At 43.6% G+C, this 72089-nt stretch overlaps 1 long non-coding RNA gene across 1 annotated transcript; it reads right to left on the reverse strand.

Moving 5' to 3' along the window:
• Positions 1-2867: 2867 nt before the first annotated feature.
• Positions 2868-37171, reverse strand: LOC134947568 (uncharacterized). Its single transcript, XR_010182627.1, has 5 exons — positions 37095-37171; positions 21036-21175; positions 4710-4778; positions 4416-4628; positions 2868-3627 (listed from the first exon to the last, which is right to left on the reverse strand). It is a non-coding gene; the product is annotated as an uncharacterized LOC134947568 (long non-coding RNA).
• Positions 37172-72089: the final 34918 nt, after the last annotated feature.

Consider the following 72089-nt stretch of genomic DNA (forward strand, 5'->3'; position numbering starts at 1 on the left):
ATGTACATCAAAAGAAAACTCCATCAAAATCAACTTTGCATAACCTTGTCTTTTTTTTTTTTTTAATACATTTCATGTTTGGGATTTTTACGTGACCTGCAATCAACTCTACATGAGTCCCAGAATGCTATGCTGTTCAATTAATAATGCTTATTTAATGCACTGACCAAATGTCACACTATTTTGACCAATATATTAACCCAGAGATTCTCAAATGCAGTCGTCAAGGCACCCCAACGGTTCAGATGTTAAGTATATCCAAGGCTCAGCACAGATGGTTAAAACAAATTATCTGAGGTACTTATTAAGTCACCTGTGGCCAAGCATGTATATACTAAGTTAAAACCTGGACCACTGGAGTGCCTTGACGACCGCGTTTGAGAAGCCCTGTATTAACCAGTTTCTATAAAAATCTCAGAATTAATTCATCTTTGTTTCATTATAATAGTATTACAGGTTGAGTATCCCATATCCAAATATTCTGAAATACGAAATATTCAGAAATACAGATTTTTTTGAGTGAGACTGAGATAATGAATCCTTTGTTTTCCGATGGCTCAATGTACTCAAACTTTGTTTAATGCACAAAGTTATTAAAAGTATTAGCTGAAATTACCTTCAGGCTGTGTTTATAAGGTGTATTTGAAACATAAATGGATTATGTGCTTAAACTTGGGTCCCATCGCTATGATATCTCATTATGGTATGCAATTATTCCATACTTGCCTACCTGACCCTCTCCATGAGGGAGAAAATGCTCTGTTCCTGGACTTTCCTGGTAATGTATGATTGCCATCACCTGTGGTGAAACACATTTCTTATCAATTAACTAGCTCACCACAGGTGATGGCAATCATACATTACCAGAAAAGTCCAGGAACAGAGCATTTTCTCCCTCATAGGGGTATATTTACTAAGCTCCCGATTTTGACCGATTTGGTGTTTTTTCTTCAAAGTGTCATCTCCGGAATTTACTAAACTCAAATCTCGGCAGTGATGAGGGCATTCGTATTTTTTTGGAAGTCAAAGAAAAAAAACCAGAATGAATACACCATCTGTCAAACGCGGCTGTTTAGGTATACAACTCGGTAATTTAGTATGCATTCGTATTTGAAATCTCTACCGTGAAAGTGCATTAGCGGCCGTGAAAAAAAGCGAATCGTCAAAAAAGGCAGGGAAAAAATAGACCTGCTTTTGAGAAGCGTGTTTACATGTGTTTCAAAGTCTACAATCATACCTGCATTTTTGTTCCTTTAAAAGGGACCCAAGCACATTTTTCACATCTCTCACGCTGAAATGGCTGCTGCCGTGTGTAGTACTGATTTCTTGTTTGCTGTGGGATACCTGAGAGTGCTCCATCAGGCTACAATAAACCAGGGCCAGGAAACTGAACATGGTCAGCAGGTTGTCCAGGTTCCGCGGAGGCAGCGCAAACCTCGTTTTTTATTGGGGCGTTTAAACTTAAACGCATTGGCCGATGACCAGATCATACAGATGTTCCGGCTAAATACAAACATCATTTTTCGTCTGTATGACCTTGTCAAACTGGACCTAGACCCTGAGACAGCACGCTCTCGCTCTGTCTCAGGTCTGGACAAACTCCTGGCTGTGTTGCACTTTATGGCTACTGGCAGCTTTCAGACTGTAACTGGCGATGTAATTGGTATCTCACAGCCCACCTTTTCTAAATATTCAAATCAGGTGAGTTAACACATACATACTCCTCTATGTCTAAGTTGTGCTTCTGTTATGTAATATAACACAGTATTGTATTTTTTACAGGTCATGACACTCACCTTATATTTTGTAATGTCCACTCAGGTTTGGATGCTTTGCATCCACACATAGATGCCTCTATCTGCTTCCCTACCCAGGAGTCGCAGTGGCATGCAGTCAGGGTATCTTTCTATGAGCTTGCTGGCATGCCCAATGTGCTGGGTGCCATAGATTGCACACACGTTGAGGTGAGACCACCTAGGGGCAGGCAATACATTTATACCAATAGACATCTGGCCCACTCCACTAATGTCCAGGTGGTTTGTGTTGCAAATCTAAAAATTATGAGTGTTGTTGCGGGTTACCCTGGCGGCTGCTATGACTCCTTCATCCTCAGTCAGTCATCCCTCTTTGAGAAATTTGAGGCTGTACAAATGCCTGATGGATGGCTGCTGGGTATGTTCCAAATTTGTTGTGTGTATGTGTGTTAACCTCAATATCGTCATTATGTTTTTATTTACCTAAACCACATGTCCTAATGTTGGCTATATCTGTCTTTCAGGTGATGGGGGATATGGCTGCTTCTCATGGCTTCTTACTCCATTGTCCCAACTTGATTCCCCTGCTGAACACAATTACAATAATGCACGGAATGTGATAGAAAGATGTTTTGGTGTGCTGAAATCTAGGTTTCGGTGTCTGGATAAGTCTGCAGGACTTTTGTTGTATAGTCCCTCAAAGGTGACTAGGATTGTGTTCTGCTGCTGTTTTCTTCATAACATGTGTTTGTGTCAACATCTGCCACATGTTGTGGAGGAGGAGTATGATGTTCGTGATGAAGAAAACAGTCAGCAAGTAGAGGAGATAGAAACATCTGGCGACAGTGTGAGTACAGATGTAGGGAGGCAGGTAAGGCAAGAACTGATTCTGCGTCATTTTACCGGTAAGTCTTAATTTTTCTTAAGCAACATTGGCTAACCCCAAACCTAAAATATATGTAGTTATGAATTCTGTTTGTGATGCGGTATTGTTTGATATTAGGCATGTTGTTTACAGTTAGTCAATAACATTTTCGTCTTACACTGTCAGTCAATAACAAATTAAACATTACACATATAGCGTTTGAGTAATTTATTACCTTAAACACTTGAATTTGGTTGGCCACAATTCTATAATCTTTAAATATCTTTGAAAATACTGTATATTTTGTTGCAGGCTTGCTCGTTTCCTAGGTTTTTTTTTTGCTGGCTGCAGAGGATTGTGATGGCACATTGGGCCGTGTTCTGCTGGATCGTCTAACTGGGGAGGTAACTGGGGTCTGGCTAGGCGTGGTTGTCCCTGAGCTTGAGCCTTGTTGCTGGGATGCCAACACATTTATGTTTTGGCTCAGGTTGTTGAGGCTTGCTGTGAGTTGTGTGGTTGCGGCTGTGTTGTTGGAGATGATTCTGGACAGGCTTTCGGTGATTAACTGATTGTTATGAATGATTTGAATGAGGGCTTGTTGATGGCGGTGTTGTTCGTCCATTATGCGCTGAAAACTTGCTATCAGTTGGCTGTTGTCTGCTCGCATCTGCTCCATGGTATTGGCCACTCTGCCAAGTTGCACAATCAGTCTGCCTGAGTTTCTACTGAGTCTAGGTAGATGATGGGGCAGACTGGCAAGATATTGGCTGTGTGTGTTGAGACAGGCATAGTTTTGTGTCTGTTGTGTGGCCCAGCTGGACCAAAACTCTGGTCTCATTTGTGGCTGGGGTGGTGTTGGACTCAATTGGTGGGTTGGGGTTGTTTGGGGTGGTGGAGTTATGTCAGCCGGCGTGGTTGGCTAGTTATTATCAATTGCTTGCAGGTGGAGTGTGAACGTTTGCTGCAAGTCAGTTTCCTGCTGGGTATCCTGGGGCATGATGTCTGGATCTGCATGGGGTTGAAGACAGCCACAATTTAGTTACTGTTGGGCTTCTGGTTGGTTTCAGCTTTACGTCAACATGCATTACTTCTTAATATGCATGTTGTAAATTATAAATAGAGTGTGGGCTAAACTTAAAGTATTATTGTACATTATTTTATAAACATGTGGCTTCTTAGGTACCCTACTCATTACAACAATTTTTAAGATAAATGTTGGACTATGAGCCTTACTTAATGGCCAAACATGTAGAACTATAAAAATTAAAAATTCCACCATTGACATATTATGTTTAAAGCTTCCTTTTGCCAAACAAACACAATACATTAAATGCGTTCAACAATACACTCATACATTGTTAAAGGCTGTCAGTCTTGCCCAGTAAACTTTTTCAATTATAGTGAAAAAACATATGTTAAAAATATGGTTGGCAGAAGTGGGCACACCTATTTTGCGCATATTGTTAAGTTGAGATGTGAACCACAAAATAATACTTACCATGGGGTCAAATTACTAAGATGGAAGTTCGAATTAAGATGGGATGTTGTTAATAGCAACCAATCACATTGCAGGGATTATATTCGAGAAGGTGCTGTATTAATGTAACGTAGAATAGGATTGCTTGCTATGGGCAACATCACATCTTAAATAGAACTCCCATCTTAGTAACGTTACCCCCATGTGTTTGCTGGTGTTGATTAGTACAAGGATGAGTGTGTGCTTTTGGTCATGTTTTTTTTGTGTGCAAAAACACTGTGTAAAATGCACTTTGTTTTATTTTTGTATGTTTACTCACCAGACAGCTGAGGGGATTGTGGTTCCTCGGTTTGTGGACTGGCCAAAATGGCTTCTGGTGGCTGAGCCAACACAGTGGAGATGCGCCGTTGTGGTGGTAAGGATGCTGGTGTAGTTACCGCCTCAAGACGGCGTCTCTTGCTACCCATCTTCTGGAGACTGGCAGACCCCTGTGAATGTCTTCTTAGTGGAGTGTGGTGCGATGATGAAGTTCCTATGGGATAAAATAAACATTATATGTTTCATTGTGTCTTTCTCTGTGTTTGCAGAATATGTGTATACACAAAATTCTTACCTGCATCGCCAGCATCCGCATCTCTTGGCAGTGTGGTTTGTGTCCTGGCTGTGCTGGCTCTCTTTCATACTGTAGAAATATGAAGTTTGACCTTATGATCATTATATTGTAATTAGATATTTAATCAAAAACTTTATTGTGATGTGGACATATGAAGAACATTATGAGAATTAGAGATGAGTGGGTTCAGTTCCTCGGAATCCGAACCCCCCCGAACTTCACCCATTTTACACGGTTTCGAGGCAGACTCGAATCTTCCCGCCTTGCTCGGTTAACCCGAGCGAGCCCGAACGTCATCATCCCGCTGTCGTATTCTCGCGAGATTCGTATTCTATATAAGGAGCCGCGCGTCGCCGCCATTTTCATTCGTGCATTGGAGATGATAGGGAGAGGACGTGCAGCGTTCTCTCAGTTGTGTTCAGTGTGCTGCAAATATCTGTGCTCAGTGTGCTTGCAAATATCTGTGCTCAGTGTGCTGAAAATATCTACGTTCTCTGACTGAAAAACGCTCCATATCTGTGCTCAGTATGCTGCAAATATCTGTGCTCAGTGTGCTTTATTGTGGGGACTGGGGACCACCAGTATTATATAGTAGGAGGACAGTGCAGAGTTTTGCTGACCAGTGACCACCAGTATTATATCAGTACAGTACAGTAGTCCACTGCTCTACCTACCTCTGTGTCGTCAAGTATACTACCCATCCATACCTGTGGTGCATTTTAGTTGTTGTGCGCAGTATATATAGTAGGAGGACAGTGCAGAATTTTGCTGACCACCAGTATATAATATATAGCAGTACGGTACAGTAGGCCACTGTTCTACCTACCTCTGTGTCGTCAAGTATACTATCCATCCATACATGTGGTGCATTTTAGTTGTTGTGCGCAGTATATATAGTAGGAGGACAGTACATAATTTTGCTGACCACCAGTATATAATATATAGCAGTACGGTACAGTATGCCCCTGCTCTACCTACCTCTGTGTCGTCAAGTATACTATCCATCCATACCTGTGGTGCATTTTAGTTGTGCGCAGTATATATAGTAGGAGTACAGTGCATAATTCTGCTGACCACCAGTATATAATATATAGCAGTACGGTACAGTAGTCCACTGCTCTACCTACCTCTGTGTCGTCAAGTATACTATCCATCCATACCTGTGGTGCATTTTAGTTGTGCGCAGTATATATAGTAGGAGTAGAGTGCATAATTTTGCTGACTACCAGTATATAATATATAGCAGTATGTTACAGTAGGCCACTGCTCTACCTACCTCTGTGTCGTCAAGTATACTATCCATCCATACCTGTGGTGCATTTTAGTTGTGCACAGTATATATAGTAGGAGGACAGTGCATAATTTTGCTGACCACCAGTATATAATATATAGCAGTACGGTACAGTAGGCCACTGCTATTGATATATTACTGGCATATAATTCCACACATTAAAAAATGGAGAACAAAAATGTGTAGGGTAAGATAGGGAAAGATCAAGATCCACTTCCACCTCGTGCTGAAGCTGCTGCCACTAGTCAGGGTCGAGACGATGAAATGCCATCAACATCATCTGCCAAGGCCAATGCCCAATGTCATAGTAGAGAGCATGTAAAATCCAAAAAACTAAAGTTCAGTAAAATGACCCAAAAATCAAAATTAAAAGCGTCTGATGAGAAGCGTAAACTTGCCAATTTGCCATTAACGACACAGAGTGGCAAGGAACGGCTGAGGCCCTGTCCTATGTTTATGGCTAGTGGTTCAGCTTCACATGAGGATGGAAGCACTCTACATCTAGCTAGAAAAATAAAAAGACTTAAGCTGGCAAAAGCACAGCAAAGAACTGTGCGTTCTTCTAAATCACAAATCCCCAAGGAGAGCCAATTGTGTCGGTTGCGATGCCTGACCTTCCCAACACTGGACGGGAAGAGGTGGCGCCTTCCACCATTTGCACGCCCCCTGCAAGTGCTGGAAGGAGCACCCACAGTCCAGTTCCTGATAGTCAAATTGAAGATGTCACTGTTGAAGTACACCAGGATGAGGATATGGGTGTTGCTGGCGCTGAGGCGGAAACTGACAAGGAGGATTCTGATGGTGAGGTGGTTTGTTTAAGTCAGGCACCTGGGGAGACACCTGTTGTCCGTGGGACGAATATGGCCATTGACATGCCTGGTCAAATTACAAAAAAAATCACCTCTTCGGTGTGAAATTATTTTAACAGAAATGCGGACAACAGGTGTCAAGCCATGTGTTGCCTTTGTCAAGCTGTAATAAGTAGGGGTAAGGATGTTAACCACCTAGGAACATCCTCCCTTAAACGTCACCTGGAGCGCATTCATCAGAAGTCATTGAAAAGTTCAAAAACTTTGGGTGACAGCGGAAGCAGTCCACTGACAACTAATCCCTTCCTCTTGTAACCAAGCTCCTGCAAACAACACCACCAACTCCCTCAGTGTCAATTTCCGCCTTAGACAGGAAAGCCAATAGTCCTGCAGGCCATGTCACTGTCAAGTCTGACGTGTCCTCTCCTGCCTGAGATTCCTCCGATGCATCCTTGAGTGTAACGCCTTTTGCTGCTGGCGCTGCTGTTGTTGCTGCTGGGAGTCAATCGTCATCCCAGAGGGGAAGTCGGAAGACCACTTGTACTACTTCGATTAAGCAATTGACTGTCCAACAGTCCTTTGCAAGGAAGATGAAATATCACAGCAGTCATCCTGCTGCAAAGCGGATAACTCAGGTCTTGGCAGCTTCGGTGGTGTTAAACGTGTGTCCAGTATCCAGCGTTAATTCACAGGGAACTAGAGAATTGCTTGAGGTAATGTGTCCCCGGTACCAAATACCATCTAGGTTCCATTTCTCTAGGCAGGCGATACCGAGAATGTACACAGATGCAGAAAAAGAGTCACCAGTGTCCTAAAAAATGCAGTTGTACCCAATGTCCACTTAACCACGGACATGTGGACAAGTGGAGCAGGGCAGACTCAGGACTATATGACTGTGATAGCTCACTGGGTAGATGTATTGCCTCCGGCAGCAAGAACAGCAGCGGCCGCACCAGTAGCAGCATCTCGCAAACGCCAAGTCGTTCCTAGGCAGGCTACGCTTTGTATCACCGCTTTCCATAAGAGGCACACAGCTGACAACCTCTTACGGAAACTGATGAACATCATTGCAGAATGGCTTACCCCAATTGGACTCTCCTGGGAATTTGTGACATCGGACAACGCCACCAATATTGTGCATGCATTACATGTGGGCAAATTCCAGCACGTCCCATGTTTTGCACATATATTGAATTTGGTGGTGCAGAATTATTTAAAAAACGACAGGGGCGTGCAAGAGATGCTGTCGGTGGCCCAAGAATTGCGGGCCACTTTCGGCATTCAGCCACCACGTGCCGAAGACTGGAGCACCAGCAAACACTCCTGAACCTGCCCCGCCATAATCTGAAGCAAGAGGTGGTAACGAGGTGGAATTCAACCCTCTATATGATTCATAGGATGGAGGAGCAGCAAAAGGCCATTCAAGCCTATACAGCTACCTACGATATAGGCAAAGGAGGGGGGAATGCACCTGACTCAAGCGCAGTGGAGAATGATTTCAACTTTGTGCAAGGTTCTGCAACCCTTTGAACTTGCCACACGTGAAGTCAGTTCAGACACTGCCAGCCTGAGTCAGGTCATTCCCCTCATCAGGCTTTTGCAGAAGAAGCTGGAGAGATTGAAGGAGGAGCTAAAACAGAGCGATTCCGCTAGGCATGTGGGACTTGTGGATGGACCCCTAATTCGCTTAACCAGGATTCACGGGTGGTCAATCTGTTGAAATCAGAGCACTACATTTTGGCCACCGTGCTCGATCCTAGATTTAAAACCTACGTTGTATCTCTCTTTCCGGCAGACACAAGTCTGCAGAGGTTCAAAGACCTGCTGGTGAGAAAATTGTCAAGTCAAGCGGAACGTGACCCGTCAACAGCTCCTCCTTCACATTCTCCCGCAACTGGGGGTGCGAGGAAAAGGCTAAGAATTCCTAGACCACCCGCTGGCGGTGATGCAGGGCAGTCTGGAGCGAGTGCTGACATCTGGTCCGGACTGAAGGACCTGCCAATGATTACTGACATGTCGTCTACTGTCACTGCATATGATTCTCTCACCATGGAAAGAATGGTGGAGGATTTTATGAGTGATCGCATCCAAGTAGGCACGTATACTGGCAGGAAAAAGAGGCAATTTGGAGGCCCTTGCACAAACTGGCTTTATTCTACCTAAGTTGCCCTCCCTCCAGTGTGTACTCCGAAAGAGTGTTTAGGGCAGCCGCTCACCTTGTCAGCAATCGGCGTACGAGGTTACTTCAAGAAAATGTGGAGGAGATGATGTTCATCAAAATGAATTATAATCAATTCCTCCGTGGAGACATTCACCAGCAGCAATTGCCTCCAGAAAGTACACGGGGACCTGAGATGGTGGATTCCAGTGGGGACGAATTAATAATCTGTGAGGAGGGGGATGTACACAGTGAAAGGGGCGAGGAATCGGAGGATGATGATGAGGTGGACATCTTGCCTCTGTAGAGCCAGTTTGTGCAAGGAGAGATTGATTGCTTCTTTTTTGGTGGGGGCACAAACCAACCAGTCATTTCAGTCACAGTCGTGTGGCAGACCCTGTCGCTGAAATGATGGGTTCGTTAAAGTGTGCATGTCCTGTTTATACAACATAAGGGTGGGTGGGAGGGCCCAAGGACAATTCCATCTTGCACCTCTTTTTTTCTTTCATTTTTCTTTGCATCATGTGCTGTTTGGGGACAATTTTTTGGAAGTGCCATCCTGTCTTGATTGACACTGCAGTGCCACTCCTAGATGGGCCAGGTGTTTGTGTCGGCCACTTGTGTCGCTTAGCTTAGCCATCCAGCCACCTTGGTGCGCCTCTTTTTTTCTTTGCATCATGTGCTGTTTGGGGACAATTTTTTGGAAGTGCCATCCTGTCTTGATTGACACTGCAGTGCCACTCCTAGATGGGCCAGGTGTTTGTGTCGGCCACTTGTGTCGCTTAGCTTAGTCACACAGCCACCTTGGTGCGCCTCTTTTTTTCTTTGCATCATGTGCTGTTTGGGGACAATTTTTTTTAAGTGCCATCCTGCCTGACACTGCAGTGCCACTTCTAGATGGGCCAGGTGTTTGTGTCGGCCACTTGTGTCGCTTAGCTTAGTCACACAGCCACCTTGGTGCGCCTCTTTTTTTCTTTGCATCATGTGCTGTTTGGGGACAATTTTTTGGAAGTGCCATCCTGCCTGACACTGCAGTGCCACTCCTAGATGGGCCAGGTGTTTGTGTCGGCCACTTGTGTCGCTTAGCTTAGTCACACAGCGACCTTGGTGTGCCTCTTTTTTTCTTTGCATCATGTGCTGTTTGGGGACAATATTTTGGAAGTGCCATCCTGTCTTGATTGACACTGCAGTGCCACTCCTAGATGGGCCAGGTGTTTGTGTCGGCCACTTGTGTCGCTTAGCTTAGTCACACAGCGACCTTGGTGCGCCTCTTTTTTTCTTTTCATCATGTGCTGTTTGGGGACAATTTTTTTGGAAGTGCCATCCTGCCTGACACTGCAGTGCCACTCCTAGATGGGCCAGGTGTTTGTGTCGGCCACTTGTGTCGCTTAGCTTAGTCACACAGCGACCTTGGTGCGCCTCTTTTTTTCTTTGCATCATGTGCTTTTTGGGGACAATTTTTTGGAAGTGCCATCCGGTCTTGATTGACAATGCAGTGCCACTCCTTGATGGGCCAGGTGTTTGTGTCGGCCACTTGTGTCGCTTAGCTTAGTCAAATAGCCACCTTGGTGCGCCTCTTTTTTTCTTTGCATCATGTGCTGTTTGGGGACAATTTTTTTAAAAGTGCCATCCTGTCTTGATTGACACTGCAGTGCCACTCCTAGATGGGCCTGGTGTTTGTGTCGGCCACTTGTGTCGCTTAGCTTAGCCATCCAGCGACCTCGGTGCAAATTGTAGGACTAAAAATAATATTGTGAGGTGTGAGGTGTTCAGAATAGACTGGAAATGAGTGGAACTTATGGTAATTGAGGTTAATAATACTATGGGATCAAAATGACCCCCAAATTCTATGATTTAAGCTGTTTTTTAGGGTTTTTTGAAAAAAACACCCGAATCCAAAACACACCCGAATCCAACAAAAAACTTTCGGTGAGGTTTTGCCAAAACGCGTCCGAATCCAAAACACGGCCGCGGAACCGAATCCAAAACCAAAACACAAAACCCGAAAAATGTCCGGTGCACATAATTACTACTAAGTGACCATGCACTTACCAAATGTCATTTTGCTGTTAACAGGGATTAGCTCTCTGCCGAGTCAGACTCCCTGTCTATGAGGCTAGAATACAGCCAATCAGGACAGGGGGCTGAACCACTCCTCCCTCTCCCCTTGTTTGTCTACTTCAAACCCATCCACCATTATCCTTCTTCCACTCCTCTATTGCACTTTCCCTTCTGACCTTTTTGATCATATCTTCCATCCAGTTCCTATGTACCCTCTTCTGATTCTTCCCATTTTCTTATATCATATGTTTTCATTGAGCCTTCTTTAATCTTCTCTTACTTTCCTACTGCCCTCCCCCCCGCTCTGTCACTAGTGTTACAGTAGTTATTCAACAGTGAAATAAACAGACAAGAGCAAAAATTGTCTGCAATTAGCAATAAATACAAGTAGTATGCATAACTAAGTTGTTACACCGAACTGTGTGTCAACAAGCACACAAAACAACATGTACAGTAAAGCAATAACAGTCTCTGGTGACTTTCCAGTGTGCTATGGTTGTCACTGGAGTGCTGTCTACCTGGGATACTTGAGCACATTTGCAGTGTTAGGGGTCCCAAATTATGCACTAGAAAAGCAGCAGTGTGAATCAGTCAGAGCCGTAACTACGTGTGTGCCTGGCACACAGCGCAGTCGCCCAGAGGGCACAACTGCCCGCATTCCTTAAAGTCATCAGCGGCATTGTAATGAGTCAAACTGACTCAAACTGAGTCAAACTGACTCATTACAAGCTGCCTGTGTGTGTGTGCTGCCGCCAAAGAGTAGAGGAACAGCTCCAGGAGCAGGGGAGGAGGAGGGAGGGGGAGCAGCATTATGTAATTGGTTGCAGCGCTGCTGCGCCTCTGTATCTGTCCCTCTCCTTCCACATAGGCTGACCGCCGCTGCTGTGAATGCTGGGTTTCGCTTCCCTCATCCCAGCATTCAAAGAGGTGGCGGCCAGCCAATGCGGAAGGAGAGGGACAGATGCAGAGGCGCCGCTACCAATTACAGTGTGCTGCTGTGGCTCCCTCCTCCCCCTCCCTCCTCCTCCTTTTTGCCTGCCTCCGGAGCCGAGGAGCCTGACTGCCTGAGCCAGCGGAGATATGGTAAGTATCATCTATTCTGTCTCTTTGTCTATCTATCTATCTATCTATCTATCTATCTAGTCTACCTAATGTGTAAAAGGGGGACTGTCTGCCGTAATGTGTAAAAAGGGGACTCTGTCTGCCGTAATGTGTAATAAGGGGACACTGTCTGCCGTAATGTGTAAAAAGGTGGGTGCTGTCTGCCGTAATGTGTAAAAAGGGGGACTGTCTGCCATAATGTGTAATAAGGGGACACTGTCTGCTGTAATGTGTAATAAAGGGACGCTGTCTGCCATAATGTGTAAAAAGGGGACACTGCCGTAATGTGTAAAAAGGGGGACTCTGTCTGCCGTAATGTGTAAAAGGGGGACTCTGCCATAATATGTAAAAGGGGTACTCTGTCTGCCATAATGTGTAAAAAAGTGACTCTGTCTGCCGTAATGTGTAAAAAGGAGACTCTGCCGTAATGTGTAAAAAGGGGACTCTGTCCACCGTAATGTGTAAATGGGGCTCTACATCGTGTAGTGGTGCTACTGTGTGGCGTAATTTGAATAATGGAGACTACTGTGCACCGTAATATGAATTGGTATTATTTTGTGGCCACACCCCTACCCCACGAAGACTGCATGCACTGCCCTTATGTTGCATAACGGGGGGGCTGATGTTGTTTTTTGCGCACACCGCTAAAATGTCTAGTTACGGCACTGGTGTGGCTTCTAGGTGACAATAAGAATATATTTACAGTAAAATGGTTCTTCAATGCACTAATGTGTATTTGTATAGTATCAAAATTGCAAATGGTTCCTCAACTCACTAATATTCCTGTCATCAGCATTTAACATATATAGGTCCTCTCAATGCCTCCTCAAATTTCTCTTAGCAATATGTGTTTTCAGTACTCTCATTACTCCTTCACTTAGATTTGGGCATGTCTAACTTTAGATCTAATGTTAATATACTGTAGATTAGAGATTTGTGGGGACCCCTGTGTTTTGGTTTTGCAAAAACCGCCCTCGATGTTTGTTTTTTTCTGGTCTAGGCAGCACAGACGATGTCTTGGTTAGCATTACTGCCTCAAAGCACTGAGGTCATGGATTCGATTCCCACCATGGCCCTAACTGTGTGGAGTTTGTATACTGTCCCCGTCCTTGCTTGGGTTTCCTCCCACAATCCAAAAATATACTGATAGGTTAATTGGCTCTCAACAAAAAAAAAAATTAACCCTAGCTTGAATGTGTGTGCATGTACATGTGTTATGGAATATAAATTGTAAGCTCCACTGGGGCAGGGACTGATGTGAATACCCAAGGATTCTCTGTAAAGCGCTGCTGAATATGTGTACGCTATAAATCATTTAATTTGGGACAGTTTTTGTTCCTACAGTAATATTAACCTGAATATCATTAATGTAATTTCCAGTAAATTTTGATCACCTCACAACTCACAATATTGTTCACCAGTATTGGCCAAAAGCAGGCTCGCTAAACTAAGCAACAGAGCAGCATCACAAACACACAGCAGTTATTTCTGTTTACAAAGTTTGTTGCAAATTAGTAATCTATTAGAGCAATAAGCAATAAAAATATTTGTCTATTCAAAAAAGACCATCACCAATGAACCCCAAAAATGCAGCCCATAATGAAAAGAAAAGTGGTGCAAGATGTGCACAGCATCTGTTCACTGCTGCAGCGAATGACAGGGAGGCTTCCCAACTGCCCCCCACCTCAGGACACTGCGACCCATGGGTGGGACAGTGCCCAAAAATTGGGACTGTCCCGCAAAAATTGTAACAGTTGGGAGGTTGTAAAATTAAACAGGACATGCACAGTTTACCAAGCACTTTAGTAACAGGCACTGCTACTTTTATGGCTGAAGTGCTTGGTCTGTTTGGGCCCATACAAAACAAGTTTCCAATGTGCTTAAGGTGGCTAACAGTGTTGTTATTCATCATCACATTTGGAACACGTCAGACTCACACATAGCTAATGTGGATACCCCTAGACTCTCCTCTGGGATTTGTGAACACACAGTTTATTCCTCAGCCTCAGCCTTAATTTTCTTTATTTCTCTTATGTCCTAGGGGATACTGGGAATCCATTTAGTAGCAAGGGGTATAGACGGGTCCACTAGGAGCCATGGGCACTATAGAAGTTTGACTAGGTGTGCTGGCAATTCCCTCTATGCCCCTCCTACCAGACTCAGTTTAGAAAATGTGCCCGGAGGAGACGGTCACATCTCTGGAAGCTCCTTAAGAGTTTTCTGCATTTATTGTATAAGTTAGTTATTTTCAGGCAGGACTGGATGGCACCAGCCTGCCTGCTCCGTGGGACTTAGGGGAGGAACGGCCCAACCTCTCTCAGGGTTAATGGTCCTGTTCCCCGCTGACAGGACGCTAGCTCTTGAGAAAACTATTAGCAAGCCCCACCACAGTGAGCGTACATTCCCGCAGCATGCCGCCACCCCTAACAGAGCCAGAAGAATGAAGAGTGGTGAGTACTAAGCCAACATCATGGTTAGCGGGTCGCCGGCCATTATGGCGCATAAGGGTATGGAGACGCACGGCTTCTAAACGTGGTGGACTTCGTCTCCTGACTGTGTACATTACAGTGTACACAGTACCCAGACTGGCAACAAAGCCATAAAAGGGTCTGTCTCCATTTTATGCACATGGGCCCATACAGCCAGTATAAAGAATAGCGGGAAGACTGCACAATTGAAGGGGCGGGGCTTCACTATGAGTTGATCCAGCAGCTCACAAGCGCCATTTTCTCTACTGCAGCTGAGACAGATGCTGACTGACAGGGAAGAGTAGTTCCTTCGGAGAGACTCCAGATTACCTCAGCGGCACCAGGGGGTCATAGCAGGGGGGAGCGATTTAGTAGTGTGCTAAGTCCCTAATCTAGGTACTTAGTCTGCAACCCGGCTAAGCTTGGCATTAGCAATAAGTGTGCCGTGTGCTAGTTCCATACTCTCTCTGTGACTCCCTGGAAGGGCTCTTTGTGGGTTGATTGTGCATTTAACCTTTTCCTGTGTGTGCTGTCACTGTAACAGTATGTCAGCAAAGAGTGTATTTCATGTAAGGCACAGTGTTCATCTTCTACAGGGGGTTCACTAGTGTGTACTCTGTGGGGCAGAATCAGCATGGTTGGACTCCATTAGAGGAATGATATTCACCATTTCTACTAAGTTATCTCAGAATGAAAAAAGACTTAGTACCCAAACCAGCATCTCAGTCCCCTGCCAATTGTCCGCAAAAACGTTCTTTGGCCCATATCCTACACTCTGACTCTGATGATGAGGGGTCAGAAATTGAGGAGGGTGAGGTGGACTCAGGTGGTGGAGGGGAATAGAGGCTCTCAAAGATGCTATCAGAGAAGTACTGAATATCCCTGATAAGATGACAGAAGAGAGTGAGGAATCTTATTTTAATATTAAGAAGAAATCCTTTGCTTCTTTTCCTGTGTCAAAGGAATTCAATAACCTGTTTGAAGAACCGTCGGTTAATCCAGATAAGAAATTTCAAATCCCAAAACGCTTGTTATTATCTTTTCCTTTTCCTCCTGAGGAAAGGAAAAAAATTGGAGAATCCACCGATAGTGGATGCATCAGTCTCCAGGCTCTCACAAAAAATTGTATTGTCTGTCCTGTGTGCAGCCTCCCTAAAAGACGCGGCTGATCGCAAAACTGAGACTACACTCAAATCTTTGTATACAACTCCTGGGGTGACCCTGAGACCCAACAATAGCATGTGGGTGGATTACGCGAGCCATTGCTAAATAGTCGGGAAACCTAATTGAGGGGTTAGATACCTTATCTCAACAGGAGATTGTTTTGCTGCTGTAACACATACAGGACTCTACAAACTTTATGGTGGAAGCTTAATGCATGCACTACCGCTATGGCAGTGTTGGCATGCAGGGGCTTATGGCTAAGCCAGAGGACTACGGATGCAGACTCCAGGAAAGGTGTGGAAGGCCTACCTTTAACAGGTAAGGCCTTATTTGGAGATGATCTAGACCAGTGGTTCTCAAACTCGGTCCTCAGGACCCCACACAGTGCATGTTTTGCAGGTAACCCAGCAGGTGCACAGGTGTATTAATTACTCACTGACACATTTTAAAAGGTCCACAGGTGGAGCTAATTATGTCACTTGTGATTCTGTGAGGAGACCTGCAAAACATGCACCGTGTGGGGTCCTGAGGACCGAGTTTGAGAACCTGTGATCTAGACAAATGGATCTCCAAAGCTACTGCGGGTAAGTCCACATACCTACCTTCTGCAGCTCCCCCAGCTAGGAAGGCCTACGTAGGACCCAATTAACAGTCCTTTCTTACTGCTAAGTTTAGGGTCAAGGCCAGAGGTTCTTCTACCACCGCCAGAGGTGCTAGAGGAAAACCACACATGGCAGCGACTGCTGGTTCACAGGAACAGAGCTCAGGCTCTGCTTCTGCTGAACCTTCAGCATGACAGTGGACTGGGAGGCCTGGAAGACAGGCAGGTGGGAGCCTGGCTAAACTTCTTCAGTCACATCTGGACAAGATCATGCCAGGATCCCTGGGTCATAGACCTTATCTCCCAGGGCTGCAGACTGGAGTTCCAGGAGCTCCCACCTCACAGATTCTTTAAATCAGGCTTACCAGTTTCACAAGAGGCAAGAATAACCTTACAGGATGCCATTCAGAAACTGTTACAGACCCAGGTCATTGTTCCAGTTCCACCTCATCTAAAAAACAAGGGTTACTACTTCAGCTTGTTTGTAGTGCTGAAGCCGGACGGTTCAGTAAGACCGAATCTGAACCTCAAGTCGTTGAACCCGCACTTACGAGTATTCAAATTCAAGATGGAGTCTCTGAGAGCGATGATCTCAGGTCTGGAGAAGGGGGAATTCTTACTGTCTCTGGATATCAAGGATGCATACCTTCACATTCCGATCTGGCCACCTCATCAGGCTTTTCTCTGGTTTGCACTGCAGAACTGTCACTACCAGTTCCAGGCCCTGCCATTTGGTCTCTCCACAACACTGAGGGTGTTCACCAAAGTGATGGCAGAGATGATGTTACTTCTCTGCAAACAAGGAGTAAACATAATTCCATACCTAGACGATCTTCTGATAAAGGCACCAACAAGGGAGCAGTTGCTGGAGAACATTGGTCTCTCAACCAGGCTACTGCTGGATCACGGGTGGATTCTGAACCTACCAAAATCTCACCTAGACACAACGCAGAGGCTTAATTTCCTGGGAATGATACTGGACACAGAGTCTCAAAAGTATTTCTTCCCTTGGAAAAGGTAATGGTAATCCTGTTGATGGTTCGGGCTGTCCTGAAGCCAACCAGGATCTCAGGGCATCTCTGCATATGCCTTCTGGGGAAAATGGTGGCCTCTTACGAGGTGATTCAGTATGGAAGGTTTCATGCAAGACTCTTCCAGCTTGATCTGTTGGACAAATGGTCTGGATCGCATGTTCACATGCATCAGAGGATTTGTCTGTCCCCAACTATGATCCAAGCCAGGAAGGGGGTAACGTCTAACCATTACCACCATATCTGGAAGAAATATGTCTCTTGGTGTGAGAGCAGACAATATTCTGCGGTGGAATTTCATCTGGGACGTTTCCTGTTTTTTCTGCAGTCGGGAGTGGATGTGGGCCTTCGTCTAGTCTCCATAAAAGTCCTGATTTCGGCCTTGTCTATTTTCTTTCAGAAACAATTGGCTTTTCTCCCTGAGGTCCAGATGTTCTTGAAAGTTGTTCTGCACATTCAACTTCCCTTTGTGCCCCCCACAGCACTTTGGGATCTCATTTTGGTGCTGCAGTTCCTCCATTTGGACTGGTTTGAACCGTTACAAGAGGTAGACGTAAAGTACATTACGTGGAAGACCATCAGACTGTTGGCTTTGGCTTCAGCAAGATGTGTGTCAGAGCTGGGGTGTTGTGTTACAAGAGCCCCTACTTAATTTTCCATGAGGATAGAGCTGAACTCAGGACTTGTTAGCAATTTCTTCCTAAGGGGGTGTCTGCGGTTCACATTAACCAACCTATTGTGGTTCCGGTTGTTACAGACACCTCTGCTCCTTCAAAGTCTTTGTATGTTGCGAGGGATTTGAAGGTGTATGTAAAGAGAACAGCTCGTCATAGGAAATTGAACTCGTTCTCTATGATCCCAATTAAAATTGGGTGTCCTGCTTCAAAGCAGTCTATTGCACGCTGGATCAGGCTCACTTTCCAGCATGCTTATTCCACGGCAGGCTTGCCAGTTCCAAAATCTTTACAGGCCCACTCTACTAGGTCGGTGGGTTCTTCTTGGGCGGTTGTCCAGGGTGTCTCAGCTTTACAGCTCTGCCGAGCAGCTACTTGGTCATGATCAAACATGTTTGCTAAGTTTTACAAGTTTGATACTTTGGTCTCTGAGGACTTTCAGTTTAGTCAATCAGTTCTGCAGGAACCTCAGCACTCTCCCACCCAGTTTGGGAGCTGTGGTACTTCCCCATGGTACAAAATGGATTCCCAGAATCCCATAGGACATAATAGAAAATAGGATTTTAATTACCTACCGGTAAATCCTTTTCTTGTGGTCCGTAGGGGATACTGGGCGCCCGCCCAGTGCTTCGTTCTTCCTGCACTGTTACTTGGTTAAGTATTCTTGTTTGGTTCAGCTGTTGCTGTTCCTATTTACATGTTAGGTTAGCATGGCTTTCCTCTTGTACTGTGTGTGCTGGTTCGAAATCTCACCACTTTCCTTTTTCTATATCCTTCTCTCAAAGTATTTCCATCCCTCGGGCACAGTTTCCTAGCCTAAGTCTGGCAGGAGGGGCATAGAGGGAGGAGCCAGCACACCTAGTCAAACTTCTATAGTGCCAATGGCTCTTAGTGGACCCATCTATACCACATGGTACTAAATTGATTCCAGTATCCCCTACGGATTACGAGAAAAGGATTTACCGGTAGGTAATTAAAATCCTATTTTTGGGCACAGATATGTCTGTTTTAAAGGTAACACCTCTACTAGACTCAAGGTTAATGTGAGTGGCAGTGATAATACACGTAAAAATATGTACAACTTTTGTGGTACAGTATGTGAGGAAAAAATTTCAAACTATAAATTTATGCTGGGGATATATGTTTAGTATGTATATACATAGTATATTTATATTTATGTACATAGATAAATAGTCCATATAAAAAAAACTTACATGTCCCTCTAAGACTTTGTAGACATGGGGGGAATTCAATTGTTTGAAAAGTCATTTGGGTGTCTGTTTTTTCCTGTCAGGCAGGAAAAAACAGACGCCCAACTGACTTTTCAAACAATTGAATAACCCCCATGATCTGACATTTCACAAAACTAGAAAAAGCAAACTTGAAAAAGCAATGAAATTCTGATCATTAAGGCTGACGATTTAATGGATGTGTTTCTTGCGCAAGACAGATATGGTATGCCATTACACCCTTTAGTTACAGTGTCTCTCACAAAATGGTGGAGATGCTAATTCGCAGATTTATGTGCTCATTGGAATACACACATGCAGTCTATGCAACTGAAGGTCTGATCAGTTATGTGGCACACCCATCACACTCAGTACCCACAATCTTCCCATTCGTCACTTCCACCGAGTCACCACAACAATGACACTGGGTTCCAACATCCTTCTAACTAAATACATCCATCTCATTCAATATACACATTCAGATCCCACAAAAAAAATGTTCTTAATTGCTAAAACTATCATACTATGTCCTTCTCTTCTCTTACCCAAACCATGCAGCTCTGTCTTCTGTTAAGACCTTTAGTTGTAAAGACTTGCTGTGTGTCTTCCAATGAGCACACAAGTCTATGAATTAGCATCCACCATTTTGTGAGTGACAGTGTCAAAGTCGAAAATATTGTACCCACATGCATCACGTGCAAACACCACAGAGTGGCCTCCGTGCGTGTGCTTGTTCTGCCATGTGTGCTCATACCCGCATGCTGCGTACATTGCCTCACAAAGTCCAGCGTATTAGCGCGTGGTATGAGTAAATACGGTAGCATACGCATCCGCGTGGAAAAGCCACAAAAACATATCTGATATTTAATCCACATAGTGCATAATTTACTCATAGCCTACATGCACCACACCAGCAAGTTACATTTGCTTCAGAGGTATAACAACAGAGGGATTCAACTTTACAGGATATGAGGGGACAGAATTAGGTCAGGATGTGATGTTTGGTATCCAGATGTACAGTATTTCAAGGTGAATATTCCGATGGCAGTTTGCAGAATGTAGCACACTCCTGCGCATATCTATGCACAGGAATACAATATTAATATCACACTGTATTTACTGTACTCCTGATATTCGGTGGGAACCCAGTGGAGGACACCTCCAACGGCACCTGGACCAGGCATTGCCCACCTATTCAAACCGACCTATGACCCCTCATGTACTGTAAATGACCAGCCCTTTGACCTATTAAAGAAAAGATTACAGATTCCTTTGTACTATGTTTTGGACAATTGTATAAAAGCCAAGCCTCCTTGCCGGTCCCAGTCTAATTCTCTGAAGATCATCCTGCTAGACTGACTGAGGACCGGATCCGGGTGGTGCAGATGAACTAACGTATGTATCCATTGGTTGTAGCTTTTCTCTCGTATTGTTGTATTTCTCTGTGAACCCCCTTTTAAGTAAATATTTGATGCTGCGTTGGAACACAACATAACATATACAATCGGTGTCACATTCCTTTCCTATTAGGGGTTTTAAAGTGCATTCCGCCGCACTGTAGCTACTTTGTGCTTACAACGTGTCAGCATGCTTACGCAATATGTACGCATTCATAGAGGTTTAACACACACACTGAGCGGTCATAGCGGACCGAACACTTGTGTATTAAGGTATTGCTTTTTCCTGAAAGTTAGACGAACTTAACAGTTGGGAGCTCGCCCGGTTCGCCACATACTTACGGATTTGCAGGCCATAACAGAACTTTGGTCCATCAACAAAGGGTGGAGACGCGTCTTAAGTAATTTTGTATTGTGTTTAAAACCATCTTGTGTTGTTAGACCTTGTCTTTTCTGTATAGTCTTAGAGGTGCTGGTGTACCCTGATGGACAAACAGGAAAAAGGTGTTTATTATTTGTGTGTAACTTTTGGCGCGAAAGCATACACAAAGCATACCGATATTTTGCATACATTCTCACATATTGTTACCATAGGTTATAATAGTCATTATAGATCTGTGTAAAGTCGGATACATTTATTTGCTATATATTTGAGTTAGTGTGTTAAGGGAGTAATTATAAAAACACGAAACGCAGTTCTGGCCTAAACGTTTAGGTATACACTCAAAAGAGGATTACCTTTGGGGGTTACTTCCGGCGAGTGTACGGAACAATTGTTTATTGTGTAAGTGAGCAGTAGTATTTTGTTGCTCACATTTATCGTGATATAGTGTGGTTTATTGAGTTGCGAACACACATTGTACACTTGGTACGGTACATGAGGAAAGCATACAGGAGCGTACACATGGCGCAGGGACGGGCACAGTTGTGTGTTTACGCAAGGTTGCATGAAGTAGCGAGCACAAGTTATAACCACACAATAGGTATAAATTTAAAGGCGGGATAAAAGATATTTATACAATAGCAAATAACTATCCGATTTTAAAAGCAGATTATTATAATACTTTGTTTAAACTGTACTTCCTCTGGGATAGGCTATCAATCAAAGGAACTGATATTTTTTTGTACAGAAAAACATTGTGTATTTGTGTGAGCTGAAAGTACGAGTGGACGCATTGAACCCTGAAAATCCGGGATCCCGTGGACAAAACACCGAACTAGAAGGGGCTCAGCTGCAAGAAGGGTTGCAACCTAGCGCATTAATCGAAGTTTGGCACATACTACAATGTGTTGGAGGAGCGTAAAAATTGTGATTTGTGAAGTGTTTTAGTGTTACGCTCTGGCTGAGGAGCGCGGCTTAAATTTGACTCCCGTGATCATAGGGCATATAGATAACAAGAATCTATAGGCCATGTGATTGGACCGCACGTCCGTGTGTTATGCGCAGCTCACCGTGATACCATTTTCGTTATTTTGCTCAGGTGTGTCATATGCGCTTTGTAGAGCATACGCAGACGTGATTGTGTAAACAAGGGGTTTTTCGCTGATTTTCTTCAGGAAATCTCCCTGGTTGACATTCACTGGAAAGGGTGATCAATAAGGTGTTTCTCATCCAACAAAAATTCCAGTGGAAAGATACCGAAAAGGAATTTTTCACTGGCCCTCTCAGGAAAATATTCCAACAGAACCTCCACTGAAAGAAATTACGTGCTGAAGGGTCTGATAGCAGTCCAAAGGTTGGGTACATCGGGTTTTCCACTGTTGGAGTGTATCTGAGTACAGGCCAGCAGGGGCTGGAGTGAGTGAAAGCACTTGGTAAGAACTTTCACCGTCTGCTTGTATTGTTCATTTGGTGTTTGTGCAAAAAAAGCCCACAATGGGAGCCAAGTGCACACGGAAGAGACGTTCAGCAGCCAGGGTTCAGGCTGAAGAAGAAGGGCCAAGAGGGTCCGCAAGGTTGGTAATGTGTGGTAAGTATGGTACACATGTAGAGGCATTTTGTGATGAATGGGTATGTATGACTACGGGGGATAAGGCATAATTTCCTAGGATGGGTAGTTTTAAACCAGAGGTACTGCAGAATGTAAGGAATAAAATAAGTCTGATCAAGTCTAAGAAACAAGGGATCAGACATAACAACCGTTTAAATATATGGCAACAAGAGGGAGATGTGCAAAGGGAGCTGGCTCGCACAGCAAGTTCCAAACCTGACAGGAAGGTGATTGCGAGTGCATCACCACCGCCATATGTCGATGGAGAGAAACCAGCTACAACTAATGGTACATTGGTAAATGATAGCAAAATGCATAATAAGTGCATTAACCCTAATCCCTGAAAGTTGTATCCTGTTTTGAATTCTCCCGAAGGTTGTGAGGAAGACGACGAGCCTAGCATGATATCATCACTCTACCTAGCAGCTACCATGCAGGACACTCAGGTGGCCATGGCCCAACCGGTGAGAACAGTGGCAATGCCCCCAAGTCGAGGGGCGAATGAGGTTGTGTCCACCGGTAAGTATGGAACCGTACATTATGCAGAGACAATAGCTCCCCGTATTATAGAGACAAACAGAAATGAAGTGGTTGAGTTAAACCCAGTCAGGGTGATTGCAGTCCCCAATGGGAAGACTGATAATCAGGGAGTAACCCCCATCAGGAACATTGCAATGCATTGTCCTTGGTCCCGAACAGAACTGAGGTCAATTATGTCAGAATTCCCCGATCCCAGAAAAGATGCCAGAAATTTATTAAAGAACTGGGTAATGCCCATGAGCCCACACACAAAGATTGGCGGATAGTGCAAAGAGTGAGTCTACCCTCTAATAATGACATCCCAAAGTTCAGCTGACTGCAAACTAGATGTAGAAGTGCCTCTCACTGATGAGTACAGCCAGGAGAATGTAAGGCAGATTAATATACAATTAGGATTGTATTTCCCTACTGTTGTTAAGTGGAACAAAAATTTCTCCATAAGACAGAAGGAAAGTGGAACGGCATCCGAGTATTTCCATAGAGCACTACAGGAAATAGCTAGAAACACTGGGATAGAGGATATAAAGGAAAATGCCAACCACAGGGAGGTAGCTGTCTCTGTACTAATGGACGGACTAAAGGAGGCATTGAGGGCCAGAGTGCAAACCTTTCTGCCAAATTGGAGAGGCATCACGGTAGCTGCACTGAGGGAATCCGCAATCGAGCACGACCAAAATATCACTAAGCACAGGGAGTCACAAGGGGATAGGTTGATGCTGGTAAGTATACAGGCACTGGAAGGGATGTCTGTCCAACCAACCTACACCCCAGACCCCTGACGATTGGAAAATGTCAATAACATGTTTTAATTGCAGGAGGGAAGGGCACGTTGTCGGGGATTGTAGGAGTAATGGGACACATACTAAATATAGATCCCCTAGACCAGAATACGAACCACGGTACCAAACACATAGATGGGATCAGGGAACACATAGGAGGGATTACGAGCCACATAGAGGGGAAACAAGGAGGTACCCACCTAAGAGGGACTGGCAGACCCCCAAAAATCCACAGCTATCCCCTGCACATATTGTAGCTGCCAATGCTGTGCGAGAGGGTCCAAAAACACAATAGAGGTCAGGTCATACCTGTAGTCTGCAGCTGGTGAAATTGATTGCTGGCCTTGGAGGTGAACCTGAGGTCATGGTCAATGTAGCTGGTATACCACAACCTTTTCTTGTAGATACAGGGACGACCAGATCAGTGCTAAACTCTACCATACGTGTAACAACCACGGGTAAAATGATTTCAGCAATGGGAGTAACGGGAAAGGCACTGCAGTACCCTTTGAGTAGACCTGCAGAGATTACGATAGGGCCCTTGCATACCAAACATTCTTTCCTGTTGGCTGCATCGGCTCCAACTAATCTACTCGGCAGAGATTTGTTGTGTAAAATGCGGTGTGTCATATACTGTACCCCTGAGGGTGTGTTCCTAGATATCCCTGAGAACCATGCACAGGAAGTACAAGATATATTAGACTCAAAGGCTAATGTTACACTCCACCGTTATAGACACATGTCCAACGCAGGTAGAGGAAATGATCTCGCAAATACCGAGTTCCCTTTGGACCATAGCTGGACAGGACACTGGATTGATGGCGAATGTAGCCCCAGTAGTAGTACCAATAAAAGGTGGCAGGGTAACTCCAAAAATCTCCCAGTACTCTCTGAAACCAAGGGTGTAATAAGGAGTATACCCCATCATAGGACGGCTGCTACAGCAGGGCATCCTAGTCAGGCCGTCCAGCACAGCCAACAGTCCCATTTTCCCTGTGAAAAAGAGTGGGGGGAGGGGTTACAGGCTAGTGCAGGTTCTAAGGGGGATAAACAAGATAGTTGAGAGGCAATTCCCCGTAGTGCCCAATCCAGCCGTCATCCTCATGCAGATTCCCTCCACCTCTAAGTTCTTCGCTGTCATTGATCTCTGTTCAGCATTCTTTTCTGTCCCTCTCCACCCTGACAGCCAATACCTCTTTGCTTTCACCTACAAGGGAGTATAGTACACCTGGACCCGTCTCCTCCAAGGTTTCATTGACAGCCCAAGTATTTTCTCCCAGGCCCTACATGACTGTTTGCAATCCTTTCAACCTGAGAATGGGTCAGTACTGATACAATATGTTGATGACTTGTTGTTATGCTCTGATTCATTCGAGTCATCCCTGCCAGACATTAAACAGCTTCTGTTTCATCTCTCCCAGACAGGACACAAAGGTGGTTATTCCGAGTTGTTCGCTCGTTGCCGATTTTCGCTATGCTGCGATTTGTTGCTAAACGCGCATGAGCATGGTATGCAGAGCGCATGCGCTTAGTTATTTAACACAAAACTTAGTAGATTTGCTGGTGTTCGTGCAACCCTTTTCAGTCGCACTGCTGATCGTGAATGATTGACAGGAAAGGGGCATTTCTGGGTGGTAACTGAGTGTTTTCTGGGAGTGTGCTAAAAAAATGCAGGCGTGTCAGGGAGTGTCTGGAGAAATGGGGGAGTGGCTAGACGGATGCAGGGTGTGTTTGTGACATCAAACCAGAAACTAAACGTACTGAGCTGATCGCAATCTAGGAGTAGGTCTGGAGCTACTCAGAAACTGCAAAGAATTATTTAGTAGCAGTTCTGCTAATCTTTCATTCGCTATTCTGCTAAGATAAGATACACTCCCAGTGGGCGGAGGCCTAGCGTTTGCAATGCTGCTAAAAGCAGATAGCGAGCGAACAACTCGGAAAGAGGGCCAAGGTTTCAAAGGATAAGTTGCAGTTGTGCCGGACTAAGGTTAAATACTTGGGACACTGCTTGACACAAGGACTCAGACACCTGACCACTGACATAATACAGGCCATCCGCGACATGACTCTGCCGCAAACTCAGCAACAGATCCGCACTTTCCTAGGAATGTGTGGGTATTGTCGGAATTGGATACCGGGGTTCTTTATTCTGGCACTACCTTTGCAAGAAATGGTCTCCTCAAACAAACCAGAATGGGTCTCTCATACAGAAGAGTCCAAACTGGTGTTTGAAAGACTAAATCAGTGTTTGTCACAAGCACCAACATTGGGGATGCCAGATTGCGAGAAGCCCTTTGAGTTGTACGGTACCGAAAGCGCTGGGTGCACGGCAGGAGTCTTAACACAGAAACATGGTGATGCCAGCAGACCGGTAGCCTACTACAGTGCACAGATTGACACTGTTGCACGGTCTCTCCCCACTTGCCTACGAGTTGTTGCAGCCATAGCTTTGTTGGTAAGTAAAAGCGAAGACGTAGTGTTAGGACACGACCTGACCATCCATACACCACATGCAGTATCAGCCTGGCTAAACTCCGCACAAACCAGGCATGTCTCTTCCGCTCGGTATACAAAGTGGGAACTATATCTGATGGCCCCTGTAAACATCACCATAAAGAGGTGCAGCACACTAAATCCTGCAACTTACTGCCAAGTGTGCCTGGTCATGCACAAAGGGTGGAGGATGAGAATGATGGTGAAGGAGGATTTAGTGCAGACACTGATACGCATGATTGTATGGAATACCTGAACCAGACTTTCACTGCGAGACCTGACATCAGTGACAACCCACTGGAAGTCGTAGACTTTACCTTCTACACTGACGGTAGTTGCCCCAGACAGACGGACTCAGGAGACCTGTGCACCGGATACACAATTGTAGATGACGAAGGTATCATAGAAGCTGAACCCCTTGGTCCACCTCACTCAGCACAAGTCTCTGAGAAGTAGTAGCATCAGCAGCAAGGCCCTATCTTCACCTTGAGGGTTGACAGCTCCATTAAGCTCTATTGCATAGCCACCATCTTCCCTGGGCTTCCAGCATCTTCACCTGCAGGGTGGAGGCCTTAAAACTCTTTTGCATGGCCCTCACCCATCCAGGACTTCCTTGGTATCTTTACCTGGGGAAATGTGGCCTTTACAGCTTCTTTCTTGAGTCAGTTTTCACAGCCACTCCTGTATCAGTCTGCCTGTCCCTGTCCTTTGCTGGTTAATTTAATCCAGCCTAAGGAAGTGGGGTGATGACTGGGTGAGTCGCGATTGGCACACTGCAGCAATCTTGAATTTCAAAGATGGTGCTTGTTAGCAAGCCAATCACGATGGCCAGTTATCACAGTTTTGCCTGCTTATTGACTGGTGGCCCTCCAAATGCAGGAAACCTCGTGGGTGCAGGGAAGGGGTTCAGGATGAGTGATAGAGTAGTAGAACAGTGTGTGCGGGGAGGGAGCGTAGAGTGAGTGTAAAAAAGCAGTGTGTGCAGGGAGGGAATGCAGGGTGAGTGGTAGTGTAGAAGAACAGTGTGTGTTGGGGAAAGTTTGCAGGGTGAGGGGTAGAAGGGAGGAGGGGGTGCAGCATAAGGAGTAGTGTAGGAGAGAAGTTTGTGCTGGGAGGTAATACAGAGTGTGGGGTAGTGTAGAAAAGTAGTGTGCACAGGGAGGAGGCGCAGGGTGAGGACTAGATTAGGAGATCAGTGTATGTAGGTAGTGAGTATACACTAGGGGTAATGGTCTGGATGGGGTGCAAGGTGAGGAGTAGGGTAAGAAAGCAGTGTGTGTGCAGGGTGAGCCTTAGTCTAGCATACCAGTGTTTGCAGGGAGGTAATGCAGAGTGAGGGGTAGTGTAGAAGAGAACTGTGGAGAGGGGGTGCAGGGTGAGTGGCTGTGCAGTATGTGCGCAGTGGTGTAGGATGAGGGATAGTGTGGGAAAGCAGCATGTGAGAGCAGGGGCTGCAGGGAGAGCAGCAGTGTAGGAGAGCAGTTTGTTCAGGAAGAGGGTGCAGGGTTAGTGGTTGTGTAGTAGGGGAGTGTGTGTGTGTGGGGGGGTGAGGTGGATGAAGGGTAGAGTAGGAGTGCAGTGTGCACGGTGAGGAGTGCAGGGTGAGGGGTAGAGTAGGAGAACAGTGTGTTAGGAGGGGTTGCAGTGCAAGTGTTAGTTTAGGAGAGCAGGATGTCTTAGAGGAGGGGGCACAGGGTGAGGAGTGGGGTCGTAGAGCAGCATGTGCTTGGACAGGGTGCAGGGTGAGCAGTGTGTGTGAGGAGGGGGTGCTGGGTTAAGCATAAAGGTGAGAAACTGGTGAAGCGTGAGGAGTAGCATTAGAGCGCAGTGTTTGTGGGGACAGGGTGCAGGTTGAGCGGTAGTTTAGGAGAACTGTGTGCTGTGAGGGGAAGCAGTGTGAGGGGTAGTGCAGGTGAGTAGAGTGTGTGAGGATGGGTTTCTGGGTGAGGGTTACTGTAGGAGAGCAATGTGTGCTGGGAAGGGGTGCAGGATGAGTAGTGTAGGAGAACAGTGTTTTCAGGGAGGGGATGCAGATTAAGGGGTCCAGTAGAAGAGAAGTGTTTGTGGGGAAGGGGTGCAGGGTGAGCAGTTTAGAGGACAGTGTCATGAAACATTATGGACGTCATGGACCTAATCCCAAAAAATTGTAGCAACATATTATATACATCTTTATACTAATAGGATGCACAAGCAGCTTCTGCTGAATAAAATGATATGTGGCATACCTATATTCTGCTTGTGAGTGAGGCTGTATCTGCATGCAAAATTTAACATTACAGTGATTTCCAGGAAAACACTGTAACATAGCATTTGCTATACAGTTACAGTTGCAGTCTCACACTGGACATAGGCATGCCACATATCATTTTAATCTGCAGTCTGCTTGTGCATCATATTTGCATAGTGATGCGTATAAGACATATTTGGCATGAAATATTTGAATTATGTGAAGAGCACAAACTTATAACGCATTAAGATCTTTCCTCTGAACCATACCCTTTCCAATCAATAAGATTTTGCAGTTGCCCAAAGCAGCAGCAAGAGTCCACTATCTTATCTACTTAAAACTCCTTTCCTTGGCAAGTCAGAACTTGGGGAGTCTTAGATGGAGAAGTTTTGAAGCTATTTAAACCAGCAGTCGCAACAGGGAGATATGGAAGGAATTCAGAATGCGCAAATGAGATGTAAGTTTCAACTTATATGCCACCGGACTTAGTACTTGTTCAATAACAAAATGCCCAATAAATTGAGGGGCAAGTTTCATAGTTGGGACTCCAAGTCTTAGATTCCTTGTTGAAAGCCACACACGATCTCTAGGTATGAAGCTAGGTACTGCTCTCCATCTATGGTCCGCAAATATTTTATAACTATGTGAGGCTTTCTTCAGAGACACATGAATTTTCTCCAAATTTTGGTAATTTGTTGTAAAGTATCAGAGGCTGCTGAAACTTCTATAGCAGGCATGAACTGAAAGTCAAGAATTTGTGGATGCTGTCCATAAACTGTGTAGTAAGGCATCTCATTGGTGGTGGAATGATACCAAAAATTATGAGTGAATTCACCCCAAAGTAAAAATTCTACCCAGTTGTCTTAAGATGAGGATACAATACATTCTAAAGCCGCATCATCACAGTGCAATATAACTACCGACATGGACTATATAATCCATATCGGTAAAAAACATAGTGAATATCGCACCGTGTGTATAATAATAATAATAATAATAATAATTTTATTTATATAGCGCTCTTTCTCCAATAGGACTCAAGGCGCTTAACAGATACACAGCATAATATAGTACAGAAAAATAATGAAGTACATTTTTCATAAAATACAGAAGCATGAAGATACTAAAAGAGATACTATGGAAATGCTTGAGTAAACAGGAAAGTCTTGAGTCTACTTTTGAAGGATTCTATAGTTGGGGCCTCTCGCACTGTGCTGGGAAGTGAGTTCCATAGAGTCGGAGCCGCATGACTAAAAGCTCGACCCCCAGATGAATTACGGTAGATTCTAGGTACTGCTAAAAGTCCTTCATCTACAGATCGCAGTAATCGAGTGGGGCAGTATGGGATCAGAAGCTGTTTCAGGTACCTTGGGCCTTGGTCATGTAATGCTTTGAAACTCAGTAAGCCAATCTTGAAGAGGATTCGCCATCTTACAGGCAGCCAGTGAAGGGAGTAGAGGATGGGTGTTATGTGGCTGGAACGGGGCTGGTTGGTTAACAGCCTGGCAGCTGTGTTTTGCACCAGCTGTAAGCGTTGCAATTCTTTTGCTGGTAGACCAAGGTAGAGGGCATTACAGTAGTCTAATCGAGATGATACAAATGCATGTATGACTTTTGGCATATCATCTGAGGGAATTAAGTGCTTGATTCTGGCTATGTTCCTCAGGTGAAAGAATGAGGATTTGATTGTGGCTGATATCTGATGTTTAAGTGTCAAGCCATCATCCAGGACAACGCCAAGATTCCGCACATGATCACTGGTCTGTAATTCTGAATCCCCGAGTGTAAGTCCAGTTGGTTGGCTATGCTGCAGTCTTGTCCTTTGATGTTGCGGTCGTATTATAAGGACCTCTGTTTTATCCGGGTTCAGTCGCAGCCAACTGGCGCTCATCCACTCCTGTAGTTCAGCTAGACAGCCATTCAGGGTTGCTACTGGGTTATCAGTGCCCGGAGCAAAGGACAAGTACAGTTGTGTATCATCTGCATAGCAGTGGTAGACCAGGCCATGGCGCCTGATTATTTCGCCCAATGGGAGCATGTATACTGCAAAAAGCATGGGGGATAGTATAGAACCTTGTGGGACACCACATGGCAATGGCACTGGTGGTGATGAGTATAATCCAGATGATACTCTCTGTGACCTGCCTGTGAGAAATGATTTGAACCAGTTTAGGACTGTGCCATCCAGACCACAGAAGTGTATCAGTCGCTCAATCAGAAGCCCGTGGTCCACGGTATCAAATGCTGCCGAGAGATCCAGAAGGATTAATATTGAACAGTCACCTCTGTCTTTTGCCATCAGAAGATCATTTAACACACACACCAGGGCTGTTTCAGTGCTATGTCTTCTCCTGAATCCTGATTGAAATGGATCATAAATATCATGGGTTGTCAGGCGAGTTTCCAGTTGATTTGCAACCACTTTCTCAATAACCTTTCCTAGGAAAGGAAGGTTTGATACCGGTCTGTAGTTGGACATGCAGTCGGGATCTAAATTAGGTTTTTTAAGAAGTGGTCTAACAATTGCTTCCTTTAGGGGTCCAGGAAAAATGCCTGTCTGCAAAGAGCATTGAACAATTTTTGCAAAGACAGGACCGATTATATCCGTACAACCTATTAGAAGCTTGGTTGAGGCTGGGTCCAGACCACAGGTGGTGGGACGCAAAATCCGAGCAATTTCAGCAGTGTCCTTTACATCCACTGGGTCAAAGCTGGTCCATGAAGGCAGGTAGCTTATATTGGCAGGCTTTGTAGTTTGGCTCTCCTTTGATGGCACTGTGGATATTCCAGCCCGGATGGTGGATATTTTATCTGCAAAGAAGTTTGCAAACTCGTTGCATCTTGCTTGGGAAAGGGTCTCATCAGTCTGCAGGCATGCTGGCTTGCACAGCATCTCCACTGTGCGGAAAAGTTGAGCTGGCCTATTGTTTGCTGCTGTGATCTCATTTGACAGGAACTGTGATTTCTTGCGAGTGATTGTCGATTGATATTCTTCGTTATGCTTTATTAGTTTTATTTTGTCATCCACTAGGTTAGTCTTCCTCCATCGTCTTTCCAGTCTACGCCCCCTTTTCTTGAGCTCACTAACACTGTTGTCGTACCATGGAGCTTGACGATGTGGTTTACGAGGTCTTATACGCACAGGGGCGATAATATCAATTGCAGCCTTAACATCCCTATTATAATAACGGACTAGGGAACAGGGATCTTCACAGGCACCCAGTATAGCAGAGAGATCCATATTTGCTGCAAGAGCCTGGGGAGTCATACCCCTCCTTGGACGGTATCTGGTCAACTCCACGGGCAGAGATCTTATTTGAGGGGTTGCAACTGAGAACCAGAGGGAGTAGTGGTCTGACCAGATGACTGGGTTTATTTTTAGGTCAGTGACTTCTAATCCAATCTGAAAGACAAGATCAAGAGTGTGACCACTTTTATGTGTGGCAGAGGGAATTATCTGTGTGAAGCCCAGACCATTCATTGTGCACAGGAGGTCTTGGCCAAGGCGTGAGAGCTCATCATCCACCCATGCATTGAAATCCCCGAGGATGAGCCATCTTTGATGTTCCAGAACCAGGCCAGCAACAGTGTCTGCAATTTCTTGTAGAAATATCTTTCCATCTCCAGGTGGCCGGTAGATGAGAAGTACTCTGAAACCTAATCCTGTCGAACTCTGGGCAGCAATGCACTCAAATGAGCGAGTAGTTTCAATAGGGTGGACCCTAAGTTTAAGTTCATTTTTGAAGCAGATAGCCACCCCGCCACCCCTGCGGTCCAGTCTTGGGTTGTGGATGACAGAGTAGTTTGTTGGTACCGCAGCCTCTAATATAGGTGCTGCATTTTCATCTAGCCAGGTCTCTGTAATACAGGCTAGATCTGCAGATTCAATAAGGTCAGCAATTGTTGCAGTCTTGTTTCTTATAGATCTGGCATTACAAAGGACTGACCTGATTGGGCATACCAGAGGGCCTTCCGTTTTCTTTATGTTAATTGCAGGAGCTCTGGGTATGGGGGTCACAAAGCGAGAGTTGACAGTTCTGTCCTTCCAAACATAGGGCCGTCTTTTGGGTATTACTTCTATTTGATTGTTCTTTGTGTATGGGGGTGAGCAGGTGGGCAAAGGACGTAGATGGTTACCGGGGGAAATAAGTTTCCTGCCTGCTCGCTTCCCACGAATGCGCCTGTTTTTTCTTTTTAAAATGCCAAGGGATTGGAGAATAGAAGCCTGTGATGGTGTGATAGGAACTGCAGAACGTGGTGGGCGGAGTGAAAGAATGAAGCTGGAGCAATATGTATACATTTGGTCATCAATGACAGATTACTATGAGTTTGAGCTGCATATGATGATGAGAGAGGGAGAGAAAGCAGTGTTTTTTTGTTTTTGTTTTTTTTTTCTTCCTTTTTGTGTTTTGTTTTCCCCCAATCGGTATTTGGTCCAAAATTCTAATGGGTTTATGAACAAAGTTATTGCTATAACCTATTGGGTATATTTGAAGCAAGTGATAAATAAAATAGCTGCTGATTTAATCAATTATCCTAGCATAGGCAGACTTTTGGGAAGGTGTTAGAAGCCAATTCCTACTGTGTAGGTGTGAAAAGTCTCAGTGTGAGAGGCCTTTGAAGTAGGTTTCTTGTGTGTGGGGGGAAGTGATAACATGTCCTGGGAAATGGATCCTGAGTTGAAACAGTGAGCCTTCAGCAATTCAGAGCCTGAATATACTGATATTAGTAGATTAATGCAATAAGTCAGTTATTAGTTGCTCAGAGAACAGAGGTGGATGATGTCTTAGTGAGGGGCTAGATGTAGCCAAAGATAGGTTGTAATCCACAGTACCTTATCTGGGCAATGTCCAATGCAGAGTGCAGCAGCTGCTAAACTGAAGGATTTCTCAGTGGAGGTTTGCAGAGGATTCAGTCCAAGATTCAATCCAGTGTGTATCTCAGCGCAGGAATGCAATCCGTTGGTTTTGATGAGATGCCCGCGTAGAGTAGTACAAGTTAAAGGTAAGTCCTTGGATATTTCTGATGATTCATAGGTCAGTTGTGGTGAATTTAAGCTGTTTTATGGAGATGATCAGGAGCATACAAAAGGTGAGGCAGCCATCTTGGGCGCCCCATTAAACACTCCTTGTGATGCTGATGCGCACTCCTGTGTGGTCGGTATCGCAAGAAAAAATAGACTGTGCAGGCAGGTCAATTTTGACTAGAAAGGGTACAATCTGGTACATAGTATGGTCAAAATTGGCCATAGTCAAAATTGTACATAGCCAAAATCACACTGTATATAGTCAATATCGGTGGTTCTCGGCCACAGGGAGTTCAAGGGAAATCTCATAGTGCAAATCGGCCACATAGACGGAATCGAACTGTGTGTATGCCCCATAACAAAAAATTCTAGTTCTAGGGACTCACACTCCCTGTTTGACCATTTTTCTGTGGGTGATAGGCTGATGAGAATCTTAACTTGCATGGCGGAGCACAATGCCCTCCAGAATCTGGCCACAAATTAATTATCTCATTGTCAGGTTTTTAGGACGTTGGTTTGGAGAGATCTACAGTAAGATGTGCATGCTTTTTTTAGAGGGCAGGAAGCTAGGTGGATGTAAATAATTCCTTCTCACAGAATATCAGTGGAAGCAAAGGTAGCTAAGATATACAGTCATGATATGGGACACTTGGCAATAACAGACAGGACCTTCTACAATAGCAATAAGAACTGTGTCTATACTGAAATGACAGGAATAGCCTGATGCAAATATCTGGGATGGAACCAGAAAAGCTTGATACAGGGATCCAGACTGGAACTTCATTAGTTTGGTGCTGGGATCTGGACTGGAACCAAAATAGCTTGACACTGGGATCCTGACTGTAACTGGAATAGCTTAGTACAGGAATCTGGGCTGCAACAGGAATGGCTTGGCAAAATAATCCGATATGGAACCGGAATAGCTTAGGACAGGAATCCAAAAAAGCTTGGTGCGAAAATAATATGATAGTTAAACAGCAAGGCAGTTACACAGAGAGTGTTGTTTACCACGCCGAATCCTGACAGTACCCCCCTTTTGAAAGTTGCCTCAGGACAACTTCTTGGTTTCTTTTGAAACTTGGCATGAAAAGTTTGAATTGTGGAGCATGAACAGCAAAAGAGTTTATCTGGGCTCTTTTTTCTGAGCCGTACCTTTTCCGGTCATTGAGGTACTGTAAACAACCATACCTAATGCAAGAGTCCAGAATTCTTTCCACTTCAAATTCGATACCTAAATGGGTCGGAATGTGTGGAGTCTTGGGAGGCATTGAATGAAATTGGTTCAAGATGTTGTAGTAGAGAAATGTAAAAAGAATTTGGAATTCTGATATAAGGAGGCATTTTCAGCTGTAAGCCACAGGATTAATTACCCGGTCAATTGGAAAGTGTCCAATGAACTGGGGGGTAAACTTCAGTACCCTGAGTCTGAGATTGTGGGTGGACAGCCAAACATGCAAAGAAAAGATATTAATATCACAGCTGCGCTGAGGCTGCTAACGTGTTCAGCAGAAAAGAGTATTGCCCTCACTCCAGAGCAGAAAATATTACCAAGAAGAACCACCACACGATAGTGCACACAATGCTTAATAAAATTGTTCACAGTCCTTCAGTTTAGAAGATATTCACTGGATCTATGATGATTTTTTTCTCAGCACCGCAAATGAATAAATAACACATCATAGTATAACACTGTTGTGCTTTCATTCAAAATCTTCACATAAAATATCATATGCTCCTACCAAATGGCGTGGTCTGTCAATTTATTGGCAGACAAACTCGCTTCAAGGAGCGGATCTTGGCCGTATTGTTGTAAATGGACAGCTGATATTCCACACCTCTGATTACTCCAAATAACATGTGAATTAGAAAAAAAACTTTCCATAGTTAGAACTGGACAGAATTTTTATTATTAAAAACAAGCATAAAACATGCGTACCAGAAACAATAGTCTACTATTGTAGGTAGACACTTAAAACATAAAACAGGTTATCACAATACAGATGGCGAGACTCCTACCAGATGGTATTGTCTACTGGGTAAGTAGACACATAAGGCTCAAGTCATTGAGGCGTCCCTGGATACCATTCATAAGATCCTTTGGTAAGTGTTGCACCATCTGTGACCCTTTCCTCACCAAGGAGGAAAGGGTCACCTGTTTTATGTTTTAAGTGTTTACCTACAATAGCAGACTATTGTTTTTTGTATGCATGTACAGTTTTACACTATGGAAAGTTTTCTCTAATTCACATGTTATTTGGACACCCTGGACGCCGGAGACCCCTAGCCAAAATGCTTAATGTTGGCTGCAGCATTGAGGGGTTTACCCCCATGCTGTAATGCCATCTTTAAATACTGTATCAGCGCTAGGCTGCAATTTTAAAATCCAGATATATGGGGAAAGGAAAGACAAAAAAAATTCCTTTTTGGGAGCACTATTCAATGTAAATTCATACAGGATAGAATCAGAATATGAGTCTGAAATAAATGTGATGATGAATCATCTAAAACAACATTTATTCTGTTTATTTTAAAATAAAGACCTATATGGTCAAAAATGTAAGAGTCTCGATCTTCTCCATTAGTATGAATTCAAGACAAAAAAAGGTGAAATATATAAATATTAATCGTGAGAGTATATAAAAATTATAGAGTAAAAAGGATTCAGCGCTAAAAACTATTTCAAAATAGAAACATTTAAAGTTTAATATACAGATAAACATTCATTCATAAATGTATATCATACATAAAAATTACTGTTGAAACAGATAAAATTAAATACACCAGAGTTGAGATAGGGCAAAGGGCAACATTGCTGATTTTGCTAGATTACTTCTTGAAATGCTGGGAATATTATTTGAAGAAAAGCCTGATTCCTAGGGAGGTTTTAGTACCAAAGTTACCAGTTCCACTTGAATGAGTCCTCCAATAGGTTAGCACTCCTGTAGGAAATGGAGATCCTCTTACTGGTTGGATTTTCCCATACTGGTACTGTGCTGTAAAAGATGGACCAAGGCAAGGTCCTGCCAATGTTCTCCAGGAAAATGTCCCAATGGACCACAGTTCCCAATTCGTGGATCAGGCTGATCTCAGAGATTCAAGGTCCCAGTCTTATCACCTAACGCGTTTCACTGCTACAGCAGCTTTTTCAAGGTGTACATGCAGTGTGCAATGAGCCCTTATATAGCAGTGTTGATCACAATGCCCCACAGGTGTGTAAAAATCAATCAATTAAAAAAAAATTCAAATTCAAGAGCTAGCCTAGCTAGATTATAGTGTTAGTAGCCAGATAGACAGTCCTATTAAACAATCACAAAAAACGAAATTAGGAAAGTATTAAAAACTTACATTTAATATTTCTATTTTGGTCACATGATCGTTAGTCCCGAAAGTGGGATGTATAACAACATCCTCTTAGACTTGAGTGTCAAGCCTCTGTTTCATTTCGAAACTAGAAAGATGATGTGGCCAATCATTAGCTAGTCACGTGATCTGGTTCCGATCACGTGACATAGCAAATAACATGGTTGCTTAGCAACATTGGTAGCTGATATAGAAAGAGTGTCAAGCCTCATTTTGATTTTAAACTGGTAAAGATAGTATAGCCAATCATTGGCTGGTCATGTGATCGGATTATGATCATGTGATACACCTATTCACCTAGTTGCCTAGCAACATAGATGTCCACTAAACGATGTTTTTTAGGGAAATAAACAAATAGACAATCTAACTCCAAGTGCAATAGTCAAGACTGTACAGCGCACAGTGGCCGCCGCTGCCACCAGACAGCTGCCGCCGCCGGGCACATCACGCGCCGTGATCAGTGGCCACAGAACATGCCCTGCAGCACCAGCCACCCAGTGACAGCAGCGGCCGCCGCGCGCCACCCAATCCACAGGCATAATTATAGTTCAAAGGGTAAACATTAATCCATTCCTCTGGACGCTACCTGAGATCTTGGTTGCTTAGCAACCAAATAGAGCAGTTTCTTAAGGGAAAGAATAAAAATAAAACAGAGCCCATAGTTAATGTTTATGTTCACAATTGGGATTATAATTATCCCTCTATTTCTTCTGTAGTATAACAATGAAACTCAAAATGCATACAAAAAATTATAAATAATAATAATAAATCCAAGGGTTATTTTGTTTACAGAACATCAGCATTAGAATGTGATCTTTTTTATTTTTTTTGTATACGTTAAATCAAAACACGATTAGATCCACAATGTAATCATATATAATTAGCATGATGTTTATTGAACAAAATACAATCATAATTAATGTACCGGGCAAATTAATAAATGCCTATCTAGTCCAATATATATATTATATTAAATTGATACTATATCTAGTTTAATCAAAAGAGCAGGAGACATCAAATGACACTCCTCAAACATCCAAACAGAAATGTAGTTACTCACAGAACGGCGTTCAGCTCCAGAGCCTCATTGAGGCCACTGGGGTATAATGAATCAAGCTGAAAGGTCCAGAAAATTTCCTGCTTACATAAACGAATAAACCTGTCTCCCCCCTCTCCGTTTTCTTAATATGTTCCAAACCTATAACTGTTAGAGACACTGGATCTTTATTATGAAATTTTAAAAAGTGTCTAGGAACACTATGATTGGTAACACCATTGATAATTTTCCTACGGTGTTCCATGAATCTTGATTTTAAGCTTCTAGTAGTCCTGCCTACGTAATTCAATTTGCAACCGCATTGAAGGCGATAAATTACCCAGGAAGTGTTGCAGTTGATCAGGCTAGATATTTTTAGAATTTTCTGATCGACAGGAGAAGTAACTACCTTAGTTTTATTACATACATAGAGACAAGTGGTACATCTGTTGGCTCCACACTTATAGAATCCACAGATTCCTGATGTAAGCCAAGAGTTATCCCCTGGGGTTCTCAGACGTGTGGTTTTCAACTTACTAGGAGCCAATAAGGTTTTGAGAGACTTGTTCTTCTTAAAAATAAATTCTGGGTTAGGAGGGAGTAATTTAAACAGGACAGGATCACTCTTCAGCATAGGATAATTTCGTTTAATAATTGATTTGATGTTTTTAGATTCGTTGTTAAATTTAGAGATGAACGCCAATTCTCTATTTCTGCCTTCTACATGTTCGGCCTGAGTTTTGTGCAACAGTAGTGATTGTATATCTAATGATAAAACTTCTTTCATAGCGTTATCTAATATATATTGGGGATATTCTCTGTCTCTAAATCTGTCAAGTAATTGATCCGCCTGAGACAGAAAGGATTCCATAGTTGAGCAGTTTCTACGGAGTCGCATCAATTGGCCCCTTGGAATATTTTTCTTCCAGGGGTCATGATGAGCACTTTTGTAGTGAAGATATCCATTATTCCCTACATCTTTGACAAAATTTGATGTATAGATCTGATTGTCCACAACACTCAGGGCTATATCCAAGAAGGAAATGTTAGACTTACTGTATTTAGAAGTGAACTGTAAATTATAAGTGTTGGTGTTGAGAGAACAAACAAACTCAGAAAAAGTGTCCAGATCCCCATCCCAAATCATAAATAGATCATCTATGTAACGGCCATAGAGGACCAGTCTGTCCCCGAGCCCGCCGACACACACGTGTGTCACCTCCAAATGTCCCACGTATATAGTTAGCGTAACTCGGGGCAAACCTGGTCCCCATGGCTATCCCTATAGTTTTGTCAAAGTCAGAAAAATATCACGATGCACACTGCCATATTTGCACCTCATATGTGTCCCTGCTGCGCATGCGTGCGCTCTCCCGTGCGTGCGCATACTCGCTGTTGCGGGCACCCGCAGGCGCACGGTATGCGCATTTACGGTAGAGATTGTATGCGTCTAGCGGGCGACTCTTTCGTTACATATTTTCACCATATAATGTATTTTGTAGATTATGGTCCCTTTGATAGAATCTGAAAGTTTGGTAAATGTAGCATGTTCATGGACAGAGAAATCCCTCTTTGTTTGATACGAAGGGTCAGACAGGAGTAATACAGTGGTGTTTAGTATCCATCGGAAGAGTATTTAATTAGCAATATTCCGGTGTTGGTTTGAAGCGAATTAATCGATCGTGCGAATAGTTATGGACATAAGAAGTTTATGTCCATTTACTATTATTTGCACTTACTTATCCATGCGGCGGGAAACCTAGTTTCCCACCCACCTGAGCAGTTGGAAATCGTCACAGCCCACCTGTATGAATCAACCTATGACCTTTTGTTATAATGCGAGGAGGAATTCCTGTGTCCAATGAACAATGAGATTGTAGGGACCATTGAATTGTATTGTGTGTGGGGCATAAATAGACAAGCCGATCACATCCAGCTCACTCTTCAACGGTTCTCATTGCTGATAATCGGGAGCTGGATGTCCAGAGGCGCATGCGATCGTTCCCCTTTGTGCGTAAGTTTTCTCCGCCATTATATTGTCTTTCTTGTTATTATGGGCCATATCTCTCTCTCTCTCTCTTCTCCTCTTTCTCTCATTTTCCCTTAAACGTAATTGTATTGTATTTACTGTATAGTTATCTGGTTAGTTAGTCTATGTTATATTGTAGTGTGTGACTTGTATTGTATTATTCTTTTTGCAAGTATAACATTCATATAAGGCGTTAGACCCTAAGCCCGGTAGTTGTGTATTTATTATAGTGTTAAGTATTCACAGAGCGTCGGTGACGCTCAAACAGCTTTTAAGTTAATAAGGTTACACTGTGTTGCATCTACACCCTATCTCTTCACTAAGGTTTTACTGCATATTACATTGTTTATGGTTTAGATATAAAGGTTTAACATTGTGAGCGTCTGCGCCGCTGGTGATCTTCTCGTGGTCCCGAGCGTCCGCTACGCTATAGCGAACCATTACGTTAGTCAGCAGCCTGTAGCGTGCCTGCCTGTGATCTCTTGGCCGTGAGCGAACGTGACGCTTGAGCGTCTCGACCACGGCTAAGCGATTGTTACGCAACGTGCGTACCCTTACGGTACTCCATACGTCAATAGCGTACAGTGTTCTTAGGCCTCTTAAAGGGTTTTAAATAAGATAAATATTTAGCTTTATCAATTGGCGGCTCGTCCTGACCTTCACATATCTCTGCTGGGTAATTTCAGCAGACATTATCCATCAGCAAAGGGCGGGAGATCATATTCTTCGCAGTGCTGACGGGATAAGCGTCTACTTCGCTTAGTAAAGGGTGCTGAAGGAATCCGGAACCGGAGGTAAGAACAAAACGCTAGTGTCTTTTAAAACTGTTTATTTCTATCTTGCGTACGCACGCACATATCTGCATTTCTTTTCATTCGTGTATTTTCATATATCACTCTCCTGTTTGCCATTTTATAATTGATAAAACGTGCTAAGAGAGATTTGTCGCTATTTCATAGTTAAAGTGTAAATGTAATATATAAAGAGATAAAGTGTAAAGCCCACACACAACTCTACCTAAGGTATAAGGAGAGATTGGTGTGTTGCGCGGTAGACGATCGAGGATCATCTACATTGATAAACGTGTTAGTTGTGTTACGGTGGATATTTGCTTTGCGTACACGTGTCTCTAACAAAGGGTGAGACTCGCGTACGCAACTCAAAGGCCGACGCACGCAGCGTAAATTACGCAACGGAGCGTCCGGGTACGCCCACGTAACTCAAATCACACGATAGTGTTATTGCAACAGGCGGAAAGGTGGCAACGTGGTAAGTAGCGCAAGTCTATTTTAGTGTCCGAAATTTAGATTAACAGATCCTTCTCCAAATTCACAACACATCTGGTCTAAAGAAAATTTCTGCGCAGAAATAGAAATAGAAACAAAAGTGTACATGTGGTGAGTGAGTGTTTTGTATATATAAGTTTATACAATTTTCCAGGTTGAACCACAAGAAGTCGAGTTCTCGCAGAGGTACATGCATGTAAGTGTCGTACATGGTGGCGAGGGAGGCATCCTTTGTTAAATATAAAATTTGAGCAGTAGAGTATAGTAGACCAGGAGGTCATACTACAGACCAGGAGGTCCAGGTACAGCAGACTAAGAAATAAAAACAACAATGAAACAAAACCACAGCGCTGTCAATATGGATGGTTATTCTTCTTGTCTGTAGCGGCTACCCAAAAGTGGTCAAACACCCTGGGTTATCTTCACTCCACAAAGTAGAGAAGTTGAACCCAAAAAGAGGAAGACACGAAGTTAGTGGAGGACGACCATTACCACCAATACATGGTGGAATAGATGTTCTCTTTATAGGCACTGACCTTAAAATAGTGCCCTATATGCACCAAAAGGTTTCTTTATAGGTTAGTCGCACACACTTCCTCTTCTTATAAAACTTCAAAAAGGCAAAGATAACCTGTCAAGCACTGACCTTCAAATAGTGCCCTATATGCATTGAAAGGTATCTTTGTCCACCGTTTTCAACGTGTTTCTTTAGCTTCAAATGTGTAGCCAATATATAATCACCCACAATGAACTGACCTTTTAGAAATTCCCTATGTTCACATAAAGGTTTCTTTTTTGTGCTGGAATCCAAAATTCATGTGGAGATAGCTTGATTAGCTTTTATATACACGATCCTCAAGTATTGATCCCAAAAAAAATTGTAAAGGTAAAAAACAATTTATTGGTACAAAAGGACCATAAAACAAATCTGGACATATATACAAAAAGCCTTTCGACCAGAAACACCGACACCGGCTGAACAGGTAAAGAACGATAGATGAATAACGCCTATATCCGGATAAGCAAATTTGCCATAGGCATCATACTATACCCGACAGCCAAATGAAGATGTCCCTTAGTCTGGAGGCCAAAGCACACTGACGCGTTTCGGATCCTTGTCCTTTTTCCAAGTGTGCTTATTGATCATCTGGAGGCCATATTTATACCCCCTTAGTTCCGGTCACATGATACAGATTTAATCAAATAAAAACATCTTAATTGACATAAAACGAATCAAAAACATACTAAAACATTCTTAAAAGAATATATTAAAAATCCCTTAAATTCCCATTATGTAATGTAATAAAGAAACACATATCGTGTGCTTAGAAAACAGACGTCATCAAAAATGCGCATATAACAAATCCCATTGAAATGCCCCATATATTAACAGGAGGAACCTATATTATTCCTTAGAACACCAATCTAAATAATCATAATTATAAAACACTCATATAAAAGAGTCCGTATATCTATAAAATGTTGCATCCGGTATTTGGCCCGCACGCCATCCAAATTGCTGGAACGCTTCAGCTGTGATGACTTCCGGTCATTGTTGCATCCGGTATTTGGCCCGCACGCCGTCCGAATCCCTGGGACGCTTCAGCTGTGATGACTTCCGGTAAAACATCGTTACCACCGGAAGAAATTCTGCTCTGTGTCTCAGTTGAATTTACAGCATTACGTTGCTAGGCAATGACGGGGTATTTATTTGCGTTCTCCATTGGTGTTCATATATACATCGTGATCCTCTTATCAGCCCAACACGAAATTTTTATGAAAGCCACCATAAAAATTCATTCCGATGCTCAAAAAAAGGGGAAAGGATATATGTTAGAATGGAATACTCCTTACTAATATATGTTTTTCACAAAAACCATTTAAGTTCAAATTCGGCATTTAACCCTTTTGGTACCATTGTTTTCAATTTGTATATATTCCGCATCTCTGCCTTAGCCAAATCCTCCTCCCTTGTGTCGGTACGCCAATTGGATCTAATATTTTGTATGCCACAAAAAAATACCAAATCTTTTATATTGCATGCATGGATATTTTTAAAATGAGAAGGCACATTATGTGACAGTAAACCTTTTCGTATGTTTCTAACATGTTCAGCTAGACGTTCTTTTAATTTACGTTTAGTCTTGCCGACATATTGTCGTCCACAGCTGCATTCCAATATATATACAACCCATTGGCTATGACAAGTGATAAAATCTTTTATTTCATATATCTTATTGGTCTGATTGGACTTATATTCAGTAATTTTAGATTTATCATACTTACAGGCTTTGCACATACTACATGTGCCGCACCTGTAAAAACCTTTGGAAGTGATTTTCCCTGTATTGATGTTAACAGGGACTACACTTTTCACCAGATTATTTTTAAGATTTTTAGCTCTGCGGTAAATGAATTTTGGTCGCCCTGATATATATTCTTTTAAAACGGGGTCTTTGGTGAGTACTCCCCAATGTTTTTTAAAAATAGTTTCTACTTGTTTATATTGACTATTAAAACCCATAATAACAGCTACATCATTAGGCTTATCCTTATTTTTATTTACTTTAGAGGAAAGAAGTTGAGTCCGATCTAAGGTAAGACAGGATTGACGAGTCTGTTCAATATGATCGGGATTAAACCCCTTAGCAATGAAGTTTTTCTTTAATGAGTCTGATTGGTGTAGATAGGTCTCCTTCTTAGTGCAGTTACGTCTTATACGTTGAAATTGACTGGTTGGAATGCTTTTTAGCCAGTTCTTATGGTGATTGCTCTCATAGTGAATAAAAGAGTTGCAATCAGTAGGCTTAGTGAAATTCTTAGTTAAGATTCTCTCTTCTTCTGCATATATTGTTAAATCTAGAAAGTTGACTTGAGAGTCACTAATATCAAATGAAAAAACAATATTACAATCATTTCTATTTAGTTCATTGCAGAAGGTATCCAGGGACTGCCGATCACCCTTCCACATAAACAGCACGTCGTCTATGTAGCGGTGCCAGGACACCAGGCCCGCGCCCAGGGAGAGATGTTTCCAGATGTTAAGCTCCTCCCAAAATGCCATAAACAGGTTGGCATAACTGGGCGCGACCCTGGTGCCCATGGCAGTTCCCTTCAATTGTAAATAGAAGGAGTCCTCAAATTTAAAGAAATTATTGTTTAAAATTAGACTAATCCCCTCCAAGACAAAATTTCTCTTCTCCGTAGAATATTTCTCTTGTTCCAAAAAAAAGCTAATCGATTCCAAACCTTTACTATGGTCGATAATGGTATATAACGATGTGACATCCGCAGTCACTAGCCACAAGTCTGATGACCAACTAATATTGTCCATCTTGTTAATAACATCAATAGTATCTTTTATATATGCTCGAGTTTTAATAACTATTGGCTGTAGCATATGGTCGATAAAATGTGACAAATTTGCCAATATCGAATTGGTGCCAGCTACAATAGGCCTACCAGGTGGTGCAGTTAAAGACTTGTGGATCTTGGGTAGGACATATAGGACTGGTATAGAGGGTTTTTCAATAGTCATATACAGTTGTTCCTTGTCGGTAATCACACCTTTAGAAGTATAAAGAGATAGTAATACATTTAACTTTTGTTTGACTTTATCTGATGGATCTGCCCTTAATTTTTTATAGGTATGGGTTTCTCCTAATTGTCTAAAGATTTCTGCATTATAATCCTCTCTGTTCATTATAACAACCCCACCGCCTTTATCGGCGGGTTTAATAACAATTGTGGAGTTAGCTTGTAAAGAGAGGATCGCTAATCTTTCACTCTTGGACATGTTCACATGTTTGGCTTTTCTGAAAACCGTCCTTTCTAAATCTTCTTTCACTAATTTTTCAAAAGATTCAACAAAACATCCCTTTTTGTGAGTGGGATAAAAAGTAGACCTGCGTTTAAACACAGAGTATGGGCCTATTTCATTAATGTCAGGGTTGTATATAATCTGAGTGACTACACTTGTAGTAAGGAAGAACAATATGTATTGGAGAAAGGATTAAAATTTGCTCCATCTAACCATGTGGACGATTTTGAGGTCTTTATCGACCTGCAAAAATTCATTAGGAAGTTAGCCTTAAAAAGGTTCTTTGCTGAAAAGACGGAAGGTGCCAACCCTGACATTAATGAAATAGGCCCATACTCTGTGTTTAAACGCAGGTCTACTTTTTATCCCACTCACAAAAAGGGATGTTTTGTTGAATCTTTTGAAAAATTAGTGAAAGAAGATTTAGAAAGGACGGTTTTCAGAAAAGCCAAACATGTGAACATGTCCAAGAGTGAAAGATTAGCGATCCTCTCTTTACAAGCTAACTCCACAATTGTTATTAAACCCGCCGATAAAGGCGGTGGGGTTGTTATAATGAACAGAGAGGATTATAATGCAGAAATCTTTAGACAATTAGGAGAAACCCATACCTATAAAAAATTAAGGGCAGATCCATCAGATAAAGTCAAACAAAAGTTAAATGTATTACTATCTCTTTATACTTCTAAAGGTGTGATTACCGACAAGGAACAACTGTATATGACTATTGAAAAACCCTCTATACCTGTCCTATATGTCCTACCCAAGATCCACAAGTCTTTAACTGCACCACCTGGTAGGCCTATTGTAGCTGGCACCAATTCGATATTGGCAAATTTGTCACATTTTATCGACCATATGCTACAGCCAATAGTTATTAAAACTCGAGCATATATAAAAGATACTATTGATGTTATTAACAAGATGGACAATATTAGTTGGTCATCAGACTTGTGGCTAGTGACTGCGGATGTCACATCGTTATATACCATTATCGACCATAATAAAGGTTTGGAATCGATTAGCTTTTTTTTGGAACAAGAGAAATATTCTACGGAGAAGAGAAATTTTGTCTTGGAGGGGATTAGTCTAATTTTAAACAATAATTTCTTTAAATTTGAGGACTCCTTCTATTTACAATTGAAGGGAACTGCCATGGGCACCAGGGTTGCGCCCAGTTATGCCAACCTGTTTATGGCATTTTGGGAGGAGCTTAACATCTGGAAACATCTCTCCCTGGGCGCGGGCCTGGTGTCCTGGCACCGCTACATAGACGACGTGCTGTTTATGTGGAAGGGTGATCGGCAGTCCCTGGATACCTTCTGCAATGAACTAAATAGAAATGATTGTAATATTGTTTTTTCATTTGATATTAGTGACTCTCAAGTCAACTTTCTAGATTTAACAATATATGCAGAAGAAGAGAGAATCTTAACTAAGAATTTCACTAAGCCTACTGATTGCAACTCTTTTATTCACTATGAGAGCAATCACCATAAGAACTGGCTAAAAAGCATTCCAACCAGTCAATTTCAACGTATAAGACGTAACTGCACTAAGAAGGAGACCTATCTACACCAATCAGACTCATTAAAGAAAAACTTCATTGCTAAGGGGTTTAATCCCGATCATATTGAACAGACTCGTCAATCCTGTCTTACCTTAGATCGGACTCAACTTCTTTCCTCTAAAGTAAATAAAAATAAGGATAAGCCTAATGATGTAGCTGTTATTATGGGTTTTAATAGTCAATATAAACAAGTAGAAACTATTTTTAAAAAACATTGGGGAGTACTCACCAAAGACCCCGTTTTAAAAGAATATATATCAGGGCGACCAAAATTCATTTACCGCAGAGCTAAAAATCTTAAAAATAATCTGGTGAAAAGTGTAGTCCCTGTTAACATCAATACAGGGAAAATCACTTCCAAAGGTTTTTACAGGTGCGGCACATGTAGTATGTGCAAAGCCTGTAAGTATGATAAATCTAAAATTACTGAATATAAGTCCAATCAGACCAATAAGATATATGAAATAAAAGATTTTATCACTTGTCATAGCCAATGGGTTGTATATATATTGGAATGCAGCTGTGGACGACAATATGTCGGCAAGACTAAACGTAAATTAAAAGAACGTCTAGCTGAACATGTTAGAAACATACGAAAAGGTTTACTGTCACATAATGTGTCTTCTCATTTTAAAAATATCCATGCATGCAATATAAAAGATTTGGTATTTTTTTGTGGCATACAAAATATTAGATCCAATTGGCGTACCGACACAAGGGAGGAGGATTTGGCTAAGGCAGAGATGCGGAATATATACAAATTGAAAACAATGGTACCAAAAGGGTTAAATGCCGAATTTGAACTTAAATGGTTTTTGTGAAAAACATATATTAGTAAGGAGTATTCCATTCTAACATATATTCTTTCCCCTTTTTTTGAGCATCGGAATGAATTTTTATGGTGGCTTTCATAAAAATTTCGTGTTGGGCTGATAAGAGGATCACGATGTATATATGAACACCAATGGAGAACGCAAATAAATACCCCGTCATTGCCTAGCAACGTAATGCTGTAAATTCAACTGAGACACAGAGCAGAATTTCTTCCGGTGGTAACGATGTTTTACCGGAAGTCATCACAGCTGAAGCGTCCCAGGGATTCGGACGGCGTGCGGGCCAAATACCGGATGCAACAATGACCGGAAGTCATCACAGCTGAAGCGTTCCAGCAATTTGGATGGCGTGCGGGCCAAATACCGGATGCAACATTTTATAGATATACGGACTCTTTTATATGAGTGTTTTATAATTATGATTATTTAGATTGGTGTTCAAAGGAATAATATAGGATCCTCCTGTTAATATATGGGGCATTTCAATGGGATTTGTTATATGCGCATTTTTGATGACGTCTGTTTTCTAAGCACACGATATGTGTTTCTTTATTACATTACATAATGGGAATTTAAGGGATTTTTAATATATTCTTTTAAGAATGTTTTAATATGTTTTTGATTCGTTTTATGTCAATTAAGATGTTTTTATTTGATTAAATCTGTATCATGTGACCGGAACTAAGGGGGTATAAATATGGCCTCCAGATGATCAATAAGCACACTTGGAAAAAGGACAAGGATCCGAAACGCGTCAGTGTGCTTTGGCCTCCAGACTAAGGGACATCTTCATTTGGCTGTCGGGTATAGTTTGATGCCTATGGCAAATTTGCTTATCCGGATATAGGCGTTATTCATCTATCGTTCTTTACCTGTTCAGCCGGTGTCGGTGTTTCTGGTCGAAAGGCTTTTTGTATATATGTCCAGATTTGTTTTATGGTCCTTTTGTACCAATAAATTGTTTTTTACCTTTACAATTTTTTTTGGGATCAATACTTGAGGATCGTGTATATAAAAGCTAATCAAGCTATCTCCACATGAATTTTGGATTCCAGCACAAAAAAGAAACCTTTATGTGAACATAGGGAATTTCTAAAAGGTCAGTTCATTGTGGGTGATTATATATTGGCTACACATTTGAAGCTAAAGAAACACGTTGAAAACGGTGGACAAAGATACCTTTCAATGCATATAGGGCACTATTTGAAGGTCAGTGCTTGACAGGTTATCTTTGCCTTTTTGAAGTTTTATAAGAAGAGGAAGTGTGTGCGACTAACCTATAAAGAAACCTTTTGGTGCATATAGGGCACTATTTTAAGGTCAGTGCCTATAAAGAGAACATCTATTCCACCATGTATTGGTGGTAATGGTCGTCCTCCACTAACTTCGTGTCTTCCTCTTTTTGGGTTCAACTTCTCTACTTTGTGGAGTGAAGATAACCCAGGGTGTTTGACCACTTTTGGGTAGCCGCTACAGACAAGAAGAATAACCATCCATATTGACAGCGCTGTGGTTTTGTTTCATTGTTGTTTTTATTTATTTGTATATGGGCTAGGTGAGCTCAGAAACATAATCTAGCTGCAGTCTCTGGTTGGCGCAGGTGGAAAACTACTTTTTGCTATACAGCAGACTAAGAAGTCTGCCATAAATAAGAGAAAAGGGCACAACCCAGGGGGTTGGTGCAAAACCCATATAGGCCAATAAAGCTCTGGCTGAAGGAATTCGCAGCCGAAATTTTCGATTCCACTGGTCGCTCAGCACATAAGATTAGTTGCTTATGTGCTGAACGATTGTACCGCACGTAATTGTGTACATTAGTTAATCTGACCAGTACCATTTGTGTACGAACCCGGTCATAAAACTATTTGTACACTCTGATGTGATTTGTGTAATTTTTTATTTTCTGAAGGGAAGTTCGCTGGTCACTCAGGAATTGTCCAACAACCAATAGTTACTGGAAAGAGTAAGTGTTCTGCGGATATCCCTCGCATGTTCCAGTAAATAGAGGTTCATAGGGGCCCTGGGTCGAGTACGCCAGCGCTAAGGCAGTGTATAGGTCGTATTGGTCGGCGTGGGCGAGTGAGTGGGGTACTCGGTAAACCGCCACCGTCAGCCTATCGTGAACATTTTGGTTTTTGTAAGGGTTCGCTGAAGACCCTGATTGAAGGTCAGAGGTGGTGAAAGCAACGCCTGCAAGTTATGGGGGCCAATTGTTCAGGAAGGGGGCGATCAACCTCGGTTCGGGTTGATTCAGTAAACCGACCAGTCGGGTCGGCAAGGTACGTAATGTGTGAAAAATATGGTTCACATACAGAGGTTTTATGTGATGAATGGGAGAGAATGACAGTGCATGACGGGGAGAAATTCACAAGAGTAGGTAGCTTTAGCCCAGAAGTGTTGCAAAATTTAAGGAGGAGGATATGTCTCATTAAATCAACAAAGAGACGAATCCAACATTATGATTATTTGCAGTTATGGCAACAGGAGGGTGAAATACAGAGAGGATTGGCTCTGGCGGCGGGATCTAATCCTATCAAGAAATTGATAGCGACGGCCCCGCCGCCACCATACATATCAGGAGAGAAATTGGTTGCGGAGAATGACGCATTAGGGTGTAACAAACAAACACTTAGCAACTGTGTAAATGTTAATAAGTTAACAAATGCAAGTATTAACCCGTGCAAGTTGTACCCTGTTTTGAACTTTCCCCAGGAGTGTGATCAAGAGGACGAATCGGCAACAATATCGGCGCTCTCTCTAGCAGCCACCATAGCAGAGACAACAGTAGGCACGGCTCCACCCACGAGATTAGTAACAAAAGCCCCTAGCGGAGGGATAGGTGAGGTCGTATCTACAGGTAAGTACGGCACCATACACTACGCTGAAACCATTTCACCACAGGCTGTAGAACCTACACAGAGTGATGTTAGTAGACTTAATCCTGTTAGGGTAATAGCAGTGCCAAATGGGAAAACTGACACGACAGGAATCACACCTGTTAGGAACATTGCCATGTACAGCCCATTTTCCCGAATGGAATTAAGAACCATAGTGTCTGAATTCCCTGATCCTAGAAAAGACTTAGTTGCTAGCCAGAAATACATCAGAGACCTAGGGAACACTTTAGAGCCCAATAACAAAGACTGGCAGGTATTGCTGAGGGCATGTTTACCCTCCAATGTCGACGCAGCTCAATTTTTAACTGACTGTGGACTGGATCAGGATGTACCTCTTACAGATGTGTACAACAAAGATAACGTAAAAAGAATAAGTTTACAGTTAAAGGAGTATTTCCCAGCGGTAGTTAAGTGGAACAAGATTTTCTCCATTAAACAGAAAGAGTCAGAAACTGCTGCAGAATATTTTCACAGGGCATTACTAGAAATGGCAAAATACACAGGTATAGAGGACATTAAAACAAACATAAACCATCGAGAAGTAGCAGTATCTGTATTAATGGATGGTTTAAAAGAGACACTAAAGACAAGGGTACAGACCACACAACCATGTTGGCGAGGTCTGTCGGTGGCTACTTTGAGAGAGGCTGCTATTGATCACGACCGGAATATCACCAGACACAGGGAACAACAAGGTGATAAATTAATGGCCGTAAGTATACAGGCCCTGACCACAAGGCAGCCTTTGTATAAATCACCAAACCCTGTGGGTAAGTCAAATGTGGTAACTTGTTTTTCATGTCATAGACAGGGACACATGGCACGAGACTGTAGAGTGAAAAATTCACAAAACTCATATCAACCCCCTAGACAACGACACGACATACGACATTGGGAGCAGGGTCCGCAGAAACGGAGTTATGAGCCACATGCAGGGGAAACAAAAAGATACCCCCCGAACAGAGACTGGCAAACCTCTGGCAGTTCCCATTTAACCCCTTCACAAGTAGTTGCTGCCAGCGGGATTCAGGGAGGTCACCATACCCAATAGGGGTGTGGCCATACCTGTAATCTGCAGCCAGTAAAATTGATTGCAAGTCTTGGGAGTGAACCTGAAATTGCAATTAATGTAGCTGGTAAAACATTAAACTTCCTTGTAGATACAGGGGCGGCCAAATCAGTGATAAAATCGACAGTGGGCATGAGAACCACTGGTAAGACAATTCCAGCCATGGGAGTAACAGGAGTAGTCCAGCACTACCCTGTTAGCAAACCAGCCGAGATTACAGTAGGGCCTTTACATACCAAGCATTCCTTTCTGCTGGCTGCATCGGCACCGACTAATCTCCTGGGAAGAGACTTATTGTGTAAAATGGGGTGCGTCATTTATTGTACTCCTGAAGGTGTATTCTTGGACATACCTAAGAATCACGCTCAGGAAGTGCAAGACATGTTAGACTCCCCATCAAAATTAATGTCACATACCATTATGACAAATAGGACTCCATCCCAAGTAGAAGAAATGACATCCCAGATACCAGAGTCACTTTGGACTAAAGACGGACAAGACACTGGATTGATGGCAAACGTAGCTCCAGTAGTTGTGCAAGTAAAAGATGGTAGGATAGCTCCAAAAATCCCACAGTACCCTCTGAAGCCAGAGGTGAAGTTAGGAGTGTACCCCGTAATAGAGCGCTTGCTACAACAGGGCATTCTGGTAAGAACGTCCAGCACTGCCAATAGTCCCATCTTCCCTGTGAAAAAGAGTGGGGGGAGGGGTTACCGGCTAGTGCAGGATCTAAGGGGGATTAACAAAATAGTTGAGAGTCAGTTCCCCGTAGTGCCAAATCCAGCTGTCATCCTTATGCAAATCCCTCCCACTGCGAAATTTTTCACTGTTATTGACCTCTGCTCCGCTTTCTTTTCGGTACCCCTGCACCCTGACAGCCAATATTTGTTTGCATTCACATACAGAGGAGTCCAATACACATGGACTCGATTACCACAAGGTTTCATAGACAGTCCAAGTATATTTTCCCAGGCTTTGCATGATTGTTTACAGTCTTTCAAACCAGAGAGTGGATCAGTATTAATACAGTACGTGGATGATCTACTACTGTGTTCTGATTCATTGGAAGCATCCCTGAAGGATACGAAACAGCTCCTGTTTCATCTTTCAGACACAGGACACAAGGTTTCCAAAGACAAGTTGCAATTATGCCAAACTAAGGTAAAATATTTGGGACACTGTCTAACACAAGGACTGAGACACCTGACCGCTGATAGAATTCAAGCAATTAGAGACATGACTCTGCCACAAACCCAGCAACAGATCAGAACATTTTTAGGAATGTGTGGGTATTGCCGTAACTGGATCCCAGGGTTTTCCATTCTAGCGTTACCTTTGCAGGAGATGGTTTCCTCAAACAAACCTGATCGGATTTCGCATACAGACGAGTCCGAGATGGCATTTGAGAGACTTAAACAGTGCCTAACGCAGGCGCCAGCATTAGGTATGCCAGACTATGGGAAACCCTTTGGGCTGTACGGAACAGAAAGTGCTGGTTGCGCGGCAGGCGTCTTAACCCAAAAGCACGGTGATGCCAGCAGGCCAGTAGCATACTACAGCGCTCAGCTAGACACGGTAGCGCGATCCCTCCCCACGTGCTTGCGAAGCGTTGCTGCGATAGCATTGCTAGTAACGAAAAGCGAAGATGTAGTGCTAGGTCACAACCTCACAATTCATACACCACATGCAGTGTCAGCCTTGCTAAATTCTGCCCAAACCAGGCATGTCTCATCAGCGCGGTTTACAAGATGGGAATTGGCACTAATGGCCCCCGTAAACATCACCATAAGGAGATGCAGTGCATTAAATCCTGCAACATATCTCCCAGGTGTGCCTGGACAGGCACAAAGGGTGGAAGATGAGAGTGGTGGGGAAGGAGAATTTAATACAAAGGAGGACACACATGATTGTATGGAATATTTGACCCAAAATTTTACCGCAAGGCCTGACATCAGTGACAACCCACTGGAAGATGTAGATCTAACCTTCTACACGGACGGTAGTTGTCACAGACAGTCAGACTCGGGAGACTTGTGTACTGGATACGCAGTCGTAGATGACCAAGGCACCATAGAAGCAGAACCGCTAGGCCGACCTCACTCAGCCCAGGTTGCTGAACTGGTCGCCCTAACCAGAGCATGTGAATTGGCTAAGGGCAAATCAGCCAATATCTACACCGACTCTAGATACGCATTCGGGGTAGTCCATGATTTCGGAGCCCTATAGCGCCTCAGAAATTTCATGACGGCAGCTGGTACACCGGTAGCGCATGCAGCTCACATCAAAAGGCTTCTAACAGCGATACAGGAACCCGACAGAGTGGCTGTTATCAAGTGTAAAGCACACACATATAGCCAAGACCCAGTATCACTTGGTAACAGCCGAGCAGACGAAGCAGCTAAGTTAGCAGCTGGTACCCCCAGACAGACAGACACCACACAGCTGATGGTATTTAATACCATCAACACACAGAAGCTGTGTGAGATGCAAAATTTGTGTTCCACACAGGAAAAGGCAGTCTGGAAGGCGAAGGGATATGGCCAGGAGTCCTCAGGACTCTGGACGGATGGACAAGGTAAACCGGTGGCCCCCAAAGCATATCTTCCATGTTTAGCTGAGGCAGCTCACGGGCTGACTCATCTGGGCAAGGAAGGAATGTGCAAGTTGGTGAGAGCATATTGGTGCGCCCCAGGATTTTCATCTCATGCAAGTAAGAGAGCAATGTCATGCCTTACATGCTTGAGAAAGAATATCGGAAAGGCAATACCAACAGAACCATCTCATATCCCTCCTACAGGCGGTCCTTTTCAGGTAATACAGATTGACTTTATTCAATTACCCCCTTGTCGAAATTTGAAATATGTACTTGTTTGTATAGATGTGTTCTCAAATTGGGTCGAAGCATTTCCTGCGGCCACAAATACCGCTATGTTTACTGCTAAGAAAATTGTGCAGGAATTTGTATGTAGATATGGTATCCCTAGAATAATTGAAAGTGATAGGGGTACCCATTTTACAGGTGATGTCTTTCAAGGAATGTGTAAGTTGATGGGAATTGATAGCAAGCTGCACACTCCATACCGTCCACAGGCGAGTGCGAAGGTGGAAAGAGTGAACAGCACTATTAAAAATAAACTGAGCAAAGTTATGGCAGAGACAGGATTGACATGGCCAGAAGCTCTACCCATTGTACTGTACAGCATCAGAACCACTCCCAGGTCCCCTCTTAATCTGTCTCCCTTTGAAATCTTGTTTGGTCGACAACCGCATGTTATGATTAACCCTCAGGATGATTTGAAGTGTAACAATGAAGTGACTGTAAAATACTTGATTAACATGAGTAAACAGTTAAGGAATCAAAATGATAATTTGAAGTTAGTGATTCCTGATTTACCAGATAGTAATTGTCATGACATTGAACCTGGGGATTATGTAATGATACGGAATTTTCTACGCTCAGGTTGCCTTATTGACAGATGGGAAGGACCATACCAAGTCTTATTGACTAGCACTACAGCATTGAAAGTTGCCGAGAAAGAGACTTGGGTTCATTCGTCCCATTGTAAGAAGGTTGCTGACCCAGAGAGGTCCCGTGATAAGGAACAGACGGTAGAGGAAGTTGTATCACTGGAGTGTCTGTTCCAGGAGGACTGAGGCGGCACCTGAGCATTGAGAATCACAAGATCAAAAGCAGTTGTCGATTCCCTGTTCCCTTTTATTGTTTTTCTCCACTTCCCATCCCCCCTCCCTCAAATTATTTTTCCCCCCTTCTCAGTCTTCTTCGTTTCCTCCTATAAGATGGACTTGCCCCAAGAGACTGTGATCCGGATTTTCCTGTTGACCATGATGTTGACCAGAGCAGTCTGTTCCGGCGAGAGTACCATGGAGGTCGAGAGAGGTTCTGGAATGGGTTCTGATGACAGAGATGGAGGCGTAGTTTTCCGAGAACAACATAATCAACAAGCAAAGGCGAGTATCAGAAAACGATCCGATAACATAGACCATAGAAGGAATTGTGAAGGATTGTTAGCTGAAGAAAACTGTGGCCCTCATTCCGAGTTGATCGCTCGCAAGGCGAATTTAGCAGAGTTGCTCACGCTAAGCCTACGCCTACTGGGAGTGTATCTTAGCTTCTTAAAATTGCGACCGATGTATTCGCAATATTGCGATTACAAACTACTTAGCAGTTTCAGAGTAGCTTCAGACTTACTCGGCATCTGCGATCAGTTCAGTGCTTGTCGTTCCTGGTTTGACGTCATAAACACACCCAGCGTTCGCCCAGACACTCCCCCGTTTCTCCAGCCACTCCTGCGTTTTTTCCGGAAACGGTAGCTTTTTTCTCCACACGCCCCTAAAACGCAGTGTTTCCGCCCAGTAACACCCATTTCCTGTCAATCACACTACGATCGCCGGAGCGAAGAAAAAGCCGTGAGTAAAAATACTATCTTCATTGTAAAATTACTTGGCGCAGTCGCAGTGCGAATATTGCGCATGCGTACTAAGCGGAATTTCACTGCGATGCGATGAAAATTACCGAGCGAACGACTCAGAATGAGGGCCTGTATCTGTAGGCTCTGTGACAATGTGGTTGAGGATGGGTGCATCAAGAAATGCCAATCCAGTTTTAATATTCACATGGACCGGCATCCCTTGAGTGACTATCACTCCTTAGTGGGTAGTGTGTTAAATCAAACAGATTGTTGGGTATGCTCTCAAGTACCTCAAGGTCATAGCAAATCAGGACTAGTACCATTTCCTTTAACGATAGGGGAGGTACTTGAGCTAAGTGGTGGGAGGCCGGTGGACAGGAGGTTTAATATCTCCAGTCCTCCTAGTTTGAAGCTCCACCAATATCATGTGGATAGATCCCTAATATGTTTTAACATTTCCAATCCCCGAAAGCCGGGAAATTGGGAAGTGTCATGGAGTAACCAAACCATGACCTTTTCATATAGAGCAGATAGAATGCCTACAGATACAGAGCTTATACGCCACATAGCCAGTAGAGGAAAATCTTTCTGATATAGGTATACCCTAGGAAGTAGGATTACGAGAGTTGGAGAGGTATCACCAGGATACTGTGCACATATCGTACAAGCTGATACGTGTACTAGACAGATGGGAGAATTAGGGTTAGGAGATTTCACATGGAAGATGTGTAATATGGTTATGTCCTACTCCGTCCCATATGTTCTCCCCGATGATGCATATTTCATATGCGGGAGGAAGGCGTATAAGTGGCTTGCCCCAAACTCTGAAGGATTGTGTTATATTGGAAAAGTACTGCCAGAAGTAATGACTGTATCACATGCCAAAATGAAAGATATACACCGTGTTGCCCAAGCTCCTTATACTCACACCCATTACGAGCACGTAGTTAAACGGCACCTGATAGAAAGAACAGAGCATCCGGCCTCTGACATGATCCATGAATCCACCGGGATTCAGTTTCTAATCGCGTTAGATATCACTCGCACCGCTAGAGGAGTGTTGAATTATAAATACATATCTGCGCTCGCAAATTTGTTAGACAATATCACAGAAATGTATGATGACACTTTTAGGTATACTGGAAGAGAACTTCAAGCTTATAAAACAGAACTGGTTCAGCATAGAATGGTTCTCAATTATCTCACGGCAGTAACAGGTGGATATTGTGTCACACTGGCAATGCAGTACGGCGTGAAATGTTGCACATATATTACAAATAGTACCGAGGACCCGGTCAAGGTCATAGACCAAAAGATGGACGATATTCTCCAATTGAATTGGGAATTTCGCAGGAGACACAATCTCACCCTTGCTGCTGTGAGTAATGAGCTGACTGGTTGGGTGTCATGGTTGAACCCGCAAAATTGGTTCTCTGGTTTAGGAGAATGGGTTCAAGGAGTCATAATGAATGTAGGGAAGTTTCTCCTATGTATCTTAGGTGTTATCATAACGATTGGCTTGATATTTAGATGCGGTCAGGCTTTAACGAAGTGTAAATGAAGTACCAGGGTGATGAGTTTAAGGAGTGAGGAAATTGTAATTCCAATGGATTTGATTTATGACCCAACTGTAGAAACAATGATGTGATGAAAATGCGATTTCTACGGTCCGTTTCTTTCACCTGTTTTTCTGGTTTCTCCAAGGTAAAAAGACCCACTTTTGACGAGGAATTTGATGACCCTGTATACAGACGACGGATGGATTAAAGAAGAAGTTTTGACAACCTTATACACAGAGATTTGATGAACTTTGCCATAGACCCCCAGTTTCCCTAGAAATTTTAAAATTACGCTAGCCCAACACTTTTGTAAGTCTATGGACATTGACAAAGCTTTTTGCCCACACGCCTTTTGGCAAAAGCACAAAGAAGACTGCATTCAACAGACACCGAACAAGACTTCAACCAACAAATGTTCATTAACCTGACATAGAATACCACTGCATTTACCGTAATTATGTCTTTTCTTCATCTCTACAACCTCCAGGTAATTACACACATAGTCGATAGGGAATACAGGCACAGATATCAGCAATCACATATTCCCCCATTCATGTATCATCAACTAAAATGTGCTCCCCATTTTGTTACAACCACAGCCGAAAAGAGCTCGGTAAAGTTTGACAGCCCATCCACAGACCCGTACCACGGGATAAGAAGGAATTCAAATGTATACTTTGCAATACCTCGAAGCTTGATTTAAAACACGTACGGCACGATGATACATGACCCCCAAGCACGGATTCACACACACATACTTCTGCTATCTCACTAGGTCATACCCTTTTCCTACCTTCTCCTCTCCTCCCCTACCCAACCATGGAAATGTATTAACCCCTGACATATATTTTTCTCGTTTTGAAATGTTTTAGGAAGTGGCAGTTATTGTTGACTGCCAAAGGGTGGACTGTCAAAGTCAGAAAAATATCACGATGCACACTGCCATATTTGCACCTCATATGTGTCCCTGCTGCGCATGCGTGCGCTCTCCCGTGCGTGCGCATACTCGCTGTTGCGGGCACCCGCAGGCGCACGGTATGCGCATTTACGGTAGAGATTGTATGCGTCTAGCGGGCGACTCTTTCGTTACATATTTTCACCATATAATGTATTTTGTAGATTATGGTCCCTTTGATAGAATCTGAAAGTTTGGTTAATGTAGCATGTTCATGGACAGAGAAATCCCTCTTTGTTTGATACGAAGGGTCAGACAGGAGTAATACAGTGGTGTTTAGTATCCATCGGAAGAGTATTTAATTAGCAATATTCCGGTGTTGGTTTGAAGCGAATTAATCGATCGTGCGAATAGTTATGGACATAAGAAGTTTATGTCCATTTACTATTATTTGCACTTACTTATCCATGCGGCGGGAAACCTAGTTTCCCACCCACCTGAGCAGTTGGAAATCGTCACAGCCCACCTGTATGAATCAACCTATGACCTTTTGTTATAATGCGAGGAGGAATTCCTGTGTCCAATGAACAATGAGATTGTAGGGACCATTGAATTGTATTGTGTGTGGGGCATAAATAGACAAGCCGATCACATCCAGCTCACTCTTCAACGGTTCTCATTGCTGATAATCGGGAGCTGGATGTCCAGAGGCGCATGCGATCGTTCCCCTTTGTGCGTAAGTTTTCTCCGCCATTATATTGTCTTTCTTGTTATTATGGGCCATATCTCTCTCAATCTCTCTTCTCCTCTTTCTCTCATTTTCCCTTAAACGTAATTGTATTGTATTTACTGTATAGTTATCTGGTTAGTTAGTCTATGTTATATTGTAGTGTGTGACTTGTATTGTATTATTCTTTTTGCAAGTATAACATTCATATAAGGCGTTAGACCCTAAGCCCGGTAGTTGTGTATTTATTATAGTGTTAAGTATTCACAGAGCGTCGGTGACGCTCAAACTGCTTTTAAGTTAATAAGGTTACACTGTGTTGCATCTATACCCTATCTCTTCACTAAGGTTTTACTGCATATTACATTGTTTATGGTTTAGATATAAAGGTTTAACATTGTGAGCGTCTGCGCCGCTGGTGATCTCCTCGTGGTCCCGAGCGTCCGCTACGCTATAGCGAACCATTACGTTAGTCAGCAGCCTGTAGCGTGCCTGCCTGTGATCTCTTGGCCGTGAGCGAACGTGACGCTTGAGCGTCTCGACCACGGCTAAGCGATTGTTACGCAACGTGCGTACCCTTACGGTACTCCATACGTCAATAGCGTACAGTGTTCTTAGGCCTCTTAAAGGGTTTTAAATAAGATAAATATTTAGCTTTATCAGTTTGTAAGAAAAAAGTGTCCGAAAAAATAAAATATTTGTGAGAAAGAATGAAAGCAATGGAGTCGACTAGAAATTGTTTGTGTCTCTCGGAGAGGTCGCCATCCTGAGTAAGTATCTCATGGATGACTTGAACCCCTAAATTATGAGGGATGTTCGTATATAAAGGCGAAACATCTAGAGTCGCAAAGGCATAAGTGGGTTTCCACTTCACATCCTGTATGAGTTGAAGGAAGTGGGTGGTATCCCTGATGTGCGACCTCAACCAAGAGACACGAAGTTGTAATAAACTGTCAACATAAGCAGAGAGGGAAGAAGTTAAAGAATTGACACCAGAAATAATAGGGCTTCCCGGAGGTGAAGTGAGGGACTTGTGAATTTTGGGTAAGTGATAATAAACTGGAATAGTAGAAAAATTGGGGGGAAAAAAATCTATATTCCTCCTTGGAAATAACACCGTCTTCAAGGGCTCCATCTAACAGAATTTGTAACTCTGTTAAGAAGGTGGGAGTTGGGTCATTGGGCAGGACCTTATAAAATTTACTGTCCTTCAGCTGTCAAAATGCCTCCAGGACATAGTCATCCTTATTCTGGATAATAAGACACCCCCCCCCCCCCCCCCTTATCTGCCTCTTTTATAACCAGTGTGGAATCCTTTGTAAGTCTGTTAAGAGCTACTCTTTCTTTTTTGGTTAAATTAGACCACTTATTATTTTGTTTAGACCTACACAGATGTTGGAAATCTTCAAGGGTAGTTTTGTAGAAAGTTTCTAGCTGGCAGCTTTTAAAGCTGATAGGAAAGAAATCTGACTTTAATTTAAACTGTTTCCTACTGTTAATGTCATAAATGTTTTCCTCATTATTCATAAGCCAATTTTCATGTTGTAAATCCTGTAGTATTGAAAGTGCTGGATCATCAGAAGAATCTAGCACAATGGGGAAACTAACGTCATCAGATTTGTCTTGTTTATTGGCAAAAAAAAACATTTCCTACATAAGGTGCAGATGTACCTATTAAGTTCTACATACAAATCATAGATATTGGGGGTTATGAGGGGGAAAATTTTAGACCCTTACTCAAGAGGGAAATCTCATCCGATGACAAAACCTTAGAAGATCTATATATATAAAAATTGTTATTAAACCAGTGTTTCAAATGGAAGTAAAGGTGATCATCTTGGTGATGCCCACAGTACCCAGTATTCCTAAGTGGTCTCCCATCCAAGAACTGACCAAGTCTATCCTATCAGCTTCCAAGATTAAGGGATCAGGCTGATTTTAGGATAATATAACCGTGGACAATAATAAAGATAGTAACATAGTAACATAGTATCTAAGGTTGAAAAAAGACAATTGTCCATCGAGTTCAACCTATTTGTGGTCTCCTATGCACGATTATTTTGTATAAAATTTTGACTGAAGTTGATGACTGCCGTTACGTTTCACCCCTCTTTTTTATAATAACCATAGTGCGTGACTATGCCCCGTAACCCTGGATATCTTTATCCATTAGGAATTTATCAAACCCATTCTTAAAGGTGTAGACTGAGTCGGCCATTACAACTCCCTCAGGCAGGGAATTCCAAACACGTATCGTCCTTACCGTAAAAAAGCCTTTACGCCGTATTGTGCGGAATCTCCTCTCCTATAACCTGTGCAAGAGATGATATCAGAAGGAAGAGAGAGCCCACTTCTGCTGTCTGTACTCTGCCTGCTGCAAATCAGTGGGTTACCAATCCCCAGGCTTTTCCAGATGAGAGAGTGTTGGAAAAGAGAACCATCACCATAGAATAGTAAAAAATAGTCCACTGAGAATTATGATGGTATTTCAATCTCAGTATTTGAAGGAAGATACTTTTGTTTCTAAATGTTGCACATGATTACACTCTTAGATGCTGCTCTTTTTTCTTTTATGTAACATAGGAGTGTAGCGTAACACAGTGGATTACTGTCTGTTTAAACGCTCATGTGACACGACAGGTGCACATACTCTATTTCTAAATGTTGCATATATTGATTATACTCCCAGATTCTGCTCTCCTTCTGATTATCATATAATCCAGGACTGCAATTTAATACAGCAAACTATTGTGTACGAAAATGTTCATTTTTTTAAATACAACACTAATTTAGCCACTGCGGGAGACTCATGCAATTTTAATATGATAAGCTTACTCTCTATTTTGAGCACTATATTTCATGCATGAAAAGCATGCATATTACAGATGTTTTGGAAACCAGTGTAACAATTCTCTTTATATGCTTGATCATTATTTACTGTTGTTCTTCTCTTGGATACTAAACAGTGATTCTTGGAGATGCTTAGGCATTCACAGGTTTATGCTCCAATGACTTAATTAGGAGAAAAATGTGGATATTTGATTCAAAGTCTTATAGGTGAGGGTTTGGACATTTTTTTCCTATATAATTAAAGGGTCTGGCATTCATTTGCATTCCGTTTTTCTATCAAAATATCCTCCATGCTGTATCAGAGTAATAATCATTCAAAGATCTATTCTTGACCAATCAGTTATTGTGCATAACTTTATTATTATTCTCTATCACTCTCTCATCTGGCTGACAGCAGTGCTGGAGAGAGTTCAGCTCTTCTCAGCCTACATTTTGCTGTCACAACAGGAAGCAGAAGTGTCTATCTTCCTTCAAATGCTGAGATTAAAATACCATCATAATTCTCAGTGGACTATTTTTTACTATTCTGTGGTGATGGTTCTCTTTTCCAACACTCTCTCATCTGGAAAAGCCTGGGTTTTGGTAACCCACTGATATGCAGCAGGCAGAGTACAGACAGCAGAAGTGGGTTCTCTCTTCCTTCTGATATCATCTTTATTATTGTCCACGGTTATATTATCCTAAAATTACCCCGATCCCTTAATCTCGGAAGCTGGTAGGATAGACCTGGTCAGTACTTGGATGGGAGACCACTTAGGAATACTGGGTACTGTGGGCATCACCAAGATGATCACCCTTACTTCCATTTGAAACACTGGTTTAATAACAATTTTTATATATTCTCACAATTAATATTTATATATTTCACCTTTCTTTTGTCTTGAATTCCTACTAATGGAGAAGATCGAGACGCTTAAATTTTTGACCATATAGGTCTTTATTTTAAAATAAACAGAATAAATGTTATGTTTTAGATCAGGCATGTCCAAACTGCGGCCCTCCAGCTGTTGAGAAACTACACATCCCAGCATGCCCTGACACAGCTTTAGCATTCTCTGGCAGCAAAACTGTGTCAGGGCATGCTGGGATATGTAGTTTTACAACAGCTGGAGGGCCGCAGTTTGGACATGCCTGTTTTAGATGATTAATCATCACATTTATTTCAGACTCATATTCTGATTCTATCCTGTTTGAATTTACATTGAAGAGTGCTCCCAAAAAGGAATTTTTTGTCTTTCCTTTCCCCATATATCTGTAGTTGATCTACAAAAGTTCTTTTGGGAGCACCACCAATAATAAGGTGCTGCCTAATGGTTCAGATATCAGCGTTATCTACATTTGTTGTATATTGACTTTGTATATGTGCTTTTATGGTGCATCGCTAGTGCGGAACTGATAACTTGTATTGCAATTTTAAAATGTATTAATGGTAGAGATGAGCAGGTACGGTTCTCAGAGAACTGAACCCTACCGAACTTTGCCTTCCGAGTCCGGATCCGAGCCAGGCTCGGATTTTCCCTCTTGACTCGGAAACCCGAACATGGCAAAACGTCATCATCCCGCTGTTGGATTCTCGCGGGATTTGGATTCCATATAAGGAGCCGCGCGTCCCCGCCATTTTCACTCCAGTCTCGGAGAGTGTTTAGAGAGGACGTGTCCTCAGTGTTCAGTGTCTGTGTGTTGGGGCGGGAAAGTGGGGTGGCAAGTGTTGTGCTGCTCAGTCCAGTCCAGTGTAGTCACTCAGTGTATTGTGCTGCATCAGTCCAGGTAGTCACAGTGTTGGTGTTCTCTGCTGCCTGTCACTTCTAGCAGAGTTTGAGGATCCGGCAGCTGAGATTTGCCCGAGGAGGTAGCAGGCTGTGAATGAACCAGATGAGGGGGATGGATATAGTTCCTTCGCATGGGACACGGAGCAATGAAGAGCGTAGGCGGGGTTTGAGAGTCAATGGAAAGTATTTATTATGTACACGGCTGAGGTAGAGAACCGAGGCTGGAGCAAGATGATTAAAGACGTGGCTGGAGGCGAAGAACTGTGGACTGTGATTTGAAAGACGAGACTGTAGATGATGAACTGTGGAACTGTGGATGATGGTTGAAGACATGGCTGGAGACAAGGACTGTGGACTGTGGTTTGGAAAATGAGGCTGAAGATAATAATCTGCAGGCTGTGGTCGGTGGTACAAAGGCGTGGCTGGTGAAGAAGATCTGTGGAGTGTGGCTTGAAAGATGAGGCAGAAGACCCGGGGCCGACTGTGACCAAAGAGTCTTACTGGACCGGGTTTTCCAGGAGCGCTTCCACAGACAGTAGCAGGCTAGAAACTGCAGGGCTGCAGCAGCAACAGAGAACCGACCAAGCAGGATCAGGAGGAACCAGAATACGGCAGGAATCCTGGGAGCACAGGCTAAAGCACCTACAACAGGGTTGGGTTGTAACTTGAAGCACTGGCATCCCTGTCCTAAACCAGCCCACTTTTATAGGGAAAGCTTCCCCTGGATTGGCTGGAAGAAACAAGAAATAGGAACTATGCTCAAAACTTGGTCTCCAACATGGCGGCGCCCAGTAATGCAGACCTTTTTGCAAAGCCACATTGCTCACTGCCCCTGGTCTCCTAGCAACGGCTCAGCAAGAGCGACCTGCTGTAGCGGTGTCCCGCCGCTTCGAGCGAACCCCCTCACCGCCACTACTGCTGCCCACGGATCCGGCGCAGCAGCCCACCTCCGCCGCTGCCCACACATCGCCAAGGAAGCCAGCCCCGCGGGCCCCAGCATACCGGTAAGACTCTGGACGCTGACAGTACCCCTCCTTTGCGGGTGGACTCCGGACACCTAGGTGGTTTAGTTGGAAACTTGGCATGAAATGTCCGAAGAAGTCTTGGAGCATGGACATCCCCTGCATCTACCCAAGATCTCTCCTCTGGCCCATACCCCTTCCAATCAACAAGGTACTGGATGCGACCATAACGTCTGCGAGAATCGAGGATCTTGTGAATCTTAAATTCGTCTCCATGTGCTGATTGGATCTTGGGTGATTTAGGCAGAGTGGCTCTGAACCGATTAAGTACCAATGGTTTTAAGAGAAAAATATGAAATGCATTAGGAATTCTTAACTGCGGAGGTAATTTCACTTTGTAAGCCACAGGATTCAACACTTTTTCTATTGGGTAAGCCCCAATAAATCTGGGAGCAAACTTTTTGTAGGAACCTTTAATCTTAGGTTACATGTGGAAACCCAAACCTGATCTCCTACCTTAAGGCTTGGTACAGCTTTTCGTTTCAGATCTGCATAGGTCTTATATCTCTTGGATGTCTTGAGCAAAGTCTTGTGAACTTGTTTGCAGGCTTCGGTAAATTGTCGAAGTGTTGACTCTGCGGCAGGAACCTCGAGCGTAGGCAGAAGTTGGAAGTCAGGAACTCTTGGATGGTAACCATAATTAATGAAGAATTGAGAAGATTTTGTTGCAGAGTGATAAAGATTGTTATGGGCAAATTCTGCGAATGGGAGGAAGTCCACCCAGTTGTCCTGTGAGGAGGACATAAATAAACACAGAAAAGTCTCCAGATCCTGGTTCACTCTCTCTGTTTGACCACCTGTTTGGGGATGATATCCTGAGGAGAAGTTTAATTTCACGCCAAGAGCAGAACATAGGGATCTCCAAAACTTGGCCACAAATTGAGGACCTCTATCAGACACGATTTCCTGTGGTAGACCATGGAGTCGAAAAATCTCTGCTATAAACAATTTTGCCAACTGGGATGCAGATGGCGGATTAGCCAGAGGAACAAAGTGTGCCATTTTAGAGAATCGGTCAACTATGACCCATACGGTGTTCCGCCCACCAGACGTAGGTAAATCTGTAATAAAGTCCATAGAAATATGCGTCCATGGTCTTAGTGGTACCGGCAAAGGATGGAGTAACCCGGCTGGTGGACCTTTGGGACTTTTATGCTGAGCACATTTTGAACAGGCAGCCATGAATTCCTGAACGTCAGTCCTGAGATGAGGCCACCAGTAGGAGCGCTGAATGAATTTAAGTGTCTTATGACCGCCCATGAAGGAGGAGGAGTGAGCCCATGTAAGACATTTTTTGCGAAGATTTGGTGCAACGAAGATCTTCCCTGGAGGAGGAAGTGGAGAGGTATTAGTTGCAGAAAAAGAGGTGGATTCCAGGATAAATTGCTCTTTTGAACAGTCAGAGGGTTCTTCTGAACTTAGGGAGCGAGATAAGGCATCTGCCTTTTTGTTGAGGGAACCTGGTCGGTAACTGAGTTTAAAATGAAAACAGGTAAAGAAGAGTGCCCATCTTGCTTGGCGTGGGTTCAGACATCGGGGTGACTGTAGATACAGGAGGTTCTTGTGATCCGTGGTCACCGAAATTGGATGCTGAGCTCCCTCCAACAAATACCTCCACTCCTCAAAGGCCAACTTAATTGCCAGTAATTCCTGTTCCCCAATAGCGTAATTCTGTTCAGCGGGGGAGAATCTTTGTGAGAAGAACGCACAAGGATGGACCTTCTTGTCCTCGAAAAGTTAGGAAAATACTGCTCCCTCTCCCACAGTAGAGGCATCAACCTCCACCAAGAACGGACGGCTGAGATCGGGTTGTCGAAGAACTGGAGCAGTCATGAAGGCCTCCTTTAAAGATGAAAAAGCTTCCAAAGCCTCAGGAGACCACTTGGCAGGATCAGCTCCCTTCCTAGTTAATGCGGTTAATGGAGCTATGACAGAAGAATAATTTTGAATGAATCGTTGGTAGAAGTTAGCAAACCCCAGGAAACGATCAATTCCTTTAAGGGTAGCTGGAAGCACCCAATCCTGAATCGCCTGGACTTTAGCGGGGTCCATCTGTAACCTCTGCCCTGAAAGAATGTAACCGAGGAATGGAATCGTGGGTACTTCAAAGGTGCACTTCTCTAACTTACAGAATAACTGATTTCTTTGTAAACGAGTTAACACTTCTTTGACTTGTTCCCGATGGGTCTTCAGATCCCTAGAAAAAATGAGGATGTCATCCAGATACACTACCAAGCAGTCGTAGAGGAGATCTCTGAAAATTTAATTAATGAACTCTGGGGTGTTACATAGGCCAAAAGGCATTACCAGGTATTCGTAATTGCCATCACGGGTATTAAATGCCGTCTTCCATTCGTCCCCTGGGCGAATACGTATAAGATTGTAGGCCCCCCGTAAATCCAATTTAGTAAATACAGTAGCTCCTTTAACATGGTCAAACAGTTCTGGAATCAGAGGTAACGGATATCTGTTCTTAACTGTTATGTCATTGAGACCTCTATAGTCAATACAGGGCCGCAACCCCCATCCTTCGTTTTGACGAAGAAAAACCCTGCTCCGTCCAGAGATGTAGAAGACCTGATGAACCCTTTCTCCAAGTTCTCCCGGATATACTCCAACATGGCCTGTGTCTTGGGAGAGAGAGTAAATTCGACCCCGGGGAGGAGTCTTACCAGGTACTACCTCAATGGGACAATCCCAAGTATGATGCGGAGGCTAGGTGTCCGCCCCATGCTTACTGAAAACATCTTGAAAAGCTTGGTACTCCACAGGAAGGCTGGAAGGGCTGGAAGAACAGAGAGGTCTAACTGAAGGTAAACAGTTCTGAAAGCAGTCTTGTCCCCAAGAGAGAACATCCATAGTTTGCCAATCTATGTGGGGATTGTGTCTGATTAACCATGGAAACCCTAGGATTAGTTCATGAAAGGCTTTAGGAATTACAAAGAAAGAGATTTTTTTCTGAATGGAGAACTCCGACCTTCATCTTGAGAGAAATAGTACGAAAGGATATAATACCCTCAGGGATATAACTGCCATCCACTGTGGTAACTGAAATGGTACGATCCAAAGGAACCGTTTGTATTCCAGATCGTTTGACCAGAGCTGACGTAATGAAGCTTTCGGCGGCTCCGGAGTCGAGTAGTGAAGGGATGAGAAGAGAAGAAGAAGGGAGCTCCAATTGGGTTAACAGGACAGACTCTTTCTTGGTATGTAATTCTGAGAATTCTCCTAGCTTGACCTCTCCAGCACAAACTAGGAGCGGGCGTTTCCCAGACGTAGATTGCAAGTTTTAACAAAGTGATCAGATGCACCACAATACAGGCAGAGGTTCCCCTGTCGCCGTCTCTGACGTTCTTCATTGGAGAGGCGGGAGCGATTAACCTGCATGGGTTCTTCCGCAGTTGGTGATGATGGTGTTGGTGGAAGAACAACTCTAGGCTTAGGGCAATCTGACCGCAACCTCTCCATACAGCGTTCTCTGTACCTCAGGTCTAACTTATTGCATAAAGAAATTAGTTTACCCAACTTATCAGGTACGTCCTGAGTTGCGATGTCATCTTTGATCTTTTCGGAGAGACCGCTCCAGAAATCTGCAATGAGAGCCTCCTTGTTCCAGTTCAGTTCTGAGGAAAGGGTGCGAAACTGGATCACGTACTGACTGAGCGTACGTGTGCCCTGACGCAGGCGCAGGATATCCAATGAGGCGGCAGAGGTCCTGCCCGGTTCGTCGAAGATTCTTCGAAAGGTGGCCACGAATTCTGGATAGTTAGATAAAATGGGATCCATCCTCTCCCACAAAGGTGAAGCCCATTCCAACGCTTGCCCGGTAAGTAAAGAAATTATATAGGCTACTTTGGTTTGTGCTGATGGGAAGTTGGCCGACTGTAGTTCGAACTGGATTTCGCACTGGTTAAGAAAACCGCGGCATTGTTTGGATTCCCATCAAATTTACTGGGAGGTGGCAAATGCAACCGTGGAAGTGGTACTGGTACAGGAGGAAGCGGGACCGGAGGTGCTAATGTGGGAGCAGCTGTAGATACTTGAGGGGCCATCATGGCAACACAGAGAGAATCGAGACGTTCGGACATACTCTGCATGAACATAATAAATACTTTCCATTGACTCTCAAACCCCGCCTATGTTCTTCATTGCTCCATGTCCCATGTGAAGGAACTATATCCAGCTCCCTCATCTGGTTCATTGACAGCCTGCTACCTCCTCGGGCAAATCTCAGCTGCCGGATCCTCAAACTCTGCTAGACGTGACAGTAAGCACTGGCCCAATGGATTTGACGGGTGATCAGGCCTTAGGAGGGGATTCAACTGCAGATATCTGGTCTCGCTTAAGTAAGTAGGAGGCCACACAATCTCAAATCGTGCAGAGAGTCAATGGAAAGTATTTATTATGTACAGGACTGAGGTAGAGAACCGAGGCTGGAGCACGATGGTTAAAGACGTGGCTGGGGGCGAAAAACTGTGGACTGTGATTTGAAAGACGAGACTGTAGATGATGAACTGTGGAACTGTGGATGATGGTTGAAGACGTGGCTGGAGACAAGGACTGTGGACTGTGGTTTGGAAAACGAGGCTGAAGATAATAATCTGCAGGCTGTGGTCGGTGGTACAAAGGCGTGGCTGGTGAAGGAGATCTGTGGAGTATGGCTTGAAAGACGAGGCAGAAGACCCGGGGCCGACTGTGCCCAAAGAGTCTTACTGGACCGTGTTTTACAGGAGCGCTTCCTCAGGCAGTAGCAGGCTGGAAACTGCAGGGCTGCAGCAGCAACAGAGAACCGACCAAGCAGGATCAGGAGGAACCAGAATACGGCAGGAATCCTGGGAGCACAGGCTAAAGCACCTACAACAGGGTTGTAACTTGAAGCACTGGCATCCCTGTCGTAAACCAGCCCCCTTTTATAGGGGGCGCTTCCCCTGGATTGGCTGGAAGAAACAGGAAATAGGAACTATGCTCAAAACTTGGTCTCCAACATGGCGGCGCTCAGTAATGCAGACCTTTTTGCAAAGCAACATTGCTCACTGCCCCTGGTCTCCTAGCAACGGCTCAGCAAGAGCGATCTGCTGTAGCGGCGTCCCGCCGCCACGAACGGACCTCCTCACCGCCGCTACTGCTGCCCACGGATCCGGCGCAGCAGCCCACCTCCGCCGCTGCCCACACATCGCCAAGGAAGCCAGCCCCGCGGCCCAAGCGTACCGGTAAGACTCCGGACGCTGACACTGCCATATACCCAGTATAGCTGTAAAGTGGTGCTGTGTTGTGCAGACCAGTCCAGTGTAGTCAGTGTATTGTGCTGTATCAGTCCAGCCATTCACAGTGTTGGTGTTCTCTGCTGCCATATATCCAGTGTAGCTGTATAAAGTGATGCTGTGTTGTGCAGACAAGTGGTAGTATCCTGTGTCATCAGTAATTCCAGTGACAATATACGCTGCTGCTATATATCCACTGTTGCAGTATAACAATTATAACAACCTGTTGGGCTGCATCAGACCAATGGTAGTGTCCTGTGTCATCAGTAATTCCAGTCACGATATACGCTGCTGCTATATGCTCACTGCTGTTTGCTTCTATATGTCCATGTGCTGTTTGGGGCATATTTTTTAAATTTGCCATCCTGTCTGCCACTACAGTGCCACACCTAGATGGGCCAGGTGTTTGTGCCGCACACTTTTGTCGCTTAGCTTAGTCATACAGCTACCTCATTGCACCTTTTTTTCTTCTTTGCATCATGTGCTGTTTGGGGACTAGTTTTTGAATAGTGCCATCTTGTCTGCAACTGCAGTGCCACTCCTAGATGATCCAGGTGTTTGTGCCGCACACTTTTGTCGCTTAGCTTAGTCATACAGCCACCTCGGTGCAACTTTTAGGCCTAAAAACAATATTGTGAGGTGTGAGGTGTTCAGAATAGAATGAGTGGAAATGATTGTTATTGAGGTTAATAATACTGTAGGAGCAAAATTACCCCCACATTCTGTGATTTTAGCTGTTTTTATGTTTTTTTTTCTTCAAAAGTCATCCAAATCCAAATCCAAAACCAAAACACGGAAGGGTGGTTTTGGCAAAACCAAAACACGAAAATGGAATTAGAACCAAAACCAAAACACAAAACATGAAAAGTGCCCGCTGCACATCTGTAATTAATGGTGCTACACGCACCATTAAAAATATATATTGTTTGATCTGAGGTGGCCCAGAATTTCTTTGGCAGCCATGACATTGGGATGTGGCAAAACACCATGTGCTGGGCATAGGGAGTGGCCAGGTGCAATGGAGCCACTGCAGCTGGGAGCCCAGACCTGGAGCTGCTTGGCTGTGAGCCGGCTCCCTGTACAGCAAGGCAGGGGCTGTTCTCCAGGAGCCAACTACTATGAACAGGGAGCTCAGCTCTCGGCACCCCAGCACCACAGGGAGGCAGAGGGCTACTGCAGCCAGGAGTTCAATCCCAGGGCTGCACGGATATTAGTGGCCAGCACGCAGTGGGACATGGAGATCCGGCTCCCTAAGCACCTCAGCGCTAAGAGTGGCCAGGAATCAGGGCCGTAACTATGTGTGTGCTGATGGTGCCTTGCCCACAGCGCAAATGCACTGCAGACGCACCATCTAGCAGCAACCCCCCAACATCACCCCCGCACAGCCGCTCTACCCAATAAGGAACTAGTGTAAGTTCCACCTGCCGCCGCCTCTGGAGCTGCCATGTGGTAGCATAAACCCATGTTGTGCTAACACATCCCTCCTTTGAGTGCCACTGCCGGGTCTGTCATGGAGAGGGAGAGCTATTTCAGTGTGTAGCTCCCACCAATTTCTGCTGGTGAGTCCTGCTGCTGCCACCTGTGGAAGGAAATGGGAGTGGTGCCGCAGCTAACACATCCCCGACTGTGAGTCCTGCTGCTGAGTCCTTCATGGAGAGGGAGCGCTATTTCAGCGTGTAGCTTCCCCCGTATACCACAGTGTAGTCCCGCTGTTGCCGCCTGTGGAAGGAACGGAAGTGGTGCCGCAACTAACACATCCCCGCCTGTGAGTCCCGCCGCTGGGTACTTCATGGAAAGGGAGAGCTATTTCAGCGTGCAGCTCCCGGATCGTGTCAGTGCCTGGAAGCTGGAGCGCCCCCACAGGTGACAATCACAAAAACACACACACACATGTAATGCTCTACTTTACACTCAGGTAGGTTGTCGG

The sequence above is a fragment of the Pseudophryne corroboree genome, chromosome 8 (assembly GCF_028390025.1).
Source record: "Pseudophryne corroboree isolate aPseCor3 chromosome 8, aPseCor3.hap2, whole genome shotgun sequence".
Taxonomy (NCBI): domain Eukaryota; kingdom Metazoa; phylum Chordata; class Amphibia; order Anura; family Myobatrachidae; genus Pseudophryne; species Pseudophryne corroboree.